Source organism: Pinus tabuliformis, chromosome 2_2, assembly GCF_031772625.1.
Source record: "Pinus tabuliformis cultivar Carrire ecotype Pingquan chromosome 2_2, CPIR1, whole genome shotgun sequence".
NCBI lineage: Eukaryota > Viridiplantae > Streptophyta > Pinopsida > Pinales > Pinaceae > Pinus > Pinus tabuliformis.
Window position 1 is genome coordinate 420,708,935 of NC_142300.1, and position 72,089 is coordinate 420,781,023.

Here is a 72,089-nt window from a genome sequence, read left to right on the forward strand (position 1 = left end):
CAAGTTTTGAATTAAAGGCTTTTGTATTTCTGTCATTGATTGTTTTGGAATGTTTCATTAAGTTATGGGAAATGGTCTGGAGACTAGCCTTGAAAAAGTGCCTCAGATCTCGTGGTCGTAGTCGTAGAACTGGGTGAAAAAGATTGTTGTCACTCCCTTGTAGTCTTATGCATGCGACTGGAGGGTTACACTCAAATTTATGTAGTGCTATGCTAACGTCTGGGAGCCCAGGACATTGAAAAAGAGGCTTAAATTAGGGTTTAGGTACTTGGAAGGGAGGTTTAGCCATTGGGGGTCCTATAGCACCTAAGGGAAGTCGATAAGGTTTTGGTTTTGATGATTCCACTTCCTTAAGGTGATCTAGGAGGTTGAGTCATGTCTTAGTAGCTCTTCCTCTCATGTTTACCCTAGAAAACTAGTGAAATTAGGTAAATGTGGGAGGGGGTGTTATAGATTAGTATCAAAGCTGGTTTCTGTTCTCTTTAGGTGATATTTGATACCAATTGCAAATTGGTACCAAAGCATGGTTCAACACTTGGACTGGTTGGGCATAATGTGTTTGTCATGCATGCATGTTAGTTGTCTATGTGATTGTTATGCATGTATTGTCATGGTTATGATTTTCGTCGATGAGGACATTATATTCATTTTATGTATACATGATGTTGTTGGTATGTTATGATGCTGATGCGTTGGCCAAGATGGAGTAGGAGATGCAGATTATTAGAGTGAGGTTGCAACATTGGACCTCAGAGTAACATCAAATTGTCACACAAGTTTGTATGTTGGCATGTAGGTATGTTTGTTAATGGTTGTTATAAGCATTAGGGTTATGTACATACCTATCATTCTATTGTTGTTGTGGTTACATGCATGATAAATGCTAGTTGATCAACGCAGTCATAAGCACATACATGAGATAATCATGCATGGTAGTTAACTTATTGTTATATTCATTGTAGTCATATGCATGATGATGATGGTCATTGCATTTAAGATCTTGATGTTATTACGTATCATTCTAATATGGACTGGCCTGTGCAGATGGTTATGGTTATGACATTTAGGTACAAGTCGATATATTTGTGATATTGTGTCGTACTAATATGGTCTAACTTGTGCAGATGTGATAGCCTCCCCTGAGATATATTGAGGCATGAGTTTGATTATGTCATCTATTTGGTTTATATAACATGGTATGTTTACAGGTTGTCTGAATGTTTGATTAATTTCATGATATGAGTATGTGTCTAAAATATTGCATGAAGGAATGATATTGTTTTAAGACGGTTGTACTAACACGATATGTGCTAAGACAATTGATATGCACTTGCATGAAAATAGGTGATAGTTGTAGTATTATGAATTATTAATGTGTGTTGATTGTTGATTATGACATGGATGTTAGTCTTGGTAAAAGGATGATTTCAAATTAATAGACATGATGCCTTGATATTTGGAACGTGTGACTGACATGTGTGAGCAGTTGTAGGGTAGCATGCTTGGTATTAGCATGACAATGTAACAATTGATTTGTTTATATAACTAATAGTTGGGTGGTGTGATAGTGTATAATAAGACTCAATTGCAACAAGGTAAAAAGGTAAAAGAAAGGAATTGGGTGAATATTCCTTTGGCTATGCTTGGTAACAACAATTCCAAATGAATGTGTGCTTTGCATGAATATAGGAAGTCTTCTTAACCTTGATTTCACCTGACATTATGTGGATGTGCTATATTCATGAACATGTATTTGACAGGTATATTAGCTAGTTTTTAGCTATAGCTAGATTCATCAAGGAATGGGAGTTCCTTGAGAAGTGATATATGTACATGTTCAGTTATATGTTAGCGTGTTCGGTACAATAAGGTTAGGTAACTGGTATATTGTTATGTTTATTTATGCACTAACAATTATGTGTTTATGGCAATATGATGTAGGGGATTGCATGGAAAAACATACTGCCATGAAATCTTGAAAAAGGATCAGGTTGAGATTTCCCTTCGAAGCATTGGGAACCCATAGGGATTGAGTCAATGTGCTTGTTGCTAGTCTTGTGCTTTCAGTTCTTTGTGATTTGTTTGCACTTGATTTGAAGTTTTGTTTATCTCTAGTGTATGGCCATACCACATTGCTTGTGGTGTCATATTGCTATTGGTTTTTCATGGTTTTCTCTTGTTTTCTTCTTGGTCTTGCCTTTTATGTTTTGAGAGTCTTGGTATTTGGTTGGGGAAAGAGGAAAATTGATGGAGATCGGGAAATATGAATGGATCCTGACAGGTAAAGACTCCGATGAAGCTCGGTGCATAATTAGGGGTAGTTGAAGGCAAGAATATGATAGTCAGTTGGATTGGTTAGGTCCATAGGGATAATAGGACGGTGGTAGGAAAATCATGAGAAAGGTAACAAAAAGGTGAAGTAAATGGATTTGAGGCATCAGATGCCTTGGTTATGTGGGGAAATTTTGTTCTCGGTCTTGTGCATGTTTTTCACGGATAAAGGGAGTTCTCTTAACCATGACCTTATGATATTTGTTAATTGTGTTGTGATTGTGACTTTTCCTAATGTCTATATCTGTATATATGTATGTATGTATGCCATTGTTTAACAAGGTTGTGAGGGATCATGATTGCTTTATGCTAGTGTTTATAGGTATACATATATGCATGTATGTCATTGCCTAACAGGGGCGTCAGGGATCATGATTGTTTTATGCCAATGATTATATATATATGTATGTATGTATGTCATTTTCTGATAGGATTTTCAGGCTCATGCTTGTGGATGAATGATTTCTTATGCAAGTGAATGGCATGAAGAGATTCCTAGTTTATGAGGATTCAAGTAGGAAGAGTAGCCTTGACATATCTATGAGGTCAGTTTCATGTGGATATGAATTGAGATTATGTGTTTATACGATGCTTATGTTTATGTTATGGATAGGCTATGCTGAGGGGTACATTAGTGGAATGAAAGTAGTGTGATTTGCGACATGCTAGGACAAGCATGGATAGTGGAAAGACACTTGAGGAAAGGTTTCCCGGTAGAGACATTGTGGTCTCCAGATGTGCAATACTGCAGTTGTATATATGTTGTACATGTTGTCTATGCAGTGTTGTGTACATATGGTGCCATGGGCATGTTGGATATGCAGTGCTATGTACATATGGTGCTGTGCACATGTTGCATATGTGATGTTGTGTACATATGGTGCTATGTACATGTTTCATATGAAATGATGTGTACATATGGTGCTATGTACATGTTGAATATGCAGTGCTGTGTACATATGGTGTTGTGTGCATGTTGTACAAGTGGTGTTGTGTGCATCATTGTACATGTGCAGAATTAGCAACAAAAACAAAAGGATTTGAAACAAGTAGTAGTATGTTGGTAAATCATTTAGAAGAAGGGTCATTATGGGACACTAGTACCCAATAGTGTCCAATGATTTCCATGAGCATTCTATGACTGATGTGATGGTTTTGAGGCATGGATATGCCTTGGTTTTTGGACCTTTTGATGCGAGGAAACCTTGCCAAGGGATGGATCACCTGGGAAAGGGGATGCTGGGGAACTTGGAAGGTGAGTGACTCCATGGAAGGGGGTTACTAAATTACTCAAGGGACTGTAATAGAGAAGGGAAGGTTGAGGGATGGATTTGTTTTGGTCATTAGTATTTACAAATGGAATTAGATGCACATTGGGAGTTTGCCCTGAAACAATGGGTCGATAACTGTTCATTGAGAGGACAAGAATTGCAGGATCATAGCACTAGACATTGGATATAGGTTTGACTTTGGTAGTAGATTCTGGAATTCTTGGGAAGGAGGTGAATCCTAGTACTACTTTTGAGGGTGGAGGTGTGAGCCTCTGGATTCACTTGTTGCTCATGTAGGCTATGTATCCTTCATTGTTTACTGGTTGAGGCAAAGGAGTTTTAGTATATGTACATATTTATGTATGGTTGTTATTGTAAATATCATAATGAGCTGTGACAAAGCTTTGGTAAACGGTATGATTGTCATGTTTTCAATAGGATGTCATTGTAAATATTGCAACGAGTTATATTATGAAGCTCCATGTGCAGTATGTTTTTTTTTCTAGGGGTTTGCTGATTGTAGGTGTCATTGAACACTGAGGATAGTGTTTCCCTAAGGGGGAAGGGTCTATAACAACCTCAAGTTAAAGTTCATGTAATGAATTTAATAAAGGAAAATTAAGACCAAGGTCATAGAGCACATATTCCAAGATGAATGTTGAGAAAAAAATCCTAGTGGGTGTTTATTTGGTTTATTATGGCTAAGGGGAAATTGGAAAAGGTAATCGAAAAGGAATTGAAAAGGAAAAGAGGCATTAATTGACATTTTATTTATGAACATAATGGAAAATAGGAGAAAAGGAAGGTGAAAGGTCACAAATTTTCCTAAGAAGGAAAATGAAGGAAATTAGTGGAAATTGAAGAAAATATAGGCCTCATTGATAAAAAGGCTTCTGAGGATTAGTTCATGGTTATTGGCAATGGAGACTTTTGTCAGTTTTTTCTCAGAGCACTCTCTCTATTCTCTCTCTCTCTCATACTCTTGCACACCTAGAGAATTATTGGAGCACTCTAGTATTGGAGAATGAAAGGAAAAGGGTGGGAAAAGAAGAAAAGGGAAGCAAAGATCAAGCAAGGAAGAGTTGGATCAAGCAACTACAATGGCATTAATTGCAGGTATCAAGTTGCATTTATGATTTCTTCACTAGTTTTGGCATGCATAGTATATGCATGTGCATATTTGGTTCTCTTGCTGTCATTGGCATGGGTTTTGCGAGGTGTGATAGTGGTTTCAGACTTTCCTTTCCATTTTCAGATAGCCATGGTGTGATGGGGTTATTTCATTTGGTTGAGTTGGATTTCTGGATGGTTTTGAAGCCAAGTGAGGTGGTCTTAGGAATATTCCCAAGGGCCTAGGAATCCATTGACCGGTAATGGCGGGATACATGGTAAATCCTGAGGGTGGATACATGATATGTAGTGTTGTGTACATGTGGTGCTGTGCACATGTTGTATATGTGGTACTGTGTACATATGGTGCTATGTACATGTTGCATATGTAGTGATGTGTACATATGGTGCTATATACATGTTATATATATAGTGCTATGTACATATGGTGTTGTGTGCATGTTGTACATGTGGTGCTATGTACATGTGGTGTTGTGTGCATGATTGTACATGTGGTGTTGTGTAAATGTTGTACATGGAGTGCTGTGTGTAGATGGTGTTGTGTACATGTGGTGTTCTGTACACATCATGCATGTGATGCTGTGCACACATTGTGTAGGTGGTGCTATGTACATGTGGTGCTGTGTACACATTGTGTAGGTCGTGCCATGTACATGTGATGCTCTATACACATTGTGTAGGTGGTGCTATGTATAGGTGGTACTGTGTACATATTGTACATGTGGTATTGTGTGCATGTTGTACATGTTGAGTTGTGTACATCGGGTACTATGTTATGTGTATTGTGTAGTCATTGTATCGTGACATGTGTAGTCGTTGTGTTGTACTCTATGTACTTATATGTATTGTGTTGTGTTGTACACCAATGGTAGGTGTATGTGTTGTGTTGTACACCAGGTGTGGGTGTATGTGTTGTGTTTTACACTAGGTGTAGGTGTATGTGTTGTGTCATACACCGAATGTAGGTGTATGTATTGTGTTATGTTGTACACTGGGTGTAGATGTATGTGTTGTGTTGTACACCGGATGTAGCTGTATGTGTTTTGTTTTACACCAGGTGTGGGTGTGTGTGTTGTGTTTTACACTGGGTGTAGATGTATGTGTTGTGTTATACACTGGGTGTAGGTGTATGTGCTGTGTTGTATGTTGGGTGTAGGTGCATGTATTATGTTGTGTTGTACATTGTGTGTGGGTGTATGCATGTGATGTACACTATTTATATGTGTACGTGATTGAAGAGAAGAAAAGGCACTGGGTGCTTACTAGTTGTGGCAATAGATTCAGTGTATGGATGGAAAGGATAGGAAAAAGGTAGAAGCAAAAAATATTTGAAGGATACGTATCAATATTTTATTTCAGTTTTGATTATGCATGTCATCTATGATTTTGATTTATGATGATTTCATGTGATATATGATTTTGATTTATGATGGTTGTGTTTTGAGCTAACCGGATGTGTTATGTTTATACATGATGATTTTATCAAAGAGCTAGTTTGACTTGTTGTGACAGGAAGTAAACAAAATTGCAAGTGTACTTTATTGAAGGACCACCAATGAGATATGATTTAAGTTTATTTCAATTTATTTTTAATCTAATGGGAATTATGTGCTTGGTATAGGAAAGCATGGAAATTCCCAGTTGGGGTGGTTGGAATTAGCTATCAAAGAATTAAGAGTAGCAACAAAAGGATTTGAAACAGGTAGTAGTATGTTGGTAAAGCATTCAATAGAAGGGCCATTATGGGACACTAGTACCCAATAGTGTCCATTGATTTCCATGAGCATGCTATGACCGGTATGATGGTTTTGAGGTAGGGATATGCCTTGGTTTTTGGACCTTATGATGCAAGGAAACCTTTCCAAGGGATGGATCACTCGAGAAAGAGGATGATGGGGAACTTGGAAGGTGAGTGACTGCATGGAAGGGGGTTACCAGATTGCTCGAGGGATTGTGTAGCAGAGAAGGGAAGGCTAGGGGATGGATTTGTTTTGGTTATTAGCATTGCCAGATGGAATCAGATGCACATTGGGAGTGTGCCCTGGAACAATGAGCCAATAATTGTTCATTAAGAGGAAAAGTGGCACATGATCGTAGCGCTGGAATTTTGATTCAGGTTTGACTTTGATAGTGGATTCTCAACTTCCTAGGAAGGAGGTAAATCTTGGTACTACTTTTAATTTTGGAGGTGTGAGCCTATGGATTCCCTTATTGCTGAGCAGGCTATGTATCCTTCATTTTTTACTAGTTGAGGCAAAGGATTTTTGGTATATGTACATATTTATGTATTATTGTTATTGTAAATACCATAATGAGCTGTGATGAAGCTCGAATAAACAATATGATTGTCATGTTTTCAATAGGATGTCATTGTAAATACTACAACAAGATGTGTTATAAAGCTCCATGGGTTGTATGTTTTGGTTTCAGTGGTTTGCTGGTTGTAGGTGTTATTGAACACCAGGGATGGTGTTCCCCTAAGGGGGAGGGGTTTGTAACAATGTCGGGTTAAGATTTAATGTAATAAAGTTAATAAAGGAAAAATAAGACCAAGGTCATGGGACACATATTCCAAGCTGAATGTTGGGAAAAACATCCTACTGGGTGTTCATTTGGTTTATTATGGCTAAGGGGAAATTTCAAAGGCAATGGCAAAGGCATTGACTCAAGCAAAGAGGCATTAATTGGCGTTTTGTTTATGAAAATAATGGAAAATAGGAGAAAAGGAAGGTGAAAGGTCACAATTTTGCATGAGAAGGAAATTGAAGAAAATAGAGGCCTCATTGATAAAAAGGCTTCTGAGGATCAGTTCATGTTTTTTTTCAATTAAGAATTTTGTCAGTTTTAGATGGGATCTCTCTATCTATTCTCTCTCTCTCACACTCTTGCACACTTAGAGAATTCTTATATCACTCTAGCATTGGAGAAAGAAAGGAAAATGAAGGGAGAGAAAGCAAAGGGAAGCAAATATCAAGTGAGGAAGAGTTGGATCAAGAAGCTGCAACAAGATTACTTGTAGGTATTGAGTTGTATGTATGATTTCCTTTCTAGTTTTGGCATGCATGGTATATGCATGTCTGTATTTGGTTCTCTTGATGCCATTGGCATGGGTTTTGTTAGGTGTGATAGTGGTTTGAACCTTGCCTTTCCATTTCCAGATAGCGATGGTGTGATGGGGTTCTTTCATTTGGTTGAGTTGGATTACTGGATGGTTTTGGAACTAGGTAAGGTTGTCTCAGAAAAATTCCCAAGGGCATAGGAATCCCTTGACCGGTAATGGCGAGATACACAATAAAGCTTGGTTGTATATATGAGGGTTTTAGGCCTAGAAATCCCTTGATCGATAATGGCGGGATATGTGGTAAAGCTTGAGGAGGCCCTAGCTAGTGTTTTTGTGAGTCCCACATTCATGCTTGGAATATGGCAGGGGGGTGATTGGCTGAAAGAAAGATTTCGTTCAGCCCAATCTATGGTTGCGTGGTACGTGGAAGTACCTGACTTGGTTGGATTTTTCATATGTTAATAAGAGCTATTTTCACTCTTGTATTTCATGTGTATTTATACTTGGTATTATGTGGCTTTGATGGCTGTTCTATCATTGATATCATTCTGGTTATAAGCATGGTTTATGACAAACTTTAGTTATGACTCTCATCATGTTTTGATTGGTAAATGAATGGTTAATGAATGTATGAACTAATAGATGATAATGCAACTATTGAGAGAAGGCATCAGACCTTCTTGACAATTCTTAGATAAGTATGAGATCCCTTTAACCATATATGTAATTATGACATGTAGATTACATGTTCATGATGTGTTTGACGAAATGTATGTCATGGTTAGGATGGGTAAGGTTAAGTACTTGATCAAGTTTTGAATTAAAGGCTTTTTCTTTATGTCATTCATGGTTCTGGAAAGCTTCATTAAGTTCTGGGCAGTGGTCTGGAGACTATCCCTAAAGAAGTGCCTCTGATCTCACGATTGCAGGCATAGAACTAGGTGAAAAAGTCTGGTAGTCACTCCCTTGTAGGATTATGCATGCGACTGGAGGATTATAGTCAAATTTTTGTAGTGCTATGCCAACGTCTGGGAGTCTAGGACATTGAAAAAAATGCTTAACTCATGGGTTGGGCACATAGAAGGGTGGTTTAGCCCTTGGGGGTCCTATAGCACCTAAAGGAAGTCAGTAAGGTTTTGATTTTGTCAATTATACTTCCTTAAGGTGATCTAGGAGGTTGAGTCATGTCCTAGTAGCTTTTCCTCTCATGTTTACCCTGGTAGATTGGTGAAATTGGGTAAATGTGGGAGGGGGTGTTACATGATCAACGTTGGGTGCCACACAAGTTTCAGGTGGGCGACAAAGTTTGGTTGAATTTGTAGAAAGAATACCTTAACAGATCCCATCGAAAGCTTAGACCACTTTGATATGGTCCTTACACCATCAGTAAGGATGTGGGAGATAATTATTTTTAGCTCAACATTCCCCCATTCCTTGGCATGCACCTAGTGTTCAATGTGGACTGCCTTCGTCCATACTTTCCACCCTTGACAGACACATCTGACATTGTAGAACAACTCGCACCAATAAAACTAAACATAGACTACATAGAACATGCCACAACTAATTGAATCATAGACACAAAAATCAAGAACACTTGCTAGCAGAAGAACCTATTATATCAGGTTGTCAAAGCTGGCCAACTCCTACACCAAGGAAAGTGGCTAACCAGGGACCAAGTTTAGTAGAAGTTTCCCCATCTCATGGAGGCACTCAAAACGATGGGGACCATTGCATCCTAAGGGGGGAGGAATAATATAGGTGGATATTGGTGACCACCCACGTATTCCTCTTGTACCCCTACCATTGTTTCTTTCAGTTTCCTTAATTATAGCACAATTTACTATTTTTGGTAGTTTTTTAGGCCGTGAACTTTCAGAGCTATTTTGAGGCCCTAAACGATGTTTTTTTGGAAAATGGGAAAACCAAAGGCCTACAATAGAGGTTTTTACTTAGAAATTATAGGCCTCAGATAGATATTTCTAACAAGGTATCATACATGTCAAACAAAGATTGTATGTCAAAGTTACCACCTCATGAAGTTTATGTACCAACTTATCCCAACGAGGCTCACAGAGTTTTGGTGCTTCATCTCCCAGGGTTAGTTTTTTGGATGTTTAAGGTTTTCCATTGTTTATCAATAATAAATATGCCTTCAAGCCTCAATTTAACATAGTTCAGAAGGCATGTAGCTGCCACATCTCTTCTCAGAGATAATATACCATGGCTTGAGCTAGTTTATTTCCATTCTGCATGTAAAAAATTACCAGTATTTTGTTATGAGTGAATTGAAGTTTAGTTTTTACTGTAGCTCTATGTTTCTATTTATATCTATATTTCATTTCATTCTTGCATAAATTCAGACCCATATCTGTGTCTCATTTTCATGTGATCTAAAGCTTTCTCACAGAAAATGTGAGCTAGTTGGGAAGGGCCCATTGATCTAGCCACATTTCTTGCTGTATTATACCATATGTGATGCATTATCAATGTGTTTTTTCTCTTGATTTATTTATTGATCATGTGTTTGCATCTCTATGTGTCCATATTTCCTATAGATGTTTGATTCGATCAGTTAAAACTTGTCTATTTGACATGTATTTAGATTAATGCAGTACATAGTAGGTTCATAAAACTAAGAAGCTGCATAAATTATGCTAACGCTACAACTATGAAAGAACCATGGTTTATTAGCTTTCCATAAGAATATTGTGTATTTTAGTTTACTTGCAACTCAATTTTATACTTCCTTTGCTTTGTTTTAAACTTGGGTTTATACTTAGAGAAGAGAAACCAATTGTTGAAGGAGAACATTGATGCATTGTAATGTTTCGTGGTTATAGAAATACACTAATATTTCAGTGTGAAATACTATAATCTGATTAAGAAGGGGCTTGTATCGACACCCAATGATCCCTCTATCTTATAGTTTGTTATTTTTATTGCTTGTTCCTTGAGAAGCTCACTAGAAGGTGTTGTATTACATTACAACTTTGCGTAGATCACTAGAGGCTTTCCCTAAAAAGACTTTCCAAAGGCTACAACTTACAGATCAAGGGCTTTGCAATAGGTACCCTGGAGGGAAGATATCCTATATAGTTTCCCTTTGAATGCATTTTCTTTATTAACAGGACTAGTGAGTGAATTTTGCTGAAGGTAAGACCTAGAGATAGTGCACAAAAACCCTTATCTTACAAAAAAAAAGATTCTTATTGTGGTTTTTTTTAAGGACAACCAAAAGGCATATTACCAAATGACTTGATTCCCTTAGTTCTTTCTAGTAATTTAATTTATTTTCATTCTTTTTTGTAGAATAGACTCATTAATCTCCTAATATCTACACATATAATGTAGTGACTCAAAGGTTATGTTCCTAGATTGACAAAGTAATGTTATGAATTTATTGTAATTAAATTCACCCAACATTTTTGCACCATTACCGATGAGGAACTAGAAGAGCTAAGACAATAGTGGTTTGGCATGATTTTAAATTCCCCAATATTTAAGACTTGAAGGAGTGGGAACGTGAGATGAGAGGTACGAACCTACGTAATCACTTTGGTGAGTCTTAGGAATCCTTGACATGTTGGCATGGTGTGGTCCTTTTTCATTTAAGTAAGTATCTTTGTGAGTTAATTTTGTGAAAAGATAACTTATTGATGGCAAGATCTTAGTAGCATCAACAACTCCCAGTGTGGGTTGATTTTATTGCTTTGAGTTTTTCTTTCTTCTAGGGGTTGCATGAATAGAGGTAGAGACACTAGGGGTAGATTCAAAGGTAGGTGTAGGTTAGATATTCCTGAAAAGAAACCCCCTTCTAACACTAATTAATTGACATGCAAATATTCTAAGAAGGACTAGACAAAAAAAGTTGCAAAAGGAAGCTCTAAACCTCATGCAAATAAGGGAATGAATTCCATAGTCCCCTTCACTGGTTCCACAACAAAATCCACACTAGTTGGAGAACTAGAACAAGAGAGTAGCTATAAACCTCAAGAATCGAAAATGAATGAAGGAAATAATCTTATAGCTCTTCCAACTAATTCCATAGTGGTAGCTACTCAAGTTGGAGAGTCAAAATAGGAGACAAAATTAGAAGCACATAACAACCTTCTTTAGGGGCCCAAAACACCACACTTGGTAATTAAGTTTAGTCTATTTGGGGGAAAACATATGGTAGAGGGAGAAGGAGAAGTGTTCCTATAAGGACCAACAACAACCAATGAAGAGGAAGAGGTAACCTTTGGGTTCCCAATTTTGGATCCCAAGACATTGGTCCAAATGAAAAATATCCCTCTATTAGTTTTGCCACATTTCTATGGTAAGATCAATGAAGATCCCAATTCCCTTTGGTTTGAGTTTGACATATTGTTTAGAAGTTATGACTACACTACTAATGCCCAAAAGATTAAGTTATTTCCTCCCACCCTTAAGGATGGAACCTTGCACTAGTTCATGAGGTTAGGAGGAAACAACATTATAACATGGGATGGGATGTAGAGGACGTTCCTTAAAAAGTGCCATAAATTGTAAAGTCAAGGAAATATTTAAGATCACATAAAAGGAGGAAGACATCTTGGAGGATTACCTCAAAAGGTTTCTATACAATCCCTAAATATCTAAACAACATTAGCTTGATCATGGCACCATCAATACTATTTTATTGAGAGGTGTTCTAGATGAGTTCATCAATGTATTGAATATAATGGGATATTAGGATGTTTGAAAATTTCCTTTTGACAAAATTAGCAAAATGTTCAAGAAATATTCTCCCAACCAAGCCAAATATGGTAGAGGAATAAGAGATTATTTTTCTAAGAGTGTGAAGTCTGCAACATTTTTTTGTAACTAAAATTGAATTAGGGAACTTATTAGAAAGTTTTAAGAGTGATCTTCTTGAAAATATTAATTTACACTTAGATAATTTACAATTCAAGAAAAAGAAAGAGTATCACTTTCTATATTTTGTCCTAAGTGTAGACATAAGCACCCTTTACAAGAATGTCCTTTAGATGTTGTTAGTATATGTGCTATCTACGTAAGTGACCACATAACATAAAATTGTCCATCTCTACTTGGTCTCAAGGAAATCTATTAAGGAGAAAATCAAGAAGCATAGAAGTTGTATGCATTTGCACCAAAAATTACTTGGAAATCAGTAACCTCAAGTATACCTTCAGATCCTACACCTTAGTCTTCTCATTATTTTGTTGGACAACATCCTTCATCTTAGTTTTTAAGTCCTCCTATGCCTTGGAAAGCATATTCCACATAGTAGGTCCATAGTCATCCCTAATACCGGGGGTGGTGGGTACCCCATTATCAAAATATGCATACTTACTCTTATTCCACACCACAACAATAGCCATATTTTCCACCATTTCAATATTCATACCCAACATGCCATCAAACTCAACAAACTCAACTAGCTGTGCCAGCACAATAATTGTAACTTCCACAATTGTAATTACCACCTGCCCAACCTCTAAGGCCTACATAATTACCTACTTAGACAATTTATAACCTTAATAATAAGCCAAATCAATAAGTTTTTAACGTTGGTTTTCCTCCATTTCCCACATACTAGATTACACCAGTTGGATTGTAAAATATCCAACTGAGATCATGAAAGGTTCTCAACCAAAATAAAGACATTCCCATCATCATTAAGGAAGAATCATGGGAGGAGACTCCAAAACAAACAAACATGATGCTATAATAAGACAAACTTCTCAAAATTTAGAGCCTCCATCATCACCTAGTTCCCCTCCCTACATGGAAAGGTTAAATTTAGAAAATCCTAGTGTGTGCCTTAAATTTGATTAGGTTTCTGAATTGAGGAACATTTGCATCAAAGTTCCCTTATTACAAGCCATAAAAAATATCTTGATTTATGTTAAAAATATTAGGGAGATTTTCTTAAGGAAACTAAGTACGAATATGATAGAACCATAAACCATTTATTTCATTGGGAAAAAAACTAATTTAATGTTAGGATAGATCTTTATGGAGAAATTTATGGATCGTAGCAATCTAGTTGTTTCAATACACATTAATAATATCATTGTTCCAAATGTTTTGATAGACCTAGGGGCAATAATAAATGTGATGAACGACAAACCATGGAACAATTGCAATTTCCTAACCTCCACCCTACACCTATAGTTTTGGATTTGACTTACTAATCCAAAATAAACCCTGAAGGTGTATTGGATGATGTCATTGTCTCATTAGTTTCTTGGGAATATCTGGCAGAATTTATAGTCTTGCAACCCAAAAACCCTTTACGAGGACACCCTTTGACCTTGGGATGACCATGGCTAACTACCGTCGATACCTGCATTTTTATTCACTCCAGAGATATGCTTAAATTTCACTTGGGGAATTAAAAAAGAAAGTGACTCTGTATCCCCTGCTAAATCCTCACAAGAATTTGAAAATACCCTATGGATTGACAATTCTAATAGTGATAAGGAGAATGTCCAGTCCATTTATTCCATTGATAAAATCATTTGGTTTAAATAATATACTAAATAGAACCATATTCATTATTTTCTTGTCAATCTTGACTCTGTATAAAATCTATACCCACTTCAGAACATTTTATCCTTGATTTTCAAGAAAATTGTAACCCCAACACATCATCATCACTACAAAGTTCTACATCATCCATAGACCTATCAAGATCAAACACCACTCTTGTTTAAGTTATCCCAAGTAAATCCTTGTATACAAATTCTCTATTGGATACATATCAATAAGAACAAGTAGTTAAAACATTGCAAAAACACACCAATGTCTTTGCTTGGAGCTACCATGATATGAAAGGAATCTCTCCTGAAACTTGTATACAATATATATACATTTAGGAGGGTTCCCAACCTATTAGGAAGCCCCTAATATGAATGAACCCAACTCTTAAAAAAAGATGTTAAATAAGAATTATAGAAATGTTTACATGTCAACTTCGGATCTACCAAATTTTAGATAGCCAATGGGTCTCTCCCCTTGTGAGAGTCCCTAATAAAAATGACATTGGTGAATTTTTGTAGATTTTATAGAAATTAATAATTCCACCCTTCTGAGTTAAAATTGGTAGATATGGAGGATCCCTGATATGTTGAAACTTTAACATAATATATTCCTCTTCTTTAACATATATATTAAATAAAAGAAAATATAAAGGAAAAAACAAACAAAGAAAAAAATTACATAATAAAATGAGTTCAATTGTGAAAACTAGTCCACTAGCACAATTGAATAAGAATTCTTCTTGAAAACTGTAACTGGTGGGAAGACATTCCCAAAAATAATGTTTTTTTCTTCTAAATAAAAGAGATGCCATTAATTGTTAGAAAGGAAAATGGTTTATTTCAAAAAGGGATAACTTTTGTGTGTCTAACTTGTTATGATAGTGATTTGTTAATGACAAGTTAGGTCGATGAAAAGCCTTCTCGATACAGAGCTTGAAATAACCATTTTGCTGATCTTTTCACCTTTGTTGGCATAAACATCTATTGCAATTATTTTAAAATATTAATCAACAACATCATCATTAGCTCAACACCGTCATCAAAATCAATGTCAACATTATATAATTTCTCAGGACAAATGGGCCTCCTAAGGAATATCATAAAATAATAGTGGAAATAATAATAATAAGCTTAGATTACATCATCAAATTTTAGAGGGAAAAAAGAAAAACTACTTTTTCAACTTATCGCCCTAAGATTTTACTCAAATTTCAAGTAGGAGAAATTGTTGGATGCATAATCTAATTCCTCATCCAAGGAGTACCCATGTTGCATGCTTTTGATGGACCTTGCTACAAAAAAAAATGAGAAATACATGAAAAAATGTGATAAAAACGAGAAATAGTGAAAAGCGTGATTGCAATAACATTTTTTTCATGTATTTCTCATTTTTTGTTTATCAAGGTCCATCTAAAGTATGCAACATGGGTAATCCTTAGATGAGGAATTAAATTCTGCGTTCAATGAGTGCTCCCACTTGAAATTTGAGTAAAATTGTAGGGAGATAAGTTGAAAATACGAGTTGAAAAGTAGTATCTTTTATTTTTTATTTTCATTTTTTAATATTTTTACTTTTTTACTCAAAAAGTGGTGAACCATCCCCCATGGTTGACATCATCATCATCTTGAATCCTATTGTTTCTTATAAATTTTATTTTGGTTGTAAATTTTTGTTTTGAGGCTCATTTTAGACCTCAAAATTTCTTTAATGGCATCATGATTAACATCATCATCATCATCATCATCAACATCAACATCAACATCAACATCAACGTCATGATTAACATCATTATCATCATCAACATCATCATCATCATCAACATCATCATAGAATCAACATTAGAATGATCATTGGCATCAACATGAACATGATCATAGCATCAAAAATACCATCATCATTGGCATCACTATCAACATCAACAACAACAATCAACATTATGAATCTAGAAAGGTAGACAGAGATATGAGGATCTCACTTATTTTTCTTCCTTACCATTTTTAAAGTGATATCATCTTCATCATTTGGTTTTTATTTTCTCTTTATTTCGACAACAATTGGAATCCTAAGATACAATTTGCAAATGGATATTCCTAAGACAACAACATTGACCCCAAATAGTCTTGATTATGAATCTACAAGTTTTCCTGTAACTCTCATAAAATTTTATAATCATTGTTATATGATCATCATGTTGGTTAAAATACTACATATCTTGTGTTTCCAAATTATTCTCGGAATTCAATCCTATTTAACAATAAATGGTCATAGGTAGGGATTTGGAGCTACTAGACACCTCCAACGTCCTTGTTTCCTTTTGTTCTTCAAGATTTTATTAGCAATTAAGTTACCAAAATTCCAAGTAGTTAGATTCAAATCTAACATATATACTAGCATTTTTTCCAGATTCAAGGTTTTATCAATAGTTTCATCCCATCATTTCATTTGTTATTTGAGACCCAAGTTTGTTTTGAAGTTGTTGTTACAAGAATACCTCAATATAAGGTAAACTTGAGGCGAGAAATTTATTTTAAATACCTTTAATGTGTTTAAGACATGAATTGATATCAATAGAACCTTGGTCCAATGAAGTATTATAGTGCATATTTCTCTTTTCCCTAAACACTCATTGTAATTTCACATAGTTTACTTTTCCACCTTATCCAATTATTGACTGTCATGAGTAATTCATGAAAGTATCAACTCCACCACTCCAACCTTATGATGGTCCTCTTCCCAGTGCTCTATCGAGCACCATCATTGATAATTGTGGCTTGCATCCATAATTATTTCAATATCCCATTTTCAAACATTGTAATATACCAGCCTCTCTCCCACTTTGAATTATTTCCTTATTTCCACAAGTTGACTAACAATAGAGATCACTAAGAGACAAATCCCCTAGCGTTGCCTCGTTGAGTATGGGGAAACTTAGACTGATTAGACAAGAACCTAGGTCTTTGATGGTCTTAGAGGGTTCCATAGAATACAATGTGAGTAATCCCATTCTTAAGGCTCTAGGATGACTCTCCTTTCTTCGAAAATTTTAGGGGCATGATGACACAACAATGGCATTTGCACAAGGATTTGATTGTGAGGTGGCCCAAGTGGCTAGTCTGGTTATGGAAGTGATATAGGAATTGGTGGCTCAAGCCATAATACTCCTATATACATGAGATTGATGGTTCAAGAATAGGTGAATAGAAAAAGGGGTTTGGACCAAGTTTATCAACTTTGCAGAGTTAAATCCACACTGGGGACGAGGCATTCCATGGTCGTGGATCGTAGATAAATGGAGTAACTTACACTTCTTCCTGTAGAATGTAATAAATTGTGAGGGAAGGAATGATGTTACAATTATTTATCATATTGTGATCATATTAGAATACTCCTCCATTTTGAAGCTAGTGTTCATATCAACTTTCCTTTCCTTTAGAAAATCTTGGGCTATGGAAAAGCTAGTGCAACATAACCCTATAATTGCTAGGCGCAACCTCTATAACCATGGCCCTATTAAAATGTTGGTTGTGGAAGAACTTTAAAAAATGGGAGATAATTGGGATATTTTCTTGGTTTGAAATAAGTTTGGTAATACACTCCTAAGTATATTGGAAATAACACCACAATAACCCACTAAAAAGACACTTGAGGAAGTTCACAATGAAGATAAGGAGGAACTTGAGCTAGTGCAACATAACCTTAGAATTTCTAGGCGCAACCTCTATCACCATGGCCCTATTAAAATGTTGGTCGTGGAAGAACTTTAAAAAATGGGAGATAATTGGGATGTTTTCTTGGTCTGAAATAAGTTTGGTAATACACTCCTAAGCATATTGGAAATAACACCACAATAACCCACTAAAAAGGCACTTGAGGAAGTTCACAATGAAGATAAGGAGGAACTTGGGCATAAACTTGCAAGTGATTATGGGGATGCAAGCGTTCTATAAGTTGAAGATCTCATTCCCCATAGGAAAACCTCCAAGAGAGCTAAGGGAAACCTCTCACTATACCAAAAAGGGTGAGACGAAGTATGGTGAGAAAGAAGTTACTAGAACCAATTGAGACCACCTTCTGCCTCCTTAAGAACCCTATAAGAAAATTACATCACTTCCCTTACCTCCTCAAGGACCTTGTGAGTAAGTTTCATCACTGTCCCCTCTCTCTCCTAACAAGGCTACTTACTTTCTGTCTGAGTTATTTGAGGAAGCTTCTCTTGGCCATATGCCTATTTTTTACAATCATGCCAAAGAAAAGGAGTAGGTGATATCTTCATTTAAAAATCCAAGAACAAAATTCTTGGCATCTAAAGTTCCCAAATATCATGATTCTGTTGGCTCGTTAGCCCTAGATGTTTTTGAACACATTATTGATTTCTATGAGCACGTAAACCCCATTGCATCCTTTGTTATGCCAAAAAAAACCTCAACCTGGAGGTTGAGAAAGAAAGTTTGAAAATTGAAAACCAAAATTGAAGGATTCAAGGTCCTATATTGATATGTCAAAATGAAAATGGCATCTTAAAAACTGAAAATGAGTAGTTGAGAGAAGAAATTTCTAAATTGTAAAAGAAAACAAGAGATTCCTTAAAATGGCTATAAAGTGCTGAAAATGTAGCAAGGAAGGGCTTCTTTGACTTATGCCTTAGCCAAAGATGCAATTCAAATTCAATATCATAGAGGCTTGAGTTAGCTATTAGTTAACATGTGTGATGTGGCCTATCACTGAGTTATTGTCAGATAATTCGAGCTAGATGGATTTCAGTGAGTTGTGGACTAGTTGATGGCTAAAATTAGCTAACTACTGGAGTTATCTCTAGTGTATATCAATTAATTTATCTCTATTTATAGAATAGAGATAATTACAAGTTTAGTTGGGTAGTTGAATTTCTGTTAACTCAACTTACTCTCAGTTAACTAGTTGTAGCTACTAAAATTAGCCCTAGTAGGGCATGCAATTCGAATTTCCTATTAAGATTGAATGAAGGAACATATTGTATTTGTTATGGAACACATGTTTTTGTGTGCCGATATTGAGAAGCAAAAAAAAAAATTCTCTTGGGAATTGCACAAGGAAATAGGATAAATTCCTATTTTTTAGTGGCAAAATTGCGCTAGGAAATAAGAGCTCCTAGTAGGCCTTATTTTCCTAAGTGTTTGGAAAGCCTTGTAGAGAGTTGATCAGTATTATAGGGAGATTCAAGCTTGAAGCATATTCTATGTAATATTTCATATTACTCAGTTGATTTAATATAAGCAAGACGATTTTTTCCCAGTTGGGTTGTCTAGATAAATTTTGTGTTCTATGTGTGATTGCGTTTCTATTAATTTTTTTCTTTCCACTAAATTTTGGTAGAGAAATATTATGTATTTGTTTTCAGTTTGATCTCATTAACAGTTGCAAGGTTTCAAGGAGTTTCTACATGGTATCAGAGTTGGAAACAAGATAGAAACTGAGTTCCTTGATTAGACTCAAAGCGCATTGAAAAGGACATTAGGGGATTTTTGAGGTCTTTAACGGGCCTCATAAGAAAAATGTACAACCAAAATAAAATTTATAAGAACCAATAGGATTAAAGATAATGATGTCAACCATGAGATATGATTCACCATTTTTGGAGTTAAAAAGTAAAAAGATTAAAAAATAGTAAAATAATAAAACTACTTTTTCAACTCGTATTTTCAACTTATCTCCCTAAGGTTTTACACAAATTTTGAGCAGGAGTACTTGTTGGATGAAAAAATTAATTCCGCATCCAAGGAGTACCCATGTTGCACACTTTTGATGTACCTTGCTACATGGAAATTTAGAAATACATGAAAAAACGTGATTGTAGTCACATTTTTCATGTATTTCTCATTTTTCGTGTAGTAGGGTCCATAAAAAGTATGCAACATGGGTACTCCTTGGATGAGGAATCACATTCTGCATCCAAAGAGTGTTTCATCTTGAAATTTAAGTAAACCCATAGGGAGATAAGTTGAAAAGACGAGTTGAAAAAAACAGTTTTTTCTTTTTCCCTCTAAAATTTGATGATGTAGTCTAATCTTATTTTATTATTTCTACTATTATTTTATAATTTCCTTAGGAGGCCCATTTTAGACCTCAAAATTCCCCTAATGAGGTCAATTAGTGCAGGAATTCTATAAGTGCAGGAATCATGTTAGTTTATGGTTTGAGGATATAGCATGCACTTGAAGGGACTTCAGATTTATATGAATTTAAGGACAAAATGGAGGTTGTGTTAGATGATAATGGGTTTTCAGAATACATCAAGAATTATATTACTAAATCTCTTGCATTAAATGTGCAACAAATGACTCAATGGAAGAAGGATACTGCCAAAACTAGGAGGAAGATCCTAGAAGGAGTTAGAGACCATATTGTTCCAAACTTCCCTAGGGAAGAAACTCCATTCCATATGTGGAAGTCCATTACTGATTTGTTTGAAAGCAGTAGTGATGCCATACAACTTTATTTGAAGAACAAGTTGAGGAACATTGAAATGGGAAAGGATGAGCCCATTGTTACATATCTATCTAGGTTTTCTTAAGTGAGGGATGAACTTAGAGGTGTTGGAGCAACAATTCCATCAACAGAGCTTGTGAGCCTTTCTCTTCTTGGGGTTCAAAAATATTGGCATATTTTCCAAGATTTATTGAATGGCAGAGATAAGCTCCCTCACTGGGAGAACATATCTATCTAGTTTTTCTCAAGTGAGGGATGAACTTGGAGGTGTTGAAGCAACAATTCCATCAACAGAGCTTGTGAGCCTTGCTCTTCTTGGGCTTCAAAAATATTGGCATATTTTCCAGGATGTATTGAATGGCAGAGATAAGCTCCCTCACTGGGAGAGATTGTGGTAAGATCTTGTACAGAAAGAGATAAGGAGGAACATAAGGGATGGAGTCTCATCTGGGATAGAAGATGAGGAGAAATTTGTTTTAGTTGGAAAAGGGAAGAAAGCCAAGGGTGAGAAGGCCCAAGGAAAAACTGAGTCTAGTCAGAATGGAGGAAAGGAAAAGAAGGATCTTAGAAAGATCAAGTTTTTTCATTATCATGAGTTTGGACATTATGCTACAAAATGTCCAAATAAGAAATCTAGTAAGCATGATGTAGCAACAACAGGAGGAGAAGCACTCTCTTCTTAGTTCGAATTGGATTTCTCTTTGATAGCTTGAATGGAAAGCTCAGTTAAAGTTAATGAGTGGTAAATTGACTCAGGGGCTTCATTCCACATGTTAGGTGATAAATACTTTTTCAATAGCTTGGACGAGAAAGACATGCAATTCCATATCGAGCTTGGAGATGATGATAGATACATGACCAAAGGAGTTGGTACAATGAGCTTTAGGAGGCAGTATGGTTCCCTTCCCCATCTCAAGAATGTGATATATGTTCCAGGATTGAAGAATAACCTTGTCTCAATAACAGTCCTTGAAGATAAAGGGTATGATGTAGCATTCAGCAAAGGGAAGAACTACCTCAAGCATTTAGCTTCAAGACAAGTCAAGCAAATTGGTGTCAGGATTGAGAACCTTTACAAATTGGATGTTGATGCATGTGCATCCTTGAGAAGTAAGTAATAGAGTTCTCAGATTAGAGATGCAGTGGTTGAGCGAGAGTAGGATAGAACTCTCAAGGTGGAGCTTCGACCAATATCTCTGTTTTAGTCTAAGTTAGTTGGAAGTTGGGATGACTAGTAGGACAATGATGAGGACCATAACATAGGGTGAGAGGAGGCATCCACTCAGTAAAAGAATTATAGTATAGGGAAAGTTCAAGTCAAGTGTAAAGAGGATTTGGTTAAGGGAGATCATAAGAGAGTTGAGTCTCCTAACATCAATAAGCAGACATCCACGTACACAAGGTAAATGACACTTATGACTAAAGTGGTGAACTCGTAGATCATAGTGGTAAAGAAGGGAAGTTATGACGAAGGCTTTGTGCAACAAGTTAGGGACTTTGTACCAATCTAAGTCTCTGGTGAATAAACTGTTCCTATGGAAAAAGTTGTATAACCTGAGGATGAAAGATGGAGACTCAGTGACAGAACATATGAATGCATTTAATACTGTGGTAAGTCAGTTATTATCTATTGATATTAAAATTTCAGATGAAGATAAGTGCATCAGTTTGTTGTGTTCTCTACCAGATTTGTGGGATATTCTGGTTATTTCAATAGGTAGCAATGCAACTGCCTTGCAGTTTGATGAAATAGTCTCATCCTTGCTGACGGAGGAGATGAGATGGAAAAACATGGAGAGCCAGAATGGTGATGCCTTGTCTGTATGAGGATGGTCCTAGAACAGAAACAAAAATAAGTCATCGAGTGGGAGGTCTAAACCTAGAGGTAGATCTAAATCTCCAGGAAAACCTGTAAAGGTGGTGTACTGGAAATATGGAAAGGAAGGGCACTACAAAAGGGATTGTAAATCTAAAGCTCCTGATAAAGGAAAGGGATCTAATGATGCTCCTTCTACAGAGGTGAAAACCACCTCAGATGAAGGTGGGGATGTGTACTTGGCTTCTTAAAGTACACATGTAGATCATGAGGCATGGTTGATTGACTCAGGTGCATCCTTTCACTTCACTCCCCATAGAGAGTGGTTTTGCGAGTATGAGAATATGATGGTGGTGATGTCATCTCGGGGGATGATAGGAAGGCTAGAATCATTGGTCGTAGAAAATTAAAGTTGAAGTTGCAAGGTGGAAGGGTTAGAACACTTCTGGGTGTTCTGCATATTCCTGCATTAGCCAGAAATCTGATTTTTGTAAGCAAGCTAGATGATGCAGGTGTAAAAATAGTGTTCAATAAGGACACTTGCAAGATGGTTTGGGAGGCACTAGTATTGATGCAGGGAGTTCAAATTGGAACTCTATAAAAGCTGCAAGGTAGCACTGTTGTTGATCGGTGCAACAGTTCTGTGGTTCCTAAAAGTGAAGCATAAAATCTAGTGGTCTTTGGAGAGAAGATGATGCTGTGGCATCAAAGGCTTGGACATATTGGAGAGAAGGGCCTTTGAATACTTCATGGTAAAGGTATGGTAGAAGGTATGAGTAATAGCTATCTGTATTTTGATTTCTGTGAAAATTGTGTATATGGGAAGCATAATCGGGTGAGTTTCCCCTTTGGTGGTAAGAGGGCAAAATAGATATTATAACTTGTGCACAATGATGTGTTTGGACCTGTGAAGGTCCATCACTGGGTAAGTCTGTGTACTATGTATCGTTTATATATGACTTCTCAAGGAATACATGGATATATTTCCTTAAGAAGAAATCTGAAGTCTTTGACAGGTTTAAAGAATTTAAGGCTCTTGTGGAAAACGAGACAGAGAAGAAGATAAAGGTGCTGAGGACAGATAACGGTGGAGAGTTTTGTAGTAAGGAATTTGAAGAATTCTATAAGAAGTGTGGTATAGCACGGCAGAAGGCTACTCCATATACACCTCAGCAAAATGGAGTTGCAGAAAGAATGAACAAGACGTTGATGGAAAGGGAAAGAAGCATGCTCAGTGGTGTCGAGTTAGGACAGAAATTCTGGGCAGAGGCAGTGGAGACATCATGTTACCTGGTCAATAGATCACCTTCATCAACGTTGGAGGATAAGACTCCACAAGAGGTATGGACTGGTAAGAAACCCTCTCTTTCACATTTGAGGGTATTTGGATGTGATGCATATGTACATGTTCCAAAGGAGAAATGAACCAAGTTGGATAGTAAATCTGAAAAGTGCATCTTTATTGGGTATAAGGATGGTTTAAAGGGTTATAAGCTTTGGAAGCCAGTAACAAGGAAGGTTGTGTACATCCGAGATGTGGTGTTCAGAGAGGTGAAAGATGTTATTAAACATGAAGTACAACCAAAGGAACTTGAGAAGATAGAGTTTGAGCTAAAGGAGGAAGAATCAGACTCTATAGCAGAGGAGGAATCAGAATATGAAGAGTCATAAACTCTGGGTGTGAGAAGATTAGTTTGAGAAAGAAGACAGCTAGAAAGGTATAGTCCATCTACTTTCTATTCAAATTTTGTTTGATCTATTATTGATGATGATCCCAGAACTATGAAGGAAGTAGTAGATTCAGAGGATTGAAAACTCTGGAAAGAGGCCATGGTTGATGAAATGGCATCTTTGCACAAAAATGAGGCTTGGGATCTGGTGGAGTTTCCAGCTGGAAGGAAACCCATTAGCAACAAATGGGTGTTCAAGAAGAAGACAAATGCAGAAAGAAAGGTGGAGAAATACAAAGCTCGGTTGGTAGCAAAAGGTTATTCGTAGGTGCCAGGAATTGATTTTGGTGATATTTTTTCTCCTGTTGCCAAGGTAACTTCTATTAGATTACTTTTATTTGTTGCTGTTGCTTTTGATTTTGAGGTAGAACAGATGGATGTGAAGACAAAATTTCTTCATGGGGATCTGGAAGAGGAGATCTACATGAAGCAACCTGAAGGCTTTGTAGTGAAGGGTAAGAAGGAACTAGTATGCGAGTTAAAGAAGTCTCTATATGGGTTAAAACAGTCACCAAGGATGTGGTATCAGAAATTTGATACATTTATGCGAGGACTTGGTTTCACCAGAAGCAAAGCAAAACAGTGTGTGTATTTTAAATTAATTGGTGACTGTGTTATTTATCTGGTCTTATATGTGGATGATATGTTGCTGGTTGGAAATGACAAAGAAATTATCCAGGATTTGAAGACCTATTTGTCCTCCAAATTCGACATGAAAGATCTTGGTGCCACAAACTATATTTTGGGCATGGAAATTAAAAGAGACCAGAAAAAGAGGAAGCTCTGGTTAAAACAGAGGAAGTGTGTTGAGACAATATTGCAAAGGTTTAATATGTAGGATAGTAAATCAGTGAAGGTTCCTATTCTTATAGGTGTAAAGTTATTTGCTGAACAGTGTCCCAAGACACAAGAAGAGGAAGAGGACATGTCCCGTGTTCCATATGCAAGTGTAGTTGGTAGCTTGATGTATGCGATGGTCTGTACTAGACTAGACATTGCACATGTAGTGGGAGTATTGAGCAGATTTATGTCAAAACCAGGGAAGGAGCACTGGACAATAGTGAAGCGGGTTTTTAGGTATTTGCGTGGCACTAGTGATTATGGTTTGTGCTACCAAGGAAGACTAGGATTAGACAGAGTGTTGGATATTCGTGGCTTTGTTGATGCAGACTGGGCTGGAGATCTGGATCAGAGAACATCTACAAGTGGGTATGTGTTTAACCTATTTGGAGGTGTAGTCAGTTGGATGAGTAAGAAACAATTTGTAGTGGCACTATCAACTACAGAGGCAGAATGCATGGTAGCCACTCATGCAAGCAAGGAAGTAGTTTTGTTGTAGAGTTTGTGTTCAAGTATGGGGTTAGTACAGGGAGATATAAGGATAAACTATGACAGCTAAAGTGAAATTTTCTTGGCAAAGAACCCTGCATATCATTCAAAGACAAACCACATTGATGTTCAATATCATTTTGTGAGGGATATGATAGAAGACAAAAGGGTGCTACTGGTAAAGGTGGAGACTTTGAAGAATACTGTAGATGCATTGACAAAATCTGTGAGCTCTGAGAAGTTCTCCTGGTGTAGAGAAACAATGGGCATTGCAGGGTTGGATAAATGACTAGGCTCTCTTATGGTCTCCTGTGGAAAGAAAACAATAAGTGGGAGAATGTTGGGTTGTGTTATATTCTTTCCACGACTAGCCCACGTAGTTAATCGGGGGGTTAGAAGGGGGGTGAAGCTGCCCCTTCGTTGCACCGATTGTGTAGTGGGGGAGTCACAGGGGGTTTGAGGGGTGCAGGTAACCCCACTCTATGGGGTCTAGGGCAGCGCCCTGGGAAATTTTGTTTTTGGACCCTATATTAGGTTAGGCGGACCTACCTATGGTTTTGTGCATGATTTTTTGCACATGGTTTTGGACGGGATGGTTTTAAGTCCATGGTTTTGGACGCGATGGTTTTTTGGTCCATGGTATTGGATGCTTCGACATGTATAAATATGTATTGTAACATTGAAAGGAATATAATGAAGAATCAAGTTGGTAGTCCCAGTTTTGGGATCCAGAGGAAATCTCTGTGTATATGTGTTTTATGTGTTATGCTCTTACATTGTTTATTTTCTGCGTTTTAGAATTCATATGTAGGTAATTTCTGTACGGGGTTAAAACCTACAATAAGAACCTCTCCTTTGATGAAGGAAACCCTCATCCCTCTGTATTCCAAAGTAGATATTGATGCCAAATTCTTCTTCAACCCTGGCATATACATCACATCATGGAGAAAAATAGATTCTCCCGAATTCAAATGAAATTTTATTGACCCAAAACCTTTAACAGGATGAGTGAAGTTGTCTCCAAGAATGATTTTTAAATTTGACTCCCTCTCTACCAAATTAGAGAGAAATCCCTTATAACCAGAGAAGTGATGAGTGGCCCCACTATCAACCAACCAACCATCCCATGAATCCAGAGGAGATGAACTAGTACGGTTAGAAATAAAAATATATTTAGATTGATTCGCAACATTGCTTTCATACCTGGATAATTTTTACTTGTTTTGTAGACAAATATCTTCTTCATGATCAATTAAAGCATCTCTTCTTGTTCTTTCATTCTTCCATTGCGATCATTCCTTTGATCATCTCTCCTTATTTAATCATTGAACATGTTGTTGTTGCTTCTAGTATTGCAGCGTGGTCCATTGTACTATTTGGGGCAATCTTGAGCATAGTGGCCTTTCTTGTGACAATTGTAGCATTCGATGTGCATAAATTCCTTCCCTATATTTTGATTTCAAGGAGGATTTCCTGAATTTGATGGACCTCCTTTCCCTTTATTCTTCTTCTTGTCATGAGTGATGAATGCAATGGAATATCCTTCTTCATTATTTTGAATCCTTCCTCTTGATATCATCCTTGATTCTTCTTGTGTGAGATTTCCAACAATTGCTTACAGTAGTAATAAAGGTTTCTCAAGTAGGAGGGAGACCTCTTAGAGTCACAATTACCAATTCCCTGTCAGGCACAAATTCCCCAACTCTTTGAAATTGATCTTTTGAGGAGATGAGTTCATTGAAATTGTTGACTTCAGACATTCCAACTACCTTATCATACATGTCCTTAGACCTTCTCATGTTTCCAACATATGCAGGTAAATTATCTTGTAAACCATCAACTATTATTTTCTTTGCTTTTAACTCACATTTCTTGTGCTTGTTCTTGACAACAACAGAAGCATTCTTCAGAGGCTTAGGTAATTTTCCTTGAATGTAGTCCAAAAAATCATTGTTATAAGCTATGATATCCAAATTGACTTTCCATGCAACAAAATTGGATGAGTCACCCAAATTATCATTTTCCTTGAAGAAGGAAGACATATTGACTTGACTATATTGGCTCCTTCAAATTCCCTTAAGATAATTGCTTCAATTCTTGTCTCCTTTTGGGCTTGTCCTTCATCTTACCTTTAATAACATGTTAAATTTTTAGATTTTTCTATGTTGTATCAATCACTTTAGCTCAGATTAATACTTCAATTAGCAATATTTCCAATTAAAATTAGTCTTTCCATTCATCAATAGTAATTGAATACAGAAAAATAAATGAAATGACAAAGGATACAATCAATATAACAACAAGAGACACTAGGTTTGGTCAAAGACTAGGGAAAACCACACAAGGGGGAAAACCCTTTGAAATTCTTCTTCTATTAGATTGTCATAAAATGTTTAGTAGAAAGTATAATTATCCCAATATAATATCAACAACAAAACAACCCAATAGCGTTCAAAAATAAGTTTCTAGCATCAGAATATATCAGAGACAACTTTTCCTATCTGCGGTCAACTGTGGTCAACTTAGGTCAATGGTCAATTTTAGTCAAACTTCTTGGTTGCATGCATTAGGAGTTGTGTGAGTGAATGGAGGCTTCTAGTCACACCGTTGATTCCTATAAGACAATGACTGTGGTCAAATTTTCTCTGTGATGTTCCTGCGACTGTAATCCAAAAACCCAAAAACATATGCGAGCCTCAGACCTTGTAATTTCATACTTTTGCGAACTTCTGTTATCATCCCTACCTCAAATTTGTGCTAGCAAATCAATGAAGAATAGAAAAAGAAGATGATTGGTGATATCAAAATGAGCTTGAGGTCACTTTTATTTATATGCTCGATCCAGGTGGCTCCAGAGACACACACAGGACAAAGAGGGCTTATGAAATCTTGAAAATAAAAGTAATCATAATGCTCTCGAACTAGGACCAAAGCGTAGATCTCATTGTCCTGATCGCAGTGGTGCGAACGGTTCATCAATTCGAGCTCGTATGGGGGAGAATGAGCTAGTCAAAGTTCTAGTCAAAGTTGGGCTGTGGGCCAAGTTTAAGTGTCCTACAATATGATCGACTGCGGTGCATGAAACCTAGCTCTCGAAATTGGTCGAAATTGTGGCCTCGTTAAATTGACCAATAACCCTTAAATTCAAAATATTTAAAAATGACCATTATGTTAACAAAACAAATAATATCTTGCCACCAGCCCCGCCACCCACCAAACTTTTCATTCATCTCTCTCTCTCTCTCTCTCTCTCTATATATATATATGTATAAAAAATCAAACCAAAGAACTGACGGGCTGTGACCCCCGCCGGTCCACCCTCCTCCAACCTCACGATTAATAAACAAAATATTATTTGTGGTGGACGCAGGCCACCACCGGTGGACTCGGCCCACACCCTCACATAAATGCCACGACATAATTAAAAAGGGCTAGTGGGAGTTGAACTAACAATCGGCGGGAGGACCGGCCCTGCCCACGTGGAGGCCCCACGTTGAATCCATATCAAATCACACACCACAAACAAATAGCCTCCACTTAATACGACTCCTCCAAATAGTTTAATATGCGCCTCCAATAAATGCGCCCACCAAACAATGACAAAGGGTTGCGGGAGTTATGTGGTGGGCCGCCCAATGCGGAGCTGACCCCCCTAAACATGTGGGTTGTTTTTGTTAAACACACACATGGTAGCAACATAATATGAAAGATAAAACATGAGAGTACATTTATTATTAACAAATGATATACATTTATAGTACATGGTGTGACCGTTGGGTTCCACATCCCAATATCTCTTGGATTTCCTTAGTCTATTCGGCTTCCACACTAACCCTTAGAGGATTAGGTGTCCAACATTCCCCCCTTAATCCAAAGGGTTATGTATGAGTCCAAGAAGAGAGCTGTAATACAAAATGTGCAAAAATGCATGGCAACACTAGGCTGAATGTGCTCTCTGAAATGTTGGTATAAAGGGCAGTGGTTTAAGGATGACCACCAACACTGGAATGCTTAGTGCAGTTCCCGGAACTCTTCCAAGTCTGGCATGAAGCTCAAGTCTTCTACTAGAGGAAGTGCTCCTAATGTTTTGAAGAGGGAAACCTTCAACCATGAAAGGGAGGTCTCACCCGCATAAAAGGGAGAATCTCAACCTGAAAAGGGAGGTCTCAACCTATGATGGTTTAAGGATTACCACCAACTCTGGAATGCTTAATGCAATTCCTGGAACTCTTCCAAAACTGGTAAGAAGATGAAGTCTTCTACTAGAGGAAGTGTCCCCAATTCGATTCCTGGAACTCTTCCAAAACTGGCAAGAAGCTGAAGTCTTCTGCTAGAGGAAGTGTCCCAAATTACCAATTGAAGGCATGCTCAGGGGCATCTTTGTCTCTGGCTACAACTCTAAAACTGGTGTGGCAGGTTGTGGCTCAGGCTCGCTTGATGTGGCTTTGAAGCTTGTAGATGACCATCATTTGCCCCCCTGTCAGATACAAGGTGAGATGATGGAGAAAAAACAACTGTAAGACTGTTCAATACTCTAGAACAAGTTCTAACATGTGAGTGGAATATCTTCTTGGCTATTGATGCCCATTGCCAAGAAGCGATCCATCCAAGATCAATCTTTGTTCTTGCAGGAGGTTTGTTTTTGAAGCATCTGTTTGAAGAATGACTAGTTTTATGATAGTGCTTACATGGATGAAGATCAAAACAATGATCTTTCAGATGGCCAACTCGATCACAATGTTGGCATTTCACAATCTGTTGCTGTGGAAGAGGGGCAGAATCTAGAATAGTTGGAGGTAAACGGTCATGAGGAGTAGGTGAAGATGAACCGTCCTAAAGAAATCCAACACTTTGAAATTGGATTGGTTTGGAGTAGTTTGGAATATGAAAGGACACATCCTTGTCATATCCAAGACCAGTTCTGTGCTTGTTGTGGATAAGTTCTTCCCAAGGTCTGATGATTGACTTGGGAAGTGCAGACTGAATTTCTGCATCTGCATGTACAACTGCTGCTTTATTGGGCACTGGATCTGAATGAACTTGCTGCTTATGGGAGTCTGTTTCAATGTTCTGAATAGAAACAGGTTCATAATGATGACTCCTCTGTTTTAATTCTTCTTGCTGAAGCTGAGATTCAAGCTCTAAAAATTCAATCTTGTCATGTACATCTTGTAAACAACTGTGAATATCGGTGAGAAAATCCTTGCTGATTTTGATTGTATTATCCATAGTAGAGAGTATTAGATTGTCCAGTGAGTCTAATATTGCACCAATTGGAGCCATTTTTTTTTTAACCTCAAAAAATAGTAAAACAATGAGGATCTCAACGCACTCCAAACTCTAATACAATGCTAAGACAAAGAAGCTCTCAATAGTCTCCACTCTCCAAATTAGTTCAAATATCGAAAACCCCACATGCTATAACTCTTCTGCTAAACTAAACATGATGTCCATAAATAAGAATTTCACTACACAAGATATTGGCTGCACCAGTCCTTTCCCAGTCTAGCCCAATTTTTTTTTTTTTTTACATAAAAGGTGGCTTACAAACCTGTACATAATCTCATAAACTACAAAGCTGAAAGCACATAAGAAGCACCTTACATTTGCCAATTTTGAAATAGCAGATGATGAAGTGCTCACCCCTGAAACCCTGGGGGTGAAACTTTGTTACAAGTTTTTCCAAAACAAGTGCTTACAATATCATCAATTTCTTCATATAAAATAAGCAAGACTGTAGTGAATGGCAGCACTCAAAAAACACGCATCCTAAGTACAAAAAATTAGCACATTCAGGAGGCCATCACTGATAAGTGCCTCTTGTGGTGTCTCTGTCAGCCCTTACAGGAAATAATCATCTTTTCTCCATGAAATGAAACTATTGATCTTCAGTTCAGCAACGAGCAATGAATTAGCTTGCTCGAGATCTAAGAAGTAAAACAATGTAGACACAACGTATATATGCCAAAACAATATTTAAAAGAAACACACACACACACACACACACACACACACACACACACACACACACACACACATATATCAAAATAACAGCTATGAAAGCATTGCATTAATCTCTGCCTTTGGCCTTGACACCTGTTGGGGTCGAAGATAGACACAATCATTGACTATGAAAACCTGTCTGGATCCATCAGGCGATTTGATAGCTTCCTTGGTAGGCGTTCATTGATTTGCATTCTTACATCTCAGAGGCAACATTGTAGGTTTCTCATGTTGGTGTAGGTTTATTACTGGCTGGTTTATGTAGGATGTGAATATTGTTTTTTTTTTTTTTGGAAGGATATACGAATACATTTCAAGCCATCAAAAATCCTTATATGCATAGAACATAAGCGTGGAGGAGATCGTAAATACCAACCACATTAAATATTATTTCACAATATCAAAGATATCTATGGTTATATTTGCATGCAATGAAAGATAAAAGTCCAAGATATCCACAAAGTGAGGTGCAATCCTGATGTTTGTCTGACGTAGATTTCTCATCCAGTGGTTTGGATCTCCTCTTCTCTGAGATGCAATGGATTTTTCATCTCTCACATTCCTCGCCTTCATGCATTTTGCAGCAAGCTACATCACCGGCCTTCCTCACCTCATCTTAATGCATTTTGTAGTGCAAATTAGCCCTGCCTCTCCTGAAGCAGTTCTTTTTGGTGGCCTCGATCTAGCCTTGATCCTTTGTAACTCTCTTGATTATAATGAAACCTACAGAAGAAAGCACCATTATCACCATGACTGCTATTACCTTAATCGTTGTCACTGTTATCACGTTACAGTGAGGCTATGACTGTCACATCCAGCTAAAGCATTCGTTCCACGCTCCCATTCTTCAAGGTCATAGCGATGCTTCATTTCGGTGCAACTTCATTGTGAGTGGCCTATCAATGTGTTGATGCGATGCAATGATTTTCAGTCAATTCCTTGCTGTGGGTGAATGCCAAGAGATCATCAAGGAACACAGCCGTAGTGATGGGAGCGTTCACCGTGGAGGAAGGTGTGAGATGGGGTATGGCCGAGATGAGCAATGCAACGTGGGAGGAGGTGAATGGGCTACCTGAACAGTCCAACTATAAGCAAAGCGTTAATTCTAAAACAGATGTGTGCACAGTGAAACGAATAATGGATTTTGGGAATCTATCATAGAAATGATAAGAATGCTCCATTATTCATCGAGGATAGAGAAAGAAATATTCCTCTCTATAGTCATAAGAATAGGTCTATGCAGTACAGAGGAATGGCAGAACTGAGGGACGTTACCTCTATCAGAATCCACAAGGAGGAGAGAAGTCCAAGTACTTCAACAAATGTTGAATTCTGCCCTCTGATACCACTGTCCGACGCAGGCTTTCATGGCCCAAAGTCAAGTGTTGTAAACAGTCAGAAGCATATTCTTTGGACAGGGCAATGCTGCTAGAATTGAGCAAATTTATCGGGATGGAAATGACATAAATGGCACAAATAACGCTCAGTGAAGGAGGTTTCTCTCGTAACACAGGCTAATTTAAAACATTTGAATTTGCAGACCTAGGATGCCAATTTTACTATTTCAAGATTATGGGTAGAGGTGCAGGACTGACATGCACATAAAGGCCACAGAAAAACAAGCAGCTCACACTTGAGTAGGGCAGGAGATCGCCCGCTCTGATACCATGTTAAACACACACATGGCAGCAATAGAATATGAAAGATAAAACATGAGAGTACATTTATTATTAGCAAATGATATACATTTATAGTACATGGTGTGACCGTTGGGTTCCACATCCCAACATCTCTTGGACTTCCTTAGTCTATTTAGATTCCACACTAACCCTTAAAGGATTAGGTGTCCAATAGTTTTGTTTAAAACAATAAGGTATTAAAGTGGGAGGGGCAGGGTTTGACCACCCGACCCCTCCTCAACAAATTTTCCTTATTAACCAATGTGCCAAACCAACTTCTTGGTTAATCCGCCCGAGAGTTTATATAAACCTCATTTGCATAGTGCGCCGGGAACATAGAGGAACCAGGAGCAAGCACGAAATTCAAGGTAATAGTTTTTTAATTGATTTTTATGTAGGTGGAACCATGACCGAGAAAAATTTCCAAGAGGGTGAAATTTTCATAGTGTCCAAATTGGAAAAAAATTATGCCGATATTACACCTCTCGGTGATACGAACTTGATGGCACAGTCAGTTTCCTAATCTGAGAAGCCGATTTGCAGAGGACCCAGAGGAGGGAATCTTTGAGGAATCTAGGGGGAATCTAAAATATTCCTTAAGCCCCAGATTTTCATTTTCTGATAATTCAGAAATTTGAGACTCGATTTTGCACTATTTGATACCACAAATATGATGGTGCTCTCAGATTTTCCATTTGCTCATTTCATTTTTTGGCCACTTTTCTAAGTGGAGTGCAGGTGTCACCATTCACGTGCGAGCAGTCATTTCCATGCGATTCGATGCCGTGAGAACGATGGTCCAAACAACTTCAGAAGTTTGACATCTTCTTCTTCAAATGGCCTCTAGATGTGAGGTATATGCAGTGTGTTCATGTACTTCTTTTGCTATGCATTGTGCTGCACAGATCCCTATTTGATGTTTGATGTGGGATCCTGTTTCTTACTTGATTTCAAGATTCCTGCTTGGTGTGATGCGGAATCATCTGTGTGATGTTCTTGTTGTCATGATTTGTCATGTTTTGTTCGATATCCCTTTTTCGTCATGTTGATGGGATACTCATGTTGTCGCCATGTGTGTTTGCATTGAGATCCCTTTTATGCCATGTTGGCGGGATGCTCATCATGCATGAGTTTTGTATCATACTGATAGGAGTCTTTTTTGACCGAGAGTTCCTATAACAGAACATCTCTTGGAGCCACTCCTTCTTGAGGGCATTTTCCTTGTATGATAGTGACATCACCTCTTATGTACATCATCACTATTGACAACACTCAATGTAGCGGCCTACACCATCTTGACACTGGGGCTCGGAGACGTAGTCCCTCCTGGACGAACTTTGTTATCAACGACTTATGTTTTCATGTGTTGATGATTGACATGTTACTCTTCTTTACAACATGCAGATGTATTCATTTATGTTCTGTTAAAAATGCAATTTAACAAATCACGAAAGTAAAAGGTCTTGGAAGGGTCCTTTGTCACACCCGGACCTGGATCAAGGCTTCCAGGGGTGTCCAATTTGCTATAGGTCTGACCTTGTCCAAATGTGCATATCATGGATTTTCTTCATAAGTACACTTTCCCTTGTCCGATTTGAGTGATTTTTAGGTTAATTTTTTTCCTCTCTAAAAGAGGAATTCAATGAAATAATTATCTCCATCAAATTAGATATCCAAAGTGGAATTTGTCCATATTTTCATATTTTAACACTCGCTAAGAGGGAGTGTTAAAAATGGAGTAAGGAATGGCTTCTTTGACTTGTGCCTTAGTCAAAGATGCCGATTCAAATTCAATCTCATAGAGGCTCAAGTTATTGTCAGTTAATTCAAGTTAGATGGCTTTCAGTGATTTGTGGACCAGTTGATGGCTAAAATTAACTAACTAGTGGAGTTATCTCTAGTATCTATCAATTAATGGATCTCTAGTTACAAAATAGAGATAGTTATGAGTTTAGTTGGGTAGTTGACTTATGTTAAATCAACTTACTTTTAGTTAAGTAGTTGCAACTGCTAAAATTAGCCCAATTAGGTTGTAACAACCCCAAAATTAAAACATGCAACTAATTAGATCAATTATGTGATTTATAATCAACACACATCTCTTCAACTAATTAGCATAGATTTTTTAAGAAATAGGAGCAAAAGAAACTTACTTGTAGCGATGATATTCCTTACTTGTAATTTCGGAGTTGAACGTTATTTAAATCTTGCTAATCGCGACAAAGTTTTGGGGATGACTCTCCACCCAACCGTAGGCTCAATTGCACAAAATCTTGCTACAACTGGCCACCCTCGAGCCCTCAATCAACGTACTACTGCCAAGGAATCCTTTCTCTCACAACACTTTTCTTCCAAGAGAATGGATGATGGAATCATGGAATGATCTCTCATCTTCCTCATTGTCTATTAAATAGAGCAAACATTGGAAGGGGAACCGCATGCACACACTCCATGTGTCAACATGCAACTTTTATTTCTTTATTTTAAGTTTAACTTAATTTAGTATTTCTCTTAGTATAATTCTTTCTTATTTTATTCCTTTTTACTTTTTGATAACTTTATTTTTTTCTCACTATTTTTATAGTTCTCTTAATTTAACTCTTTCTTCTTTTATTGTACTTTTTGTTAACTTTACTTATTTTTACTATTTTTATAGTTTATTTTTATTTAGAACTCTAGTATTGTTATTTACTATTTTATTTATTTATTATTATTATATTTTCTTCATTATTTATTATTTATTTACTATTATTATCTTTTCTTTATTGTTTATCATTTATTTTCTTATATTTTAATATTATATTATATTATTTATTATTTTTATTATTATTAGGGGACATTACATACTTCCATTCTTTAAGGAACTTCGTCCCGAAGTTAAGTTGAATTATTTAACATTTTATTTATTTAGTTATTTATTACTTCATGTTTTCCCTACACCCTCTGCTGAACTAGTATAACTAGCAGGCATCGAAAGTTTTCACAACACCTGGGAAATCTCAAGGAATCTTTGTCCTTTTTCCCACTTTCGGAACCAGGCATAAGCCTCCCTAGTCTGTATCCTAGTCTAAGGCTGGCCCCAAGGCTCGCGCTTGACTCAAACCTCATCTGCCCCAAGGCAGGCATTCGATACTGTACTCAATGACTCCGGGCATCTCGCAAGGCTGGCCCACTCCCTCCACAACTACTAAGACGTACAGCCCCAGGCATCGAAGTCCTTACACCCCCACCAGACTTCAACATCCCAATCCAATACTAGGCACCTAGCCTACAATATTAGGCACTTGGCCTCCTTAAGATGTTCCCATAGCCCCTCAAGAGCTATCCATCAAGAGCTATAAAAGACAAAGGAACCATTGGCATATGTAGTGTTGATTGAGTATGTCCCCAGCCCATATGGTGTTACATATTCTCCCTCGTAGGTATGGGCTCCTACAAGATCATCAAATAAACCAGCCCTCTCGGCCCATTTGTGGATTTCCTGTCCATCACCACATCTCAACATACACACAATGCATTAGTTATAATTATAACATCATAGAAAATAATCCATATGCCATATCATGCATACCATCATGAGAACATAACATCATTGCTATCAAAACATTATGAATGGTAGAAAGAGCATGTTGATGCATTTCATAAATTTGCATGCAATAACCACATGCTTCACACCATGAAATATCATCATAAATTATAACATCAAAGATAATCATGACATCACATAATAAATGGAACCATATGTAAATATAGCCTCATATCATGAGAATCATACATAAGCAATCTAGACTAGTTGACACATATGACAAAATAAATCTAGATGACGTTATTTTTTTCATGTTCATCAACTCATCATACTATTTTCCCTCATCCCTTCATTGTATCATTCATCCCTTTTTTAAGTAGCAACATCAATGAAACAAAGTTAAATACTAATTTTAAATGTGGACACAAATTGTTTCACAATCAGTTATGTAATATCCAACTAACAATTCCAAGCATTACCTTGAGTTAATGTTTGTGCATATTGTATTTATCAAGATAAAAGACATAGTAGCCACATGGGTCTTAATTAATATTTCTAATCCTTTCATGCAAAAGGGGGTTATGCCAATTATGTTTGTATATCCATGAATCCACTAAACTCTACTCAAATATTTATAGTCAACATTTATTATGCCAATTTAACATTGTGCATTACAAACTACCATGATTAAGAATGTTAATCCTCAACATTATTATTCATTAAACTTTTCTTTGCCATAATTAAGATATCCCCTTACACTAAGTCAACATGCCATGATTCTTATAACATATACACTTATATATTAAGACCTTTAAATTCATTTGTTATTCCATATGGTAACTTTATCAATCTACATTGCCAATATTAGAACCATCTTATAAACTTTCATTCATTTCTTAAAATTGTTCTCTTTATACTTAATATTATATCCGCTCATTCTGATAATATAATTATTCTCCTTCCACTTTCGACTTCAATCTATGTGTACTATTGGAAAATTGTATTGGTGTTCTCTCAAATTGATCAAGTTCCTTATCATTCTTCCCTCTTGAAGAGGCAACGTCCACGGAGCAAGGTCGAGCAATGAGCTAAACAAGAAAACTATTCATCAATCTTACTAAGGAAGCTTGTCACCCCTTCACTTCTCATACTAGAGATTCAAAATTTATTCCTATAATAATTTCAACTTCTTAAAATTCCATATCTTCTAACTTCATAGATACAAACTTCCTTGCCTTTTGAATTTAGAGAACTTATTATCATATTAAATTTGAATTCTTATCTCTCACCAACAAAATAATATTTATATCATCTCTTATTATTCTTTATAACATATATTTTTATATTAAATATTTAAATCATGATTTCCCACATAATATATAAAATAAACAAAAATATTTCATATTTAAACAGAATGTTATAAATGTAATAAAAAGAAAAGAAACCATGCTCTATCATTTTTTTTAATGTACTTTCTCTTCCCTACTTTTTGTTCTATAAAAATAAACAAAAATATTTCATATTTAAACAGAATGTTATAAATGTAATAAAAAGAAAAGAAACCATGCTCTATCATTTTTTTTAATGTACTTTCTCTTCCCTACTTTTTGTTCTATAAAAATAAATTCTTTAAAAAGACTTATGTTGTTTCATTTTATTTTAATTTTTTTAAAAAATTAAATGCACTTAAATTAGGTTTAATATTAAATTGAGTTATTACTTTATCCCTCATTATTCAACCTCAACCTCATGATCCCAAAAAAACGTTGATGTATTTTTATGGTTTATGTGATAAAAAAAACCTTTGATATATTTTCAAACATAAATATATAAAATTTATTTATAAATATTTAAATATTGAATAATTTACAATGAAATATGATTATATTTTACATACTTAAAATATCGATATGGTCGATTCCTCTTGGCACGAGGCACATTAATCTACGGTCATTGTTGTTTAAAAGGTCCCTCCGCCATGGCTATTGTGACCCTGGTACGCACATAATTTGGAATAACAACGGACTCTAACTCATCCTAGAAGTGAGTTTTCATGCAAATAGACCCTAAGGAAAAATGCAAAAGAAAGAAAAAAAATCCTTGAAAAGGCTACCATGAATGCACCCATTTCCATTTTTCTTAAAATTTCCTCCTTTCTTCCGACAACAAAATTTTGTTCGGACTAATTGAGCCTCATGCTTTTCTCAACACAAAACAAGCTGGGAATACGACACGCCTTCACAAAATTTTAATTCTAGCATAAGATCATAGCTAAGAGGAGACTAAATAGAGTGTTTTTTTTTTATAATAAGAAGAATTATAATATATTTAGAATATGCATGTATCCACTTATCATGAATGTAAACAAAAGGTGTGTAAAGTTTACTTTTAATAGAATTATTCTTAAAAAATATATAATAGCATATTCAAGGGTAGGCATGCATATATGCAAACAAGAAGTGCCCAAAGTTTATAATAACATATTCAAGATTACTCATGCATACTCTTACATGCAAACAAGAAGTGACCAAGGTTTATGTTTAATGATTTAAATAAAGAAAGTTTATCTACTATATTAAAAGCAATGATATTTATTCAATAATTTATATAGTAAAAAAATAGAAATGGTATTTATTTCTCAAATCTACATTGATAAAATTTCTCTTTGTCATTGCAATCAAAATTATTGATAAATTTAATTAAGTATTTTTCTCAAAATTTTACCTAAAGATCACAGAGTCGAAACCTCGCTCTGATACCATATGTAACAACCCCAAAATTAAAACATGCAACTAATTAGATCAATTATGTGATTTACAATCAACACACCTCTCTTCAACTAATTAGCATAGAATTTTTAAGAAATAGGAGCAAAAGCAACTTACCTGTAGCGATGATATTCCTTACTTGTAATTTCGGAGTTGAACGTTATTTGAATCCTGCTAACCACAACAAAGTTTTGGGGACGACTCTCCACCCAATCGTAGGCTCAATTGCACAAAATCTTGTTACAACTGGCCACCCCTGAGCCCTCAATCAACATACTACTACCAAGGAATCCTTTGTCTCACAACACTTTTCTTCCAAGAGAATGGATGATGGAATCATGGAATGATCTTTCATCTTCCTCACCGTCTATTAAATAGAGTAAACATTTGAAGGAGAACCGCATGCACACACTCCATGTGTCAACATGCAACTTTTATTTCTTTATTTTAAGTTTAACTTAATTTAGTGTTTCGCTTAATATAATTCTTTCTTATTTTATTCCTTTTTACTTTTTGATAACTTTACTTATTTTTACTATTTTTATAGTTCTCTTAATTTAACTCTTTCTTATTTTATTGTACTTTTTATTAACTTTACTTATTTTTACTATTTTTATAGTTTATTTTTATTTATATTTATTTAGAACTCTAGTATTGTTATTTACTATTTTATTTATTATTATTATTATATTTTTTTCATTATTTATTATTTAGTTACTATTATTATATTTTCTTTATTGTTTATCATTTATTTTCTTATATTTTAATATTATATTATATTATTTATTATTTATTATTTTTATTATTATTAGGGACGTTACATCATGCAATTCAAATTTCCTATTGGGATTGAATGAAGGCACAAATTGTATTTATTATGGTACACAGGTTTCTATGTGCAGAGCTTGAGAAGCAAGCAACTTTAGAGAAATTCTCTTCGGAATTGCATAAGGAAATAGGAGTAATTCCTATTTTTTAGGGGAAGAATTGTGCTAGGAAATAAGAGCTCTTAGCAAGCCTTATTTTCCTAAGTATTGGGAAAGCCTTGTAGATAGATGATCATTATTTCAAGGAGCCTCAGGCTTGAAGCATATTCTATGTAATAGATCGGATTGCCTAGTTGATTTGATACAAGAAAGAGGGGTTTTTACTAGTTGGGTTCCCCTGATAAATTTTGTGTTCTATGTGCAATTGTGTTTCCATTCATTGTTTTCTTTCCGTAAAATTTTGGTAGAGAAATCTTGTGTCTTTTGTTATTAGTTTGATCTCATTAGTTGTTGCAAGGTTTCAAGGATTTTCTACAAAAAGTGGTATAAGAAGAATTATTTTATCGAAATGCATAACATGGTCTTGCAAAAAAAGCTACAAGCATCAAGGAAAAAAAGTGGAGCCATTGTAAACATTAACATTGACAAATAATAAAGATATATGACCCTCCAAATTTTGATCAATTTTGTTCAGAAATCCTAGAATTAATTAGGCTTGTATTAGTCATGTTTTATTTTGCGAAGACACATACAAAATCAGGGTTGGCGTAGATGTTTGGGCTCTAGGTTGTTTCTATCCTTTTTATCAGTCAACCCATTTTCACCCTTACAAACCTTATTTTTTCCCAAGTACAACTCTCCTTTTTACATTATTGAAAGGGAAATTATGGAAGCAAGGACCATTAGGTAAATTGTTGTTGATTATAAAAAGGTTCATTGTTTTAATGCATTAAAAACAGCTTAGTCTATAATATTTCTACTAATGATGGTTTGTGAAGACATGTCCTGTAACTCACATAGGTTTTCGTAGCATGATCCCATGGTTAGCATGATTGTGTACCCTCAAAATGGAAATCAAAACATGGGTTCTCTCCTTGACACCATCGAGAAGCTCTCTCTTCTATTCAACTGGGTTGGTGGTTACAAGGAAGTCACAGAAGGAATTTCATATCAATGGTCAACCATGGATAAAGTTATTGAGGGAAAACATTTTCCAAATTTGTGGACTTGTATAATATATTTGCAAATATTATATGCAGTTACTCGACTCCAGATTAGAAGAGATCGTACTTGTTATAAAAATTGGAAAGGGCTCCACTTAGATCACTTATCTATTGATTGATTTAGATATATGGTGATGGTCCCTATGGAAAGAAAAAATTATAATGTAAACTATATAAATCATAGTAGCCTTTGTAAACTTGGTTAACGATATTATTTTCATTACAACTCTAATGTAAGTGGAACAAGTAATATCATTGGGAATTTCTATAAGTGAAGTAATCCAAAAACTATGTAATGTGAAACTACTCCTAGTATCTCTGATATGTATTTATTTTTCATTTTCATGTGATACCTCCTTGCTCTATTTTAAACTTGGATTTATACTTCGAAAAGTGAAACTGATCACTGAAAGAGAGAATTTATGTAGAATAACCTTTCATAGTTATAGAATGCACCAATATTTAGGTGTAAAAGATTATAATTTGGTCAGGAAGGGCCTTGTATCAACACCCAATGATCCCTCAAGCTTATGGTTTGTTATTTTGATAGCTTGTTCCTTGAGACACTCATTGGAAAGTGTTGTATTGCATTTCCACTTTTCCTAGGCCATCTGAGGCTTTGCCAAAGAGACTTTACAAAGATTGTGGCTTATAGATAATGGGGTTTGCAATAGGTACCATTGAGGGTATAAATACTATAGAGTTTCCCTTTGAATGCATTTTATTATTGATAGGTCTAGTGGGTGAAGTTTGTTGAAAGTAAGACCTAGAGGTAGTTCATAGAAACCTTTAGGTTATACCTAGACAAAAGGAAACTTATTGTGGTTTATTTTTTTAGAACAACCAATAGGATTGTTACCCAATGACCTGATTCCCTGAGTCTTTTCCAGTAAGTTTATTGATTTTCATTCTTTGATGTAGCACAAACTCATTAATGCTCTAATCTCTACACTTATAGTGTAGTTCCTCAAAGACTATGGTCCTAGATTGACAAAGTAATGTTATGAATTTGAGGTAATTAAATTCACGCAATAACAATATATGGATCTTGATTCAATATTTCATAAATAAGTATTTATTTCTATACACTATATGCAAACCTTTAGATTACCTTAAATAAATATGAATCTCAAAATCTCCTCCTCTTGAAACCATCTTAAAAATCTAAGGTTACTCTATGGAGATAGCGTTATCCAAATCCCTCTTTTTTAACCACCTTAAACTCATATTTTGACATCACCATTATCTTTTGCTTGATGATGGATTTCCAATTATATAAATTTCATCAAGATCTTATTTACGGACACAAAGTTATGGTCCTATAAAGTTTCACCTCTCTTAGTGCCATGTCAACGTTCATACCATTGACACGTGGCAGTGCTCTACCCACATGTCACCAATTTACAATGCCACATTAGCTAAAACACAACCAATATGAGGCAAATCTTTTCCCATATGTCACCACCACATAGTGCCACATCCATATTCAGACATTTCAACTTTCCAACTTGCATCTAGATCCAAGAAAATTCCCAATGTCCTTTTTTAAAGGTTATGGATCTCCAATATTATGGATTTCCAAGCTTATAGATTCATCTAGAATTTCCAAAATTTCTAGATTTAGGATAAATGCTCAGTTAATTGGTCAACATCCAAATCTAAGAAAATATTAAAAGTCCCATTTAACAAAAGTTGTATTTTGTTATTCACATTCCATGATAAGAACCACAATGACTGCCACAACAACTCTTCTATAGTACAATGCCACATCAACATGTAGCATTGACATGTTGTATCATCTAGGCATGCCTTTAATGCCACATCAACATGACATGTCATCCTACAATGTCACTCCACATAATATTTCCACATCACCAAATAATTTTTGGGTTGTACACATGGATTCCACATGTCCACCTTGCATACTACTTGACATTTGGATTCATATTTTTCCATAAAGTTCACTTATTATAATTTTTGAATGATTAGAATTCCTCCCTTGACAAATTTTAATGCCAAAATTTTTGCACTTGATAGATCATGGTGCCTATAAGGCTTTGGAACTTGATAGATCTTGGTGCCTAGACTTTGTCACTTAATAGACTCTAGATTCCTCCTCCTAGACTTTTTCACTTGATAGATTTCAAATCATTTGAATTTTCCAAGATTCCACCCCCATTATCCCATTTGGATTAGGTCCACACTCATGAACATCGTTGAACCATATGAGTAGGCGTTGGAGGATATACAAAACATTTATTTTTTCCATATTTTCATGTAAAGCTCCAATCCCCAAAATTTAGAGTTTTAGAATTCCAAATATTTTTGCTAACTCATGAGTTCACACTATAACAAAATTGGTTGTATTTTCCAAGGGAAAGGATCCATATTAATGAAATTCATGAAGTCAAATACTCATGATGTGCAATGTATTATCCTCATATCATAGGGAAGGAAGATAGAAATCATTGGTAGTTAGGAAGAATTAAAATGCCTAGTTCATAAATGAATTACCATACAAGAAATTGAAGAAACCTACAATTATAAGGCTAACATCTTGATTCTACTTATTAAATTCCTTAACTAATATAGACAAGTGAATACAACCTTATATAACATGCATTATTTCTTATAAAATATGTTAAATTTTACATGTTTAATAATTCAAAATACATAGAAAAGGTCCCTTTGTTTACCTATAAAATACTCAAAATCTATGATGAGAATAATGTAAAGAATTAATAAATATAGAAATATAATCTTATCTAAATACAACAAGGATGATTAAAATGAGATATTTCCACCCAATCATAAGTAGTTAACTCTATAACTCCACCCCTAGCCAGGTTATGATACCACTAGGGTGAAGTAGGATCAAGGATTTTGGGTTTAGCCTATAAAGAGTTCAACCAAATAATTATCATTGCTGAGTTTTGCATGAGACAAAGGAGAAGCTTCAAACACCCAAAATAATTGCCTCCCACAACATAAGAGGAATTTCTTATCTACTTGTAATCCCCTTAGAAGTGTCTCCTTCTAATGCTTCTTAGAGATGACATAGAAAATTTCAACTAATGTCACAAAACTTCCTTACATAATTCCTGGTTTCATGGATCTTTCAACAAGGATATTTCTAATTTTCATGGCTAGATTGAACTATATGTTCATAAAACTTTGTTTTATGTTCTTCTCACCTCTAAAACTTCTCTTCCTTCTCTTCCTTCCAACTTCCTTCCTCCTATTTGTATTTCCCATCCATTCCCCCAATAAGAAGCCCCCCTCCACTTCTTCTTATTGTTCCTAGAATGTTTGGGAGAAAAGTTGTTAAAGTAAATGAATGATAGATTAACTCTAGGAATTAGTTTTCTCCATTAACCATAGTATTAAAAGGGTGAAGATGATAATGTAGGTTAGATATGAAAAATTAGAAAGAAATCCCTTAGATCACCTTATTTTTACCGACTAATGGTATCGTATCCCATAAATTTGGTAAAACTATTTATAATGTTCACAACACCATGGCATATATTCCCCATGGTGGTCATTGCAGGAGAAAAATAAAATATCCATGCATAGTGTAATAAAAATTTGACTACAATTTTTCCAAGTAGAAAATTGAGATATTGCAAATGGGGACTATAGGTATTCATAATCATGATGTCAATTTCACTATAAATTTGGCGAGTAGGATTTGATGCATCATGCCGAAAAATTATACTTGCAACCATCCATCCAATTAAATATGAGTCCAATATTAACATATTGTTGGATTCTCATCATAGCTTCTACCTTCTACATTTATAATTTGATTTTTTTAAGCATTATCACATAAATTGAATCCCATAATTGTGCAGATGTCAAACCTTAATGTTCAAGTTCAACCATGATCTTAAAAAATTCTTTTTCATATCAAATGAGCGTGTTGAGTCACAAAATTCCACCCATAATTATCTCTTATTTCCATACCATTGTTATCTATGGTTTGGTGACCATGGATAGGGGAAGCTACTTTTTAAACCCTGAGATGCCATTAAAACCCTTCTGTTGTAGCAGCTACAACCACCCTCTAAATTTTTTCTTATGCTTCAATTTTGTAGCCTTTCTTACTATCCACAACAACTCATCTCTCACTGAACTAGGTATTCATGCTTTGATTAAGACTTATCTTTTCATTTTCGCTTGTGTTTGTTAACTTAGCTGATTTTTATAAGTCACAAGCTTATCTCCCAACTTGGTCTTACAACAGTTTTGGGCTTGCCTCCAGAAACTGCACAATCATTAAGGGAAAGAAGCCTTGATGATGGGAATTGCACAGTCTTGACTGCCAGTGAGTCTTGAGCTCAGAAACTACGCAGTCATGGGAGGCAACCCAACATTGAGCCCAGAAATTGTGCAACCCTCACAGAGCTTAGAAACTACAGAGTGCACTGAGCTGGGAGGTTGCCCAATTCCTAGAACTACACAGTCTTTCTCAGTGGTGTGCTTGGAAAGTTTCCCGAAAAAAGAAAAAAAAGGAAAAACAATCCCTAAAAAATAGGGACCCATCTTTAGTATCCCGAAGGAGGCACTTGCACTATTTTTAGAAACTTTCGGCAAGTGTCGCTTTTTCCTTGATTTTAGGCATGCACATCATAAACCCTAATTTATCCAAATATATTTAACTGAAGCTTATATATCTCATTTTTAAATTCATTCTTGGAGCCCTAGCATCCCTAAGGAGATCAAGGAAATTTCACTGTGATCATCGGTGCTTTTCCGGGTGAGTTTTGCGTTTGTCGTCTTTTACCACTTTTTTGTCACTTTTTTTATTTTGGCTTGTGTGAGTGGTATTTCACTTGTTTCTCTTCATGGTTGCTGGTGTTTTGACTTGATTTAAATTGTAGAAGTGTTGTTTCAAGTTTTATATTGCCTTTTCCAAGTGTCACATTAGTTTTCCTGTGTTTTCACCAATGGTTGCCGTTACGGTGACTCTCCTCACTTACTTCATTTTCCTTTAGTTTGATCAATTGATGCACTTGATTCACATGCATTTATCTACACTTAGTCAAATCAACACTCATCTTCACACTATCTCTTATATCTCCTTTTTTTTCACACTTCCCTTGGGAAAATCTAGGTTTCCCTTAGCCAGATTTCACTTTCCAGAACTAGCACTACGCAATCTGGAGGCTCAAGCCACAAGATTGGCCTCTGGAATTGTGCAGTGCACATTCCAATTTGGATCCAACTACACACTGTGCAATTTTAGGAGCCATTCTCTCAGCTTGCTCATTGAGATTTTGCAATGCACAGTCTCTCCCATGCCTCTACCCAGGTTGAACTCTGCATTGCATAGTTTCAACCATCAAGCTTCCAACTTGGCTGCCGGGACTGTGTAGTGAGTATTTCCCATAGGCATCCATCCCCCCCTATCAAAAAAATTACACAATCCTTCCCTTTTAGAGCTCGGTTTGCTGCTTGAACTTTCCTTGTAAGTTATTTTTCTTTAAACTGACATTTACTTTCCATGAGTGTCCTTTTTGTCCCATAGGTACAATAGTTGTTGAGAATATCTCTAGCAATCACTATTACCATGGCATCTAAGAGAGTTACATCAAAGGAAACTAGTGAGAGAACTACCGAGGAAGAAATTGAGCAAACATTGATTGATTTTCCAATGTATGCAAATAATCAACTGTTTCCAGGGAAGGGATCATCACTGACATGGTAGAAGATTAAAGATACTTTTGCAAAGGACTTTGAGGAAGATTTAGAGGACTAATGGGTTTATCTCAAGATCCATTAGGCAGGGCTATTCAAGGTTTCATGTAGGTATCCTACCTTCCCATGTGTGGACATCATATGCTGGATTGTCTCAGATATGGATGAACAAACCATGACATTGAGTAGTGCCAGTGGGCAGAATTTTTCCACCTTTAGGGAAAAAGATTTTTAGCAAATGTATCACTTTCCCAAGCCAGTAAAGTGCATGGACTCACTCTTTTATGCCACCCATAGCTATGTGAACACAAGAGACATTTTCAAACACTAGGTGAAAGATCCATCGAAGTTTCGATAGACACCGACCCATGTGTACAAGACAAAGTCCCTCAGGAGATCTTACCAGCTCTTGGTTATATTTGCTTACAGAATCCATGCTCAAGAGAGCACTGAAACCTTTCCTAAAGGGTGGGAATTATTATTAGATCAGTTGGTGAATGATGGGAGGCCATTCAACTGGTCGGATCTGTTGGCTCAACAATTGAAGGCCCATGTAGCACAGGCTCAGAATCTGCCCAAGGATGAGCGAGCGAGATTCTATATGTCTGCATACTTACTGGATGCAATATGTGCACAACAATAGTTCCCTGGCATGAAATGGACATGGACACCATGAGAGACTGCCATGGACATCTATTGCAAGTTGCTTTCAGACTACTGTTATCGAGGAGTAATGGAACAACTAACTGACCACTTTATCATCCCAATGTACAAGCTTATATTTGAACAAGATCTACCTTGCACGTCACAAGAAGAAATGGATGTGATAGTAGACATTACATATTGGTATGCCTCACCAGGTGGCACCTTAATTAGATTATTTGGTAGCGAGAAGCCTCCAAATGTCTTACTAAGGTATGCCATTGACAAAATGATCATGCAAGAAGTATCATACCATCTTGCTACAGGGTCATCAACATCACTTCAAAGGAAGAAGAAAGCACCATGGCCTACTTTTCTTTTGCAAATCATATTATAAAAGATAAATAACTTAAAAGTCACAAATGCGGAGGCTAAGGAGATATTGATATTTGAGTTCAGCACTAAATAATTTAATCCGAATGATCCCTGTAGTATTTGAAAGGACCACTGTACGAGAGACTACTTTTCATGGATTGGCAGGCATTTCATTGGCCAGAAGAGGATCCTTCAAGGTACTGCTACAATTCTTCCAGACCCAATGAAATGGTCAGTTTAGCAAGGATTTTAGGGGCCACTCCATAGACATCAACAGATCCAGAAGCAACATCAGTAGAAGGCAACAATCCCATGCAGGATAAGAGAAAGATGAAGATTGCTGACAGTCCAAAGGGAGAACAAAGCTGTAAAATGAAAGTAGATCCTATTATTGAGAAATCGGCTTTAGTAGCAGAAGCATAAAGGAAGCAAAGGATGTAGAGATTAGAGCGGAGGAAGAGAGAAAATCAAAGGTTGCAGGAAGCAGAACTAGAGTTGTAGGAAGCAGAGAGGAAGCTAAAGGAAGAACAGGAGTTGAGAAGGAGAGAATGAGAAGAGAAGCATAAATAGGAAGAAGAAAAAAGGAAAGGCATGATGATAGAGGAAACAACACCGATACAGGTTGAAGAGGAGGAACATGAACGACCAACAACTAAGGAGGAAGGTGAAAATCTGCAGGATTGGGAGCTTGCTCAATAGATCGATCAACTGATCAAAGTGACAGATATGGAGTTGGAACATGAGCCACAAAATGAAGGTGTTGATTTGATTATGAGAGGACCACAGGTCATCCCTCAGTCTCCACCACATGTAATAACAGAGCCATCCTAGAGCGAGAAAGGAAATGTTGTTCTCCTTGATGATGATCCGGTCATGGATGTGTACAATCTATCAGTCGATGAGTTCCAAAAGAGGATTGTACAAGCATAGAGGAAGCACTTTTCAGTTGATCATGCATTACCTGCATTCATTAAAGAAAGGGTGATAGTGTCAGACACTCGGAAGAATCCAAATTCCATTGCCGAAGCTAGCTTGGCCTATGCAAGAGAAACAAAATCAAATGTTCAATATTTGATGGCTGAGAATGAGAAACTAACACATAACTTGTAGGCTACCAGGAAGGAGGCAGAAAAACTTTGAGCAGGAACACAAAATACATTTTCCGTACTAGGAGAGATGAGAGCAGTGATATTTGTTGAAGTATCAATACTTGGAGAAAGAGTGCAGAAGCTCTATGACATGTTTAACACCGTACATAAAGAAGTTGTTTGTTTGCATGGATTATAGTAGTAGAGGAAATAGTTTGTCAAAAAGAAACAAAAAATACAAGCTTCCATTGCCTATGTTTAAGAGTGGACAATGCAGTACAAAGGGTCCCCACTTGACTTAGTGATGAAAATGAAGCCATAGGAAGAGATGGAGAAGGAAAAGGTTTGAATGTTGATTCAAAACAAAAAGAAACTTACCTCATTCATTGGTAGCATATAGGCCTCATATGTGCTGTTGTACAATAGTTTGGATGTCTTGGTGGGAACACTCCAGATCCCATCAATCAGTTCCCTCACTAAAGATAAACCCAAGAACCAAGTCTGACAAGAGGTCAAAGATTACTTGGAGCAGCTAAGACAGAATGCCACTAGGGAATACTTTTTTGATTTCCCTTCATTATACACCACAAGAATGGATCATCGATTCAAGAGATTCACATCATATTTTCTTATTCAAAGGAATCTATTTCTTCTGTACAACCATACTTGGGGACCTACTATTCTCATGGGAGATAATTTTGCAGTTGAAGCAACTAGATAAGGAAGAGTGCAGTTCAAATATGGAAGTTTTGAGAATGTCTTGCATATTCCAAGGCTTTATGTGAATATTATTTTAGTGTATTAAATGAGACATGCTGACACTATAAGGAAAGTGGAATTTACCCTGAATACTGTGAGACATACAAATCAACTCGAATATTGCATTTGGCAATGTAAATGATTAGTCTTGTCTGTATACCTTTTCTGATTTTTTTCCTCACTCATAGTCCATTTTACTATTGACACATACAAATGAAGAAAGTAGAATTTGGCACAAGATATTTGGACACTTGAATATCTGATATATGCAACAAATTAGCAATAAAGGGATTATTAAAGGACCACTAACCATTGAATTTTCAAATGGTTCTTGCAATGGATGTTCTCTTAGAAAGCATACACAAGACAAGTTCGAGAAGGGGCATGCATGGAGAACCTCTTCACCTTTGGAGCTTATACACAATGATCTATGGGCCCATTTCCAAAACTTTCAATGAGAAAAGAAAGATATGTTTTGTCATTTATAGATGATTATACGAGATTCACTTCGGTTTACTTCCTGAAACTCAAGTATGAAGTTTTTCAACATCTAAATATTTTCAAAGTGCATTTGAAAAATTAGTTTGGAAAACTGATCCAAAATGGATCTTGGATACTCTCTCTAAAATTATGCCAAAGATTAAAATCTTGTGAAGATCAAGCTTATCAGATGAATCCTCATGACAGTTGCAATTTGTGATCAACGCGGATCAACGAGGAACATCGATCAAGTGCGCAAACTATCGGCCCATGGTAACGCGCGCTGTCGCAAATCGACAAAGTCAGAGATAATTTGAGTTAATTGGGGACAAGTCGCTAATCACATATCACATGGCAAACCTTTCAAAGAAGGAAAGACCACAAGCTCCCGGACCTGAAATGTTATAAAATGCAACGGATATTGTTCTGATCCCGTCATAAGTAGGATTCCAAAAAATCGGCCAGATATCAGAAGGGCTTCGAGCGTTAAGCGGTTTCAATCAAGTCCCGCCCGATGCCGCACAACGATTGCCACGCATCTAACAGAAGAGAGAGAAAACCGCTTACATCGGATGGGTAAACATTGAGCTACTTAACCGCCTGATATGGACAATAGCATAGGATCTGGAGGCCCCAGATCAACAGCGGAGATGCAATCTGATGGATGACCAGATTCGATGAAGTTATAAGGCAAATCACATAAGATTTGAAGTCCGAGATGGACAATGCGTTGGTGGAAAGTCATGTTTCGTAAGAATTCTTGGAGTAAGGAAAAAAATGACTATTCCAATGAACCTGACACACTCATCCGTTATGGAATAGGTGGCCACTTCCCTGTGAGGCGTTATGTAGTTATTGTAATCGCTGAAAGAAGGGATTCAAATGGACAGAGGCAGGGAACTAGAAAGCCGAGAAGCAGAAATGAATAGTCAGGAAGTAGATGGCTTTAAAACCATGGAATGACAGAGAGGAGAGGAGGCAAGAAAAGGGAGTAAGAAGCATAGAGAAGAAATAAGCTAGGAACTGACCTGAAGGCAGCACCGAGCGAGAGTTAAGACAGAGACAGAGAGAGTCAAAGAGTCTGTGTACTCCAAAAGGCTTGAGAGGTTCAAGCGAACTCCTTTGCATATCTGTCATTTACTGAGCCTCAGATTGGGCTCGTACTATTGTAATCAATAGAGGTAGAGAGTCAATGAGGAGAGTCTGTGTACTCAAAAGGAGACTTGGGGGATCCAAGTATAGTGTTATTGATTTGTATCTATTGTGAGAGACTCAAATTGAGCTCACTATGGTAGAAACTCTACTTTGAAGACATAATAGAGAGCTAGAGCCAGAAAGTCGAGTGCTTCAGAGCCAGGGATGAGATGGTAAAGTAAGCCCATTGTGTTCTGTGTAAACCAGTGGAGTTGAGTCAAAGACTTGTCAAAGTACTGCTGCCATAATCCCAGAGAGCCTAGTTGAGTTGACTAGAGCTCATGGAGATGTAGCCCAAGAGTTGTGGGTGAACTCCTAATTAACTTGTTGTTATGTGTGTGCTTTACTTGTTGCATTATTTACTGTTCTTTGTATCTAAAATATCAGCATAAGCAACAGAATTTAAAGCACTTAACAGTAAAAAATAAACACAAACATACACCTATATTTTCAAGTATTTCTTAATTCCGCATTGGTTAATCATTAAGACTTGGGAAAATTTAAAGCTTTGGAAGTGGGAGAGGTTCTTGTAAGTTAGACAAGAAGCCTAAGAGCTCCATTTTCAGATCAAGTGGTATCAGAGCTTAAGATTGATTAACCCCACCTTCAAGAAGGTGATATCAAAGCTGGTTATACCAGAGCAAGTGGTATCATATCAGAATGCTTGATTGACAGGGTAAATATTGCTTGTCTGAAAGGTGTTTGGGGAGTCAAGGATTGATTGTCTGATTGATTGTAAGCTTATTTGCAAACTGACTATTGTTTGAGTTTGCAGAGGTGAAGGGAAAGCTATTGATAGCTCAATCCAGGAAGGACAAGAAGGAAGAAGGGTTGAAGGCATTCTTCTTATCCCAAAGGACCTCAAAGAAATCCTTGAAGCGCAAGAGGTTTGTTGTAAAAGGTTGCTTGAATATGTTCTTTATTAATCTTGTTTGAAGTTTTTTTGTTCATTGGCATAATGACAACTTCTACAAGTGAGTCCTCAAATTCTTCTTTCTTCACAAGAGTCTTTGATGAAGACATGAAGCAAGAATTGTCCACCATGATGGATATGGTGACTGAAATGTATGAGGATGGTAGGAAGAGTAGCATACTTAGAGAGAAGTTGAATTCTGTGGAGGAAGAGAAGCAATTGCTTTCTGACAAATTGCAGGAAATGGAGAGGCAACTTCATATGGCAAATATGAACCTGAAAAGGATGCATGAGTTGAAGTCACAACTCTTTATTGCCAAAGAAGCCTTGGTCAAGTATCAGCTTGAAGAAGAGGTAAACCATTCCAGTTTGTCTTCAAATTCCTCTGAGAATACTTGTATTGGTTCTTTTGAGAAACATACTAAAGGCATAGGTTCCAAGCTAATGTCAAAGATGGGCTATGAAGGAAAGGGCTTGGAAAAGCATGCACAAGGTATTGTTGAACCAATAATGGTTGAGGAAAGGCCTAAATATTTGGGTCTTGGCTATGGATAGTCTTATGGAGAGAATTCCAAAGTTGCCATGAAAGCCAGTGAAATAGTCCCAAGAAGGAGTTTCATTTCATGTCCTCTACCTTAGAAGTGTGAAAGTTGCATCCAAGAGGAATGCAATAGCTTGAAACATCAATTTCAAGATGTAGGTGTTTAGAAGTGCACACTTGAACCAGAGAGTTGGGGAGACTCTAACAGCCTTGAAGAGTTTGATGGTGTTCCAAAGGGAGCCACTTCTTCATTTGCTTCACCTCCTCATGAAGGCAATAAAGGTGAAAGAGGTAGGTATAAATCTAGTTCTAAACACATTCCTTTTGATTTTGCAAAGCATGATGAATTTCCACATAAGTATGGGAAAAGAGTTGCATGTTCCTTTTGTGGTTTGGATAACCATGATGTTTCTACATGTTGGAAAAAAATGGCCGCATACATGAAGCAGAAGAAGGAAAAAGAGCAAGAAGCCCGAGGTCCATTGGACAAGGCAAATCATGCTATCAAGAGGATGCACATGAAGTGCACTTACTGCCATAAGCAAGGACATCTTGCTGCAAAGTGTTGGACACTGAATCCAACAATGGTTCCACCAAAGCTGAAGAAAGTGGAAAGAGAAAATGGCAGAAATGGAAGTGAGGATTCCATGAATGATGTGTCTCAAAATGATTCACATGTTGATGCTGATGTGCAGACAAAGGAAAGACCTTTGAAATGGATTGGTAAGAAATGGTTAGAGTTCTTAGCCAATTAAAGATTGCATGTCTATTGATGCATTTGTTTGCATTTCTTTGTTGATGGAGTGCAAGTGGTAGGTTTTTACCAAGATGGTGAAGGGAAAAAGGTTGAGTAGGAGACTCACTTTGTTGCTGTAACATTATGTTCATTTCAGCTTCGAAAGTACAGTGTACTTAAGCGAGGGTTGAAGGATGAAATGCATGCATGAGAATGATGTGCATGAACACAGGGATGCCGATGATTTCCTTGTATTTGAACATGTATGTGTAATTAACTTGCAGGGTTGATTACTTTGTTTTAAGTATGCATGTGATGTTGACTTGGGAGAAGTTAACTTGGTCTCCAAGATGGAGATAATGATGAAGTGTTCATCTTTTGAAAAAGAGTCCTAATGGTCTTTTTCTACATGCTTGACTTGAAGGGTCATTTGTTTTTAAAGGCATGTTTTGTGGGCTTGTTATCTAGTCCATCATTTGTATGCAGATATAAGACATGGAGGTGTTCACAAGATGTGAAATTTGTTTCTTTGTTGAAGAAGGAGTTAGTCCATCCAGTTGTTGTTTGTATGCATGTTGTTGTTAACATTTGTTGTTGGCAGCCTTTCAAACAAGTACAAATGAAATTTTTGCGGAGCAGATGTACTTCACATTCGTTTGAACCACCTTGGATCAAGGATCAAGGAAAAGAATCTCAAACTACCTTCTATGACCGTTTCAGCAGAAGTTCTGCAGGAAGGCAAGGAGGAAGACAGTTCTTCTCGAGACGACCAACCCATCCAAGAAGGGAAGTGGTCAAAGACTTTTGTTCAGAGGCACTATGCAAAGGAAAGTGTAGGGAGGCTGAAAGAAGAGGGTGTTGTTACTCTCATTTACTGCTCAGATCAGTATATCAGTCTTTTGGTGGACCAAAAGTTCTTTTAGTGGGAAGGCGTGATCCAAAATGGATCTTGGATACTCTCTCTAAAATTATGCCAAAGATTAAAATCTTGTGAAGATCAAGCTTATCGGAGGAATCCTCACGACAGTTACAATTTGTGATCAGCGCGGATCAACGAGGACTGTTGATCAAGCGCGCAGACTGTCGGCCCATGGTAACGCGCACTGTCGCAAATTGGAAAAGTCAGAGATAATTTCAGTCAACAGGGGACAAGTCGCTAATCGCATATCGCATGGCAAAGCTTTCAAAGAAGGAAAGACCACAAGCTCCTGGACCCGAAATGTTATAAAATGCAACAGATATTGTTCCAATTTCGTCGGAAGTGGGATTCCACAAAACCGGCAGGATATCGGAAGGGCTTCGAGTGGTAAGCGGTTTTAGCCGAGTCCCGCCCGATGCCACACAACGATTGCCACGTGTCCGGCGGAAGAGAGAGAAAACCGCTCACATCGGACGGGTAAACATCGAGCTACTTAACCACCCGATATGGACGATCACCATAGGATCTGGAGGCCCTAGATCAACGACGAGGATGTGATCTGATGGACAACTAGATTTGATGAAGTTATAAGGTAGATCACATAAGATTTGAAGTCGAAGATGAACAATGCATCGGTGGAAAGTCATGTTTTGCGGGCATTCTTGGAGTAAGGGAAAAGAATGACCGTTCCAGTGAACTTGACACACTCATCCATTATGGAATAGGTGGCCACCTCCCTGTGAGGTGTTATGTAGTTACTGTAACCGCCGAAAGAAGGGATTCGAACGGATAGAGGCAGGGAACCAGAAAGCTGAGAAGTGGAAACAAACAGTCAGGAAGCAGATGGCTTTAAAGCCACGAACTAACAAAGAGGAGAGGGGGCAAGAAAAGTGAGTAAGAAGCAGAGAGAAGAAATAAGCTAGGAGCTGACCTGAAGGCAGCGCCGAGCGAGAGTTAAGATAGAGACAGAGAGAGTCAAAGAGTCTGTGTACTCCAGAAGGCTTGAGAGGTTCAAGCGAACTCCTCTGCATATCTGTCATGTACTGAGCCTCAGATTAGGCTCGTACTATTGTAATCAACAGAGGTAGAGAGTCAGTGAGGAGAGTCTGTGTACTCGAAAGGAGACTTGGGGGATCCAAGTACAGTCTTACTGATTTGTATATGTTGTGAGAGACTCAAATTGAGCTCACTATGGTAGAAACTCTGCTTTGAAGACATAATAGAGAGCCAGAGCCAGAAAGCCAAGTGCTTCAGAGCCAGGGATGAGATGGTAAAGTAAGCCCATCGTGTTCTGTGTAAACCGATGGAGTTGAGTCAAAGACTTGTAAAAGAACTGCTGCCATAATCCCAAAGAGCCTAGTTGAGTTGACTAGAGCTCACAGAGATGTAGCCCAAGAGTTGTGGGTGAACTCCTAATTAACTTCTTGTTATGTCTGTGCTTTACTTGTTGCATTATTTACTGTTCTTTGTATCTAAAATATCAACATAAGCATTAGAATTTAAAGCACTTAACAGTAAAAAATAAACACAAGAATACACCTATATTTTCAAGTATTTCTTAATTCCGCATTGGTTAATCATTAAGACTTGGGAAAATTTTAAGGTTTGGAAGTGGGAGAGGTTCTTGTAAGTTAGACAAAAGCCTAAGAGCTCCATTTTCATATCAAAAACACATCAAAATCCCCCACACAAATAATGGGAAGGAACATGTCAACAAACATATCTAAAACCTTTGTAATGAAGCAAGCATACCACTGCAACACAAAGTTCCTTACAATCCATAAGAAAATGGGGTGCTTGAGAGGAAGAACAAATATTTGAAAGAGATGGTCTGTTGCATGTTGCATGCAAGATTTCTTTCATCAAAATTATGGGTTGAAGCTATCAACTATGTTACATACATCCATAATAGATCTCCTCATAAAATTGTTATTTCAAAAATACCTTTTGAGGCTTGGATTAACATGCAACCTGAAGTCAATGATTTTCACATTTTTGGATCTCAAGCATGGACCCACATTCCTTTAGAGAAGTGAAAGGATTTGGAGCCTTAGAGAAAGGAATGCATGTCCATTGGATATTCCAATTGAGTCAAATGGTACAAATTGTTTGACATCAACACTAAAGAGCTCTTGATTGAAAGGATTGTAAAGTTTGACGAAGATCCTTTGCATGCACCAATAGATGAACTTGTTAAAAAGTTACCCTCACCACTAGTTGATGAGTCTGCAAATGATACTTCAGATCGGATTTATGATTTAGATGGGCCTTTTCCTACGACACCTATTAGAACATTAGTTGTTGAACATTAAGACAATAGTTCCTCATTGAGTTTGGAAGTTTCTCAACCACCTTTAGCACAAAATGGTGCAACATGAGTGATATCTTAGATTATCCTGCTACTAGACCTCAATATGAGGAAACTCAATGAGTAATCTTAGCTATGGAGCCCTGCATTCTTATATGATGCATCCATTTAATCCACATACTTATGTAGAAGTAGATGGACATCCTACATGGGAAGAAACTATGGATGAGGAATGCAACTCTCTCATTGAGAATAGACTTGGAACCTAGTTCTGCTACCTTCCAATCATAAACTTGTCAGGTGCAAGTGTGTTTACTAGATCAAGGAAGAAATAGATGGCCAATTTAGTTGATATAAAGCATATTTGGTGGCCAAAGGTTTTCTGTAGGTACATGGTGTTTACTATGATGAGACTTTTGCTCCAATAGCAAAAATGGATTCTACTCAACTAACTCTCTCCATTGTAGCAACAAGATAGTGGGAGGTGCATCATACGGATGTGAAGAATTCCTTTCTTCACAATGATCTCGAGGAGGAAATATAAATGGAGCAACCACACGGATACATGAAAAACTCATCTTTGGTATGCATACTAAAGACATCTCTCTATGGCCTCAAGCAGGAACCTAGATCCTGGTATGCAAAGATGGATTCTTATTTGTTTTCTCAAAATTTTGTATGTTGCAAATCTGATTCCAATGTTTATTTGATGAAGAAAAATAACTCCTTGTTGATCATATTACTCTACATAGATGATATTTTGATAATAAGTAGTTCAGTTTATACCGTTGTCAATAGTAAAATTGCATTGCATAAGCAATTTTATATGACAGACATGGGGCTACTCAATTTCTTCCTTAGATTAGAGATCAATCAAAATTTTTCTGGGGTTAACATTTCCCAGCTGAAGTATGTTACAGATCATTTGGCATAATTTCACATGAGTGACTGCAAGCCAGCAACCACACCTTTCTTTTTAGGGATAAATCTTGAGGATGGAAAATATACACCATTGGTTTATTTCACATTGTACCGTAAGCTTGTGTGGCATCTTATTTATCTCACTTACTCTCATCTTGAACTCTCAGATATCTTAGAAGAAATTTCCATATTCATGTAGGATCCACATGAATTACACTGGAAAACTGCAAAGTGAATCCTTCAAATGGTATTGGGGACAATCACCTATGGGATTCATTATGCAACAATTTTTTCTTTAGATCTCATTGGGTTCACAGATTTAGATTGGGGTGGCAACAACCTTGATCACAAGTGCACTTCTATCTATGTACTTAGTTTGGGATCTGACCCATTTTTTGGTCAAGCAAGAAGCAGACTACCATTTCTTTATCGTTAGTACAGGCTGAGTACGTAAGAGAAGTCAATGCCACCATTTATGCCATTTGGCTGCAAAATTTCCTTTTCCCACTTCCTATCATTTTCCATTGTCCAACTGTGATATGGTGCAACAATCAGAGTACACTGAAGTTTTGCAGAGATATAATGCAGCGTTAGAGGACCAAACATGTCGATATCCACATGCACTAAATTAGATATTTATTCATGACGGGATCATAGATCTTCAATAATATCCCAATTTTGAGCATACTATCGACATCTTCACCAATTTCATTGAGAAAAAGTTTCACTTTCTATGGGACCATCTTGGGGTGGACACAACTGCCTAGCAGTTTCCTTTTCTTTTAGTTTTCCATTGTTTCTTTTTTTTGGGGGGGCGGGGGGGGGGGGGGGGTGGGGGCCGCGGGGGGAAGAGTGTTCCCACAAGGTTTTCCCTCTTTCCTCTTTCATGCATTGTACATGGGTACCTAAAATGACTTTGTTTTCGAGACTCATCCATCTTGCATTATGCTCACCTAAGTTATGCTTAAGGGGTGGTGTTGGTGTACATGCACATTAGTTAGTTTGAGTTAGCTTTGGTGCTTGCATGTGGTGTACATTCACATTAACATAGCATAAAGAATGCTTAGCTCTAGTTAGCCTTAGTGCTTGCATACAGTTAAGAATAACTTTGCTGCTTTATGTATTGATTCTCTCATCAATAGTGAGATATAAAATTAATTCTCTCTACCAGTATTCTATTTCAATTCTTCTAAGTTTATGCAATTATTCTCTAGCTATGTCCTTACCTGTGCTCTAATAATTTTAGATTAGAGGGAGCCTTATGGGTACCCATCACTTTTCCTAGGTCCGATTGGTTTTTTTTAAGACCTAAGTAACTACCATTTGAGGAGAAGCATGCAATGTGAAACTATGTGAATTGGACAACAATGTGAAGCTTAAAATGAGGATGTGTGAGTTCATGCAAGTGTAGTGTTGTAACAAAGTCTATGGTTCATAAGGATCGCTAAAGATTTGCTAGTCACATGTTGATTAAAACAAATAATTTCTTCCAAAATTCATACCAAATTGTAAGTGTGGGGACTGTAATATTTGGCTTAGAGAGTCTCATAATCAGTTGCAATGTGTGCTTCCTCCAGTCCTTCAGGAAGGAACTAGGTTTCTAACATAGGATTTTGTTTGTGTGAACAATGTGGAAGCGTGGATCATAACCAGAATTTAGTGGAACATGAACCATGTCAAAGTATGTGGATCAATGCACTAAACATAGATTAAATGTGTCCAAACCTACGCATGATGGTGACTGAGTGGAAACAAGAATTAATGAAAATACCAGAAATAGGATAAGATTGATCGCTGGAGATCCTACAGGTTTAAAGATGACAATTGTTTAAATTTCTATTTGGTTCACTAGTAATAAACATAACAAATTATATTTTGGTGGAGAAAATAGAGGAAATTGGACTTGAAGTGAACCCCATTTTTGTTGAAACAAGTGATGTTGAAGGTTTCAAAGGATGCAGTAAGAATTTTTTTAAGGTTCTATAAATGGGTAGTAGAACATCCTAACACAAGTCCAATATAAATATTTCCAAAGATATAATAAACCTTTTTGGAAAGAAGGAAATATTTAAAACTAGTGGAGATATTGCTTAAAGAAAATTTGGTCCTTAACAAATGTGATAATTTGTGAATGAATTAGTTTGAAGATCTTTGATGTTGTTGTGAATTTGTTTTCAAGGTAGCAAGAAAGGAGCAACAAGTTGTTTTCTTCAGTAAAGTGGAAGAGTGCATGTTTACGTTGAATAATGAGGCTTCGAAGATTGTTTTCCATTCCCTTTGCAAAAAAGGGTTCACAAGTTTGGCAGATGCTTATTATCTTGATGAGAGAAATCTGTCAAAAGCTAGTGCATTATTGTGGGGAAATGGAATTTAATCCAAGAGATGAGAATGACAACCCACGTGCAGGTGCCACTCTAGAATGAGGTGCATAATCCGTTAAATCAAGGTATATATGTATATTTTTTTACAAAAAGAAGTTTTATTACTCCTTGCCTCGCCAGGGACTATAGCACCCACCTCATTGTCAAATTGCAATGACTTTGGATTATTTTGCTGATTTTTTGTAATTTTAACTAAAGTTTTCAGAAAATGTTGAATTTTTCTAAAATGATTTTCTAAGAAATTTTATTTCTTATTTTTTGTTGGCTAAGCGAGTCTTGATGTGACATAATTCCCTGGTGGAGAGCGATTTATTTTCGGTATTTTTCAGTTCCTAAAAAATCATTTAAAAAAAGGCTAATTTTGTGAGTGTTCATTCCGCCAGTGAGTGCTCTGACACTATTATTTCTCTACCAAAGGATGCCAAAATTAATGGGGTTCTAGGTCACTTATGTAGACAGGAGGGGGCTCCATAACATTGATACATCATGCAAAGTGCGGAGGAAAATATGAGGGGGTGGCCAGGAGGCCGGGGAGCGAACAAATATCCATAACGTCAATACATTATGCAGAATGTAAAGGTGTGGAGAAATCTTTTTCCTCCAAACCTCCACACTCCACACAATATATCAACGTCGAAGAATTACCATATTGTTGTGGATAAGATAAAATAAACATGAAATAGGTGTATTGGTCCATATCTAACAAACTTAAACCAAAAAACTTCTTTCTAATCCTCTGAATGACTTTTTACAATAATAAATTATGGAGGAGAGCCACTTTGTTTGATGTTTCATTGCAACATGTATAAGAATAATCAATTGTAGAAAATTCCAAACATCCCAATGGTTCAAAGGAGGAAACTGTGACCTAATATCACTGAGTTTAGAGAATAAAATAAGCTAATTTATTTTTGCTCACCGACCAAAACTGCTAGAGCCAATTTCAGTGTTTTTACATATTCACAATCTTCTCGCCTAAATCTATTTACATGCTTGTGAAAATTATAACTGAGCGAGATTATTAGTTACGTTCAGTTTTTTCTAGACTCACTTTGTTTCCATTTAGATTCTAAAAAAATAAGGGGAGATAAATGTACTCTATGAAAGAGAGTGGGAGAATAAATGCACTCTTAAGTGAACGCTACCACACACACTTACTCATTAAGTGTGCGAGGGAGCATTTATCGTAAGAGCCTTGTCAATCATTATTACACACACAATATTGATTGAGTGTTAAAAATTTGAGTAACCCTGGATGATATTGATTGGGTTTGCATGGTTTAATTTAACTAAACAAACAAATTTTGTCAACAACCATAATAATATTTGATTGTTATGTTGTGCAATGAACACTAATAAATATAAGCTGCAATGAGTCACACCACCACCCACCGCACTGATTGGAATTTAAACAAGAAAAAAAATGTTGTTGATGGTAGCAACAATGTGATTTTACCAAGGGAGAGTCTTAGACAGATCATTGTGGCATCATATTTCTCCACTCTGCACCCCTGCATGCACTTTGTTTATGCAATACGAAGTGGGAGAAGTGAAATTAGAAACTTCTATGCACTATTTAAAAGTGTTTAAAGTGGAAATCTAAAAATTTCACTACTATTTCGTTGAATATTATTGTGACACTAAAAAATTAGTTTCTTTAAGCAGTGAAAAAGTCCACTATACTAGAGGAAATATAGAGTTCAGAGGTGCAGATCTTAACATCGTGAGTTGGTAGGTGTGGAGCTCTGCATAAGCAGAAAATCTCTACACTTCTGAAAGTGAATCCATATCCATATTTCTTAATTCTCAAAGATAAAAAAATTTGCAACATATATGAATGTAAAATAGCTACAAATTTGCACTGTCAGCTCTGGCAACATTGTAATACAATGTTACACGTCATTTTGTCACCATTAGGAAAGTGAATGCCAATTCAGATCTCTCGCTATCTGATGAAGTTTTCCAAGTATTCCCCTACAATGTTAGAAGAAAAACAATCCCAAAGACAACAAGAATCCTAGATTACATTGCTTAAAAAACTATTTTCAAACACTTGCACAGTTTTCCTAGTCATTTCATGTGAAAACACAGTTTTGACCATTGTGGCCTGTGTAATCGTGCGCTCTGTTCTCCACTAAAAACTATGGAAATCTCTTAACCAGGGTAAAAATAAAAGGAAAATTTTAAAATCCTTGTTGGAGGAACATTTCTCAACCAAAATGCCTCGAGCCCTTACATTTGTGGGCCTCATCCCTTGGTTCATGAATCAAACTCCCTCTCTTTGTGGAACCCTAATCCCTATTTTTATAGATTTCATCCCTTAAGAAGAGGATCTCAAACCTCCTCCTCTTGGCCTATAAGTTCAAAACAAACCAGAGGGTGAGGAGGACTTTGGAATGTAAACTTATGCTATCAAATTAGGGCTAGACGCTTATCATCAAACGAAGGATTGGAGACTATTTGGAAGAGGCTTGCAACGTTAAGGCTAAGGTTGCATTTTTCCTTATTCAAGATTAATACAAAAGGGTGTTTCTTTCCCACCATATTGTTTAATGGAGCTGATGTATTGTGTGTTTAATTTCGTTTTTCCATTCATAATGATATCAGGTAGTAGTTTCCTTGATCACTAGTATGGGTTTTATTGATGTCCTTTATCTATCATATGACTTTGATCCTTTATTGTTATTAAGTTTACAAGTCTGGATTTTGAGCATTTAGGAGTTGCATGAAACCATATCGAGGATATTGATCAAGAATTTGATTTGAAAGGTATAGATTTCATATTACAGCATTGTTGCTTATGATTCAATAGGAATGAACTCAGGGAAATATTTACTAGTTTCTTTGTTTGTTACTAGATTCATCCATTGAATCTAGGGAGATCATTCTTGTCCGTAAGGGTGATTCGTCCACCATAACAAATTGGCGACTCCACTAGGAAATGATTTTTTCTTCATTATGCCTTCTTTTGATCTCTGATTACTTTCTCATTGCTTTGATTGACTTTGTTCAAGACCCCGACAACTCAAATTTGTGGACTTGTGGGTTCATTACTTATTTTTCTTAGTTTTTGGTCGTTCTGCTCATTTTTTCTTTAGCAACAGTGCACAAGTTTTCCTTTAGCAACAATGCATTTGCGCACTGAACCTAATTGGTTACCTGTGAAAGTGTTTGGAATTATGAAAAGTTAGGGTTTTTACCTTCTCGGTCCATAATGTTTTTGATTGCTATGTTTTCATGGGTCTATTTACATTATGGAAAAGTCTACTCCTTTTTAATTTGATGCTTTGAGTTGCCTTCTTGAAAAATTACTCATCTTTAGCAATTAGGGTTTAAGGTTTGATCTAGTGAATTGATGATTTATGAAAAGAAAGATTGGCCATTGCTGAGATAGCTCGAGTTTGTTCTTCTTCTGTCAAAAAATCAGATTAAGTGCCTTGTTTACCTGATTGCAAAGAATCATTAGCGTTGGTAAAAAGTTAGTGTTTTCAAGGTGAACACTTTTGATTTAGAAGTTGTTGCTTTTATTGAATTGAAGTGAATAGTGATTATTCTTCTTTATAAGACAACACAAAATTGTGCTTACAGTGACTCATAATTAATTACATCAAGTTAATATTATAGCTTGTGTCATTTGAAGGAGGGATTTATTGTTTGATTTTGGGTATGTAAGAAGTTGTTGAGAGTAAAATTTTGCAATGTTTAGCTTGGATTTTAAGGAAATTAGGTTTCATTTTTCAAAAAATTACCCACTCATGGCTGAGGGCTTGTGGGGGGGGGGGGGGGGGGGTGTGCGGGGTTTTATTAAGCATTCTCTTTGATTTACATTTTGAAAATGATTCATTTATTATTGCTTTGTTGAAAAGTGAATGAAACCTCTCTCCTTAATTTAGTTAGGATTCATCGAAGTGAAAAGATTGTAGTGTCATATTTGATTACATTCACTTTTGATTTAGATTATAACACTGTTAGAGTCGGTCTGGTCAGTCCTCTGTCAGAGATCAAAACTCTTTATGCATTTCATTTTTAGGTGTCCCACTCCATTCACTCAGCTGCATTCCGCTAGGGGCATGCCATAATCTGACGGAGAAGGTCATGCCAGTCATTCCCCTCATGTCTGGCTCCTGTTGGCTTATGTCTTTGTGTCAAAAAATCAAAAAGTCCACAACAGTCAAGGTCTAGTCCTTCAACGGACAAAGGTCATTTTTGGTAATTAGGTCTAGGGATTGATCAATTTGGTATTTAATATGTCCAGTAAAGCCATGCAGGCCAGAGTGATGTTCTTGCAAAGTAATGATCCGTAGAGTTTCATCATCATGACGATAGACTTCGACTATTCTTAAAAACTCTGTTTTGAAGAAAAGTCAAATAGTGTCGTTTGTGACAAAATGTTCAAAAAGAGTCGACAGTTGATTCCTTCAGGTGCAGTCATGATTCTCGTGACCAGATGCTCTATCATGCAATCCCTACAAAAAGTGTCGAACATTTCATCATTTGAGCCAAAATTTCAGAGGAAAAGTGAAAATCAGGGTTATATTAAAATCAGTGAAAAAGTGTTGAACAAGACATTAGAAAAGTGGGTTTTTAAAAAAAATTAAATTTAAAACATCACTACCAAGGCTATATATACAAGTGTTCATCAAAATCAAAGGTCATTGTGCTAATCCAAGCCTTGGAGAAACGTTGCAAAGGGTGTGAGTGTGCATCGTGCGTGTTTGAGTGAGTTGGAGGCAGTTTCAAAGAGCGCGGTGCATATACTCAGGGGCGCGGTGCACTCACCGGGCGCGGCGCACACAAAGCCCGTCCACAGTTCAAAACTACCACTGGCGTGATGCACTCAGAGCGCGCGGCACACTGGGCTTTACGCACGGTCCACAGGGCAAAACACCCAGAACTTTGCCAAATCGCCTCAATTTTTTTTTGGAGCTCTTCTATTTTCAAGGTAGGCTACCTAAATTCAATTGTGCACCAATTTTTATGGGTAATATGATGATTTTATTCCTGTAATAAAATGCAAAAAATTCTCATAAAGCAAACACAAAGAAGACACCAAAGAAAACCATTATGCTAGGGTTTGTGCTACAGTGAAATTGCTGCCAAGGTTATTCTTCCTACCCTACCCCTGTTCCTTATTCCCCTATGCCATTGTCCCCATAATCACTACCCTAACACTAATAAAATCATACTCCCTTTCCCCTCTTCCTACTGCTAAATAAATCCCAAACCCTACCTTACAAACCCTAAAACCTTACCTTGCCAAAAACACAAAACCTACCCTATCAAAATACCCCAAAACCCCCTGTATATCCCTAAAAAAAATTCTCCTATAAACCCCTATTCCCATTATATTATCCCCCTCCTAATACTCCCTTTTTAATTGTCCCCTTGGTGGCAGATTGTCAAAGCAACCTCTAGCTTCACTATAATCAAAGGGCAGCCTAAATTCAGTTTACAAAACATCAGTCATGGCATCCGAGGTTTAATTAGAATATGAGGAGGAGACCCACAGTGATACAACTTCAGGAGAACAGGCCCCCAGGAGACATCACCGGAGTGGCAAACATGTTAGAGATGAGCCAAACACCCTCACCGAGTTGTAGGCATGCCCTCTTGCTATATCATGTTTCCATCACTTAGCATGTTTTGAATTTTGTCAGAGGGTGGCAAATGTCAGAGTTCATCATGAGTTGGCCCATCTTTTTGCACTTCACTTACATGGAGGTCAGTCTATCTTGGCTGGGGTCACTTTCACATTGACACCCAAAGCCATATCAGTGGCATCAGGCATACCAAATGTAGGAGAATAGTGGCATAAGAAGAAGAAGGTGGAGAGGCATCATTATGAGCCTTACATTAACACCAGTTGTTTGAGTCAGCTTACAAGAGTCTTCCCGTTCAGATTTTTGAGAGATGAGTATGCTCCGCTCATGAAATTGATCATGAAATACTTCAGTTGCGAGGGGAGGTTTTCTCGCCTTTATGCCTATCACATCAGGTTGCTCATGCACTTTACCAGGGTGCAAATGGTGAACCTCCCATTTTCATTTGCGGGAACATAGAGAGGATGAAAAATTTCATGCAGCACAAGACCCCTCGACAGCAACTCAACTATGTTTATCACTTTGCTCTTATTCAGATTTTGGTGGACCATCAGTTGGGATTGCAGGGTATTGCTTTGGAGGACTTCATCTCCCGTGACTTCTTCAGCGCTCCACAGGTAGTATCAGAGGTAGAGCATGAGACAGGTGGCCCATCTCATCAGTATGAGTGACATGAGACTGCTACTATGCCAGTATACATCACCTATCAGAGAGGTAGTAGACCCTTATTTGCAGTAGCAAAGCGAGTGTTATCTCCACCCGGGGTGGAAGGGGCCTCGCTTCCGACATCGACATCACATGAGCAGGGCAGAGGTAAGGAGCTAGTGCAGGAGGAAGGGCCATCAGGTGAACGAGAGACCGAATTCATTCTCCTCCATGATGATGAGACAGATGCAGAACCAACAAATGCAGAGCTTACAGAGATCATCCAAGAGCAGCAATCAGTGATTGAGTCCTTATCCCTTGACTTGGAGAGGGCCAAGTGGAACATGAAGTACCTGGAGCAGAGAAAAAAGCAGCTTGAGGATCAACAAGTGATTATGGAGCTGCAAAACGTTCATGAGCATCACCAAGCTGCTCAAAGGAGAAAAGTTGAGCTCACATCATTGGAGCAAGAGATCAATGAGGATTGGGAGGCCCATCTCGAGAGCGTGAACATGCACTTGGAGAGGCTGCTGGACAAGGCCGATCAGGACCTTGCCTTACTGAGACACATGGCTTATTGTTACAGGACACGAAACATGAGTGCAAGGGCCCGGATAAGGAGCTTGAAGGCGAAATTGAGGAAAGCAACAAGAAAGGAAAAAGAGGCAAAAGAGAAAGATCGGCTTCAAATCTTGGCTGAGGCTTCCTTGGCCCATCATAACACCCCATAGGGAACCTCCAGCCCAAATTTCAAGAAATTTGGGGAATTTTTGGTCACATGACAAATTTTTGGGCAAAAAACAGGGTTTTTCTCCCAGTGGCGCGACGCTAAAATTCTAGAGCTCCAAATGAGGAATGGTTTGCATTTTTGGATTCAGCATGGAAAATCACGACTACTGGTGCCTGGACAAGAAATTTTGGCAAGAGATGAGTCTCCAAAAGGTCAAAAAACACCCAAAAATGGCCTCTCTGCCACTTTTTTGACACACAGGAAGTAGTCTTGGGAGAATGAAGATTTGGAGGGGCAAATGAGCACCAAATTCAAAAATTCCAGTGGGGTTAGAAAGTAGACAGGATAGGATTTCCAACATGCCCACTTGGGCACATTTTGGACACCTAAAAGTTCCCCAAAACAGGACCCAAAGTAGCACGGTGCACAGAGGAAAAATTGCCCAATTTGCTTCCATTTCGCGAAGTTTCGGTTCGCGACTTCTCCAAGTGGACCCGCTCATCTACACTTCATTTTTTTGGCACCAAAGGCGGCATTTAAAGTTCTTTTTCTCCAGATTTTCTTCTATCCAAGTGGTGAAGGAAGGCAAACGGTCGACCCAGCCAAATGTCATGTTTGTAGCGCTGCACCTGTAGCTGATGGTTGGCTCTCCATCTCCATTTTGCAATGATTCGAGTAACTCCCCAACCATTGGGCGTTCTATCTCTTCCTTACACATTTTATATATTGTATGCAAACTATTTGCAAAGGGTGGGTGGGCTTGTAACTTCTGGGAGACTTGTGGGAAATAAACTCAGTTTCTTCACTGTGTAATTTTGACAGAGAATTAATGAAAGGCAGTGGCCCTGTTTCATGAGATTATTGTGGTTGTGAGTGTAGCAAATGTGTCTCTTATGTTTTCATATGTATTTCGTTATGTTCCATAATTCAATTCTTGTTCATTTCCAGTGAAATTTTCTGAGTGAGATTAGGTAGAATTCAATTTTATTGCTTTGCCTGTGGGAAAATTTCATGTTAAGTGTTTTTCTTTTGTTGAAAAGGATTCATGTAACTATGCCCTTTCCATTTTCTTCAGCAATCTATTCATTCCGTGTTACCTCAAACTTAATTGCTACATTTTCCGCCTGCCTTGCCTCACGGAATAATCTGTGCCTTTGTATTAAATTCTCTGTTCTTTGCTGAGCGTTGGTCTCATACCATCCCAGAAGCTCGATCATTCATAAAATATGTTTCTTGTATCCATATTCACTTACTAGCCTAAGATCAATATTTCATTGTAAGTCATCTCAGACCGTTTTAAGCTTACCTATTCACTGAGCATGACTCGGAGAGAGCCCTCTCCTGTTCTGGTAGGGCTAGCTACCAGACTGAGCATGGTTTGTGGTTACCCTAATTTTTGCCTTCCTTCAGCCTAAGGTGGATTTAGGTGCTAACATAATGGCGACTCCACTGGGGAACAAAAATGAAATCAAATCCCCTTGTTTCATAATAATTCTAGGCTTCTGGATGATGAGCCTAGGATTGGAAAGGCTGAGTAAGTTGGTTGTGTCCGGTGATTTTTCCCAATAGCACGCTGGCTTCGAGAGGATATACCAAAGCCAATCCAGACCTGGATCCTCCTCATATCTACGAAAACGCCAATTTTATTCCGAGACTCCTTCGTCAAGAAAGCACCATAACTCCTGTGTTCAAATCCCATTCATGTCCTGACATTTTTGAGTATCTTGAAGAGCTCGAGTTTGATGAATGGTTTGAGATATCATTGTTCGTGTCTAAATCCGAAAGGGCCGTTGACTATACTGTCCCCAATCCTCAATTTCTTGTAGACCTCGAAATAGAAAGAGCTAATCATTTAATTGATAATTATATTGCAACACAACCCCAAACCCTAATTGCTAGCCCCTTACAAACTGTGCACACTCCTCCAACACCTCCAAGGCCAAATCCACCGTAAATGATGGCTGCTCGTTTCGCACCCCTTGTTATGCCCCAAGTTCTAGATGATATGCCAACTGATTATCAAAGTAAAATCCTGTTTTTTGATTTCACTCCTAACAACATTACTGCTCAGCAACATGTAGACAAAATGGCAGAATTCTATGAACTCCATGAGATCGATGCGGAGAACGTGGCAATGAGACTCTTTGTACAGAAATTTGCAGGTGATGTGAGGAAATGGTTCAGAGGTTTGCCGGCATCAAGTATCACTACCTTGGCCGAACTACAAAGACAATTTTTAAATCGATGGGAAGTCCAAAATAATCCCCTTCAAATTCTGGCTGAATATGAACAAATCAAATGAAACGCTGGTGAGTTGGTCCAAGATTATTGTGTTAGATTCAATACAGTTTACAACGAGATTCCAGATCATCTAAAGCCACCTGTGGGACTAGCTATGATGAAATTTCCGGATGATTTTGATGCTGACATGGCCTACCAATTAAGAGAGAGAGAACTGGCCACAATGGAAGACATGCAGAAAATTGCGGTCAACGTTGAAGCAAATCTGCTGTCCAAAAGAGCTAGAACGAAAGCATAAAAGAAAATCACTGTGAAAGAAGAGTATTCTTCAATGGATCAACTACTCAAAAGGGTAGAGCAGATGCTTGAAAGGGTTAAGTTCGACAAGCCTGAGCCACAAGTTAGAAATCCTAACTTCCGTGGCCAGCAGTAGCCACAATATAGAATAAGACAGAGAGATCAGTGAACCCAAGAGCAGACAGCACAACAGCCGGTACAAACACCTTTGCAGCAGAATTTTGTGCATGGACCGGAGTCAGATGAGGACGGGAATGTAATAGGCGAAGAAAACCACCTCTTTACTCCAGATGAGCTGCCTACTTACATTATCGAAGAAGAAGAGTGTGTGGTGAGTTCAGCTGCACACAAAGACACAGATTTCATTCTAGCTAGCGATACTGTTGTAGAAGAAGAATGAGAGGAGTATCAAAGGGGGTATATGAATGCTCTGTTTGCACAGCAGCAGCGATATTCACTTAGAAACAGAGAAGTGCCGACCAAACCATTTCAGAAAAAGAAGGAGGTTGAAACAACAAAGAATGATTCATCAGCTACACAAAGAAAAGGAAAAGAGGCAGTTGGTCCGGAGAGCAGGAAATCAAAATCAGCAGAACAATCACAACAGAAAGCTACATCAAAAGAAAAGGAAAGGAAAGAGATCCCAGTCAAAGAGGTAGAAAAGACTCCTGCTTTTAGCTTAGAGAATGAGATTTCTAAGTTAAAGGTATCCATCCCCTTGACTGAAATAATGAAGAACAACAGTTATAGAGGTAAAATATCTAAGATGTTGAATTTGGACCTAATGTACGACATGGTAAATGTAGAAGATGATCAACCTGAAATGATTTTTGGACCAGCATCAAATGGTGAGTCTCCTGACAGCAATGTGCCACCCTTCTATATCTGTTTAAGATTGCATGATTTTGTGTTACATAATGCCATGTTCGATTCCAGAGCTTCTCACAATCTCATGCCCAAGGCTATCATGGATAAGCTCGGTTTGGACATCACCCGACAGTACCACGACCTCTATTCATTTGATTCCAGCAGAGTGAGGTGTATAGGACTCATCAAAGACTTGGTCGTGAGTTTGGATCAACTTCCCATGAAAAATGTTTTGATGGATGTGGTGGTAGCAGATATTCCTCCAAGGTTTGGCATGCTTCTTTCCAGGTCTTGGGTAGCGAAATTGAAAGGGACACTATAGCTGGATTTCTCCTATGAAACAATCCCGGTGTTTAGACAAATGTGGAAATTATATCGGGAACAAAAAATGAAATATATGATCACAAGCAAGGAGAAACCTATAAATCATCCAATTAACTATGTACATACAGATTTAGATAGTTAGATAGTAGAAGCAGATAGTTTTCAGATAGTTTAAATGATATAGATAGTTAGATAGTAGAAGCAGATGATATTCCAAAAATACCAGAAAATTTTAGAGAAATTTTGAAGAAAGAAGGACAAGAAAAGCAGAAGAATGTTGGGCAATCAGCTGAAAGTAATGGACAGCAAGCAGACAAGGCACAACACACAGATTTCCAGCACTTACAAGAGGAGGAAGAAGGCTTGTGGACCATGGATTTTGATGGAGCAATAGGAAATGATGGCGCTGGAATTGGAATTTGGGTACGCAGTCCTTTCTCAGCCCCAAACAAAGTGCCTAGCAGCGTGAGGGTGTGCTCTTACAAGTTGGCCTTTGAGTGTTCAAACAATGAAACTGAGTATGAAGCTTTGATTGCTGGCCTGAAGATTCTTAGAAAGCTGAATGCTAAAAGGATTTCAGTATATGGCGACTCCGAATAGGTAATAAAGCAGGTCAGAGGTGAGTATCAAGCAAAGCATCCTAGGATGCGGGCCTATCGTAATGCAGTTTTAGACATCTTAAAATTGTTTTCAGAATACACCTTGACATGTGTGCCTCGTATACAAAATAGTATTGCTGATGCTCTTGCCAAGGCAGCAAGTAGTTTGAAGATCCCCATGAGCTCCAGCAATAA